Raw genomic sequence first — 72,089 nt, forward strand, 5'->3', positions numbered from 1 at the left:
GTTGATCGGGGGTTCGGCCCCAGTCTCGATCTAAGAGCCAACCATGCAGCTTGAGTGTGGACCAAGCCCTGTGGGCCACGATGGGTGAGGGAGGGGTCCCGAGAGGGGGGAGGCGGTGTTCCGCATTAGAGCTTTAGAGCGGCGAAGAGTGATACGGGGCTTATCCCCACGGGCATCACCCTAAAACTGTGCACGGACAGCAGCTCTTCCCATATGCGGATACTCTTGCCTCCCTTGTGGAGATGAGTCGACATGGAGACTTGAGTTTATTTCTGGACTCTGTTCTGTGTATTGATCTGTACCAGCCCCATACTGTTTGGGTTACTACAGCCTTGCAGTGTATCCTGAAATCTGGGGTCGTGATGACTCTAGCTTCGTTCTCTCTCCACATTGCTTTGGCCCTCTGGGGTCTTTTGTGGTTCCACACAAATTTTAATATTACTTGTTCTAGTTCTGTAGAAAATGATCTTGGTATTTTGACAGGGATTGCGTTAAATCTAAATTGTTTGGGGTAGTATGAACATTTTAACAATATTGGTTCTTCCAACCCATGAGCGTGGAATGTCTTCCCATTTCTTTGTGTCGTCTTCAACTTCTTTCATCAGTGTTTTATAGTTTTCAGAGTACCTGTATTTCGTCTTTTTGGTTAAGTTCATTCCTAGGTATTTTAGTCTTTTTGGTACAATTTGGGATTCTTTTCTTAATTTCTCATTCTGCTGCTTTGTTGTTAATGTCTAGAAATGCAACAGATTTCTGTATATTAATTTTGTATCCTGCAACTTAACTGAATTCATTTATCAGTTCTAATATTTTTTTGGTGGAGTCTTGGGATTTTCTATGTATAGTATCATGTCTTCTACAAATAATGACAGTTTGACTTCTTCCTTACCAATGTGGATGCCTCTATTTCTTGGTCTTGTCTGATTGCTGCAGCCAGGCGGGGACGCAAACTGGTGCGGCCCCTGTGGAAAACAGTGTGGAGGTGCCTCAAAAAATTAAAAATAGAGCTTCCCTGGGATCCAGTAATTTCACTGCTGGGTAGTTATCCAAAGAAAACAAAAACACTAACTAGAAAAGACACATACACCCGGATGTTTATAGGAGCATTTTCAACAATAACCAAATTCTGGAGAGAGCCCACGTGTCCATCGACAGATGAAGGGATAAAGAAGACGTGGTGTATATGTGATGGAATATCACTCAGCCATTAAAAAGAATGAAATCTTGTCATCTGCAATGACGTGGATGGAGCTAGAGAGTATTACGCTGAGTGAAATAGTCAGAGAAAGACAAATACCATCTGATTTTGCTGATATATGAAATCTAAAAAACAAAACAGAAAAAAAAGCCATAGACTCTTAAATGCAGAGAACAAACTGGTGGCTGCCAGAGGGGAAGCAGGTGGGGGGATGGACAAAATAGAAAAAGGGGAGTAAGAGGTAAAAACTTCTAGTTATAAAGTAAATAAGCGTGTGGATGAAACGTACAGGAAACAGAGGCGGTAATTTGTACTAATTTTGTATGGTGGCAGATGGGGGCTCTAGTGACTGTGGCGAGCACAGAGTAATGCATAGAATTGTCGGATCGATACACTGTACCCCTGAAACTAACAGAACGTGTGATAATTATACTTCAGTTTAAAAAAATAACCTGTGTATGTACACACACACACACACACACACAGATCAGCCCACAAGGAGACGCTGTTAAATACTCAGAAACACCGCTGTGTGTGGAAGGACTATTGCTCCATTTTGCAGACTTGAACTGAGGCCCTCAGCCTGTCCAAGGTCACGGCCGTAAGTGGAGCCATGCCGGGACCCGGGCTGACTGGTTCCAGAGCTCCTGCTCTCGGGGCGAAGGCGCCATGTGGCTTCTGAGCTCCGTGCACCCAAGGGAGACAGTGGGCACCCCCTGCGAGTGAGTGTAGACAAAGCTGGAAATACGGGTATATGGAGTCCTCCTGTACCTCCCACTCAATTTTGTTGTGAGTCTAAAACTGATCTAAAAACTAAAGTCTCTAAGACACGTGTCTCCATCTCAAAAAGGAAGACCGGTGAAGAGATGCCAGTACCAGACCAAGGTCTGTGTGCTACTTTGCAACTACGGGAACAACTGAAGCCACTAGAAAGCCTTGTTCCGTAACAGAAGATTGCTTCAGTCTGGTCCACTGACCTGCAGACCCTGTGAGAGTGGGGACGGTGTTTTCATCAACGGGAAATAACGTGTGTCCGTTGGTGACCAGAGAGGGTGGCTGCCTGCACAGGGTCAGCAGCTCCAGGAAGGAATGTCCCAGGAAGCCGAGAAAGGCCAGCCCGTGCAGGCCCGTTTGGGGAATCAGAGATCCGACCTGGTGCAGTGGGGGTCTGGGATGGGGCACGATGCGTGGGTAGTAAGGTTAGAGCCGTCCCCCGGAGTCCAGGTCTCCTTCAGCCCGGGGAACAGATCTTGTCACTCTTCCCTGCGATGAGCTGGCGACATACCCAACTCTGTCCGCGCTGAGTTGAAGATTTTCTCACAGTCCGTATGAAGCATTTGGGCTCCGTGTAGACAAGCAGGGTGCTGGGGGTGCTCGGGGGCCCCCTCAGTGCCCGTGACTGCCTCGGATGTGAATCAGAGGGGATCCGTTTCACTGAAGGCCTGGTGCCCCGTCTGCACTTGCCCCTGGACAGCAGCATCTCAGATGTGGCCGGCAACCTTCTCTCCAGCAAAGCCCTGCGGCACGCGGAGGCACTTGCATCCTGTAACTCCCCGCTCTCATCTTTCTTTGGTAAACTGCGGAAGTTACCGGAATTCGCTGCAGAGTGAGTGTGAGCCAGACTTCACCGAGCTGGTACTGCCAGGGCGCCCACGGTGTCTCGTGTACGTACTGCTGGTTGGGCCGGGCCTCTGGGTCTGCAGGCAGACCCTCCGTCCCAGCGCACGACTGGCTCCATCACGAGGCACTTTGCTAACTTGCTGTTACTTCCATTGCTGTTTTGTGCAGTAGCTTTGTAAACTCCACGGTGGAGAACTCCTGGGGGGTCGTGGGGGCGGCACGGCCCTCAGAGCCCCTGTTGAGGGAACGGAATGCACGGCTGTTGGCTTGGAGTCCCGCACCGAGCCCGGCACTGTGCTCAGCTCCTCACCCGTTTACCTCCCAGCTCCTGACGCGAACGTTCCCCTTGTGTCCGTGTCCCACAGGGCGGTGACCGCCCCGGGACCCACGGTCCTTAGCAGCAGAATGGAGCCCAAACCATGTGTGAGTCCAGTGCCCGACTCACGTGTGGACGCGTGGCCCAGAACATCACTCCCCGAGGGCCACACATGGCATGTTCGTGAAGATAGGGTGTGGGGAAAGGGCGGGGCAGGGCACACAGGACACGGTGCCTCCCGCAAGGGGATGGCATGCACACCGGCCCACCAGGTCTGGAGTTTCCCAGACACCGTTCCCACAGGCCCCGCATTTTCCCTTCGCACCGTCCTGCATGCCATGAGCAGCACTCAGGAAACACAGGGGCTCGGTAAAATCCCAGCACAGTAGTTTCCAGTGTCTCCCAGCACCTTCCAGGGCCTTCCAGCGCCTTCCCAGAGGGCTGTGGGAAGGGCTCACACACCCCATTTCCACTGCACCCCCGTTCCAGTGGCACGGAGAGACCAGGTCCCCTTGGCACTGTGCTCCCCCAGGACCTGGGCCTCTAGTGGAAGTGCTGGGGTGAGGGGCAGGTGGAACGAGAGTGGGTTAGAGAGACGCGGACCTGGCCCTGGCCCCAAACCCGACACCGTTGCAGCCCCTCCTGTCTTGGGGTCCCATCTGAAAACCCCACTCCTCCTGACCCCTCGGCACCATGCCTGCTCCCCAGCCCTACTCCTACACTGGCCCGAGGGCACCGCCTGGCGAACAGCCCAAACAGCTGCATCCGCAGGTGGGAGGAGGGGGAACGAGGCCCGCCAGGCCACCGGGGACGCAACGTGGACGCGGCACCTGGGACAGCAGCGCCAGCACGCATCGGCACAGGGGTGGCTGATTGTGACACTGCCATGCAGGCCGGAGGTGGCCCAGCGGCACCCCATGCGCTTCCACTCACTCTGCCCGTTCCTCTGCTGCCGAAGGCGCCGCTCCGAGTCTTTAGGACCCATTATTCCCTGCGATTACCACCTGCGCGCGGGCACCGGCGCTCACACATTCTCCCTACCAGAAAACCAGCCGCGGTGAGGACACAGAGTCAAACCACTACCTTTTTAATGAGCTCAGCAGCCTGGCCATTAATTTACAGCAGCTCCTTAAGCAGCCAGGGGAATATATTAGTTTTCTTTTTTTCTTTCTTTCTTCTTCTTCTTTTTTATTCTTTTTTTAAAAAAAGGAAAACAGCAGAATTGCTCTGCTTGTAAAACCCAGTCCCGGGCAGGCCCCTCCATGAGGGGTGAATTAATTAGCATGACTTATTAAGGTTTTACTGCTATCGATTCATTCTGCTCTATCGATAATCTTAATTCATCCACAAAACCAATTGGGTTTAATAACTTGTGAAGGGAAGTTAGAGACCCGAGTTGCCTGTTAAAATACGACTTCCCAGACTTTCTTGTCGGATTCTGTTCTTCTGCCCGTCATGTGTCCCTGTGTCTCCTGCGTGGCATCACGGCCCAGGAAACACCCCTCGAACCCTGGCTTCCCGTCCACGCTGCACGCATAGGCCCCTCCCACCACGTGCCAGGTAGCGAATAGCCTGTCCCTGGCTAAACTGTGTCCCCTAAATTCTTGTGTTGAACCCTAACCCCCAGCACCTCAGATGAGACTATATTTGGAGACGTGACTAAGGTAAGATGAGGTCACTAGGTAGACCCTGATCCAATCTGACTGGTGTTGCTTATATGAAGAGGAGAGCAGGTCACAGACGCGTGCAGAGGGACAACCACGTGAGGACACGGGGAGGGGACAGCATCTGAACGCCCAGGAGAGAGGCCTCAGGAGACACCAGCCCTGCCCACACCTGGACCTCGGGCTCCTGGCCCCGGGACGCTGCACAGTAAAGGTCTGTCTGCTGTGTGAGCCCCCAGGCTGGGGTGTTGGTTACAGCCGCCCCGCGACCTCCCGACGTCCCCTTGCTTCCTCTTTCCCTTGCACCTGCTCGCGCTGTTTTCTTTCCTAAAGCCGCACGCGTCAGCATCCGTCCCCACTCAGGAGTGCCAGGTGCCTCCATGAACGCACAGCCCTTCTGCATCACCTGTCCCGGCCCTCCTCTCATGTCCTCTTGAAAACTGTCTTGTTTTGCAAGTACGCAGGCCCCTCGTTCCTCTCTCCTCGCTCAACCCAGAGCACAATCGGCCCCGAGACTTTCCGAGCAGAAGGCTCACGGTGAGGCGGGAGGTTGGGGGCGTCCTCCCACAGATCCACACCCAAAGAGCCAGAATCAGAGCCAGGCTGCCCCTTTTGGCTCTGCGGAAGTTTCCTTCCCTCCACCCCTGAAGCAAGGCCGGGACAGACACGCGAGTTCTCTCTCTCTCTGGCCGCTGTGTGCACAAGGTGGTGGCACGGCGCTCTGGGCCTGGGGAGGGACAGGCAGAGCGAGAAGGAGGCCCCACAGCAAGCCTGCTCCTCGTTAACCTTCGGCAGGAACACATTCCAGATCCCAGCGGTTTGCCGATTTGGACAGAGACACGTTGTTCCTCTCTGTCTTGTTTCCTCAACTTACAAAGACAAAGTACCAGAGAAAACAGAGAGGACTGGGATAAATGATAGTTTGCAAGCAAGCACTCTGTAAATATTTTTATGAAACCACAAACAAAACCTGTCACACCGGCTTAAAAAATAAAAATAAAAACAGATCAAAAGTAGCACTTCTAAAAGCAGACTATCTGATTGAAGGAACAGTCGATGATGGCCGCCGTGCCCCGCAGGGAAGTACGAGTGTCCCTCAGGGAAAGGACACACGTCCAGGCAGGACACACAAGGGAGCAGGTTTAGGACACGTTCTTTCTTCTCGATGTATCTTTTTTTTTTTTTAAAGATTTTATTTATTTATTTGACAGAGACAGAGACAGCCAGCGAGAGAGGGAACACAAGCAGGGGGAGTGGGAGAGGAAGAAGCAGGCTCATAGCGGAGGAGCCTGATGTGGGGCTCGATCCCATAACGCCGGGATCACGCCCTGAGCCGAAGGCAGATGCTTAACCGCTGTGCCACCCAGGCGCCCCTCTTCTCAATGTATCTTAACTTGGGGCACATCCCAAGTGATTCTTAGAAACATGGATCCTTTCACATCAGTCCATGCTTATTTATTGGAATCAATAATCGGAATTGATTTAATTCCATTAAACGAAGAAGATCCCAAACCCATATCATCTGGGACACAGCTTTCCAGCCCAAAACTCACTGGATATTTGTTCCGACTTATGGCCCCAGAGTCACCGTGACCTGATTTTAAATTTTATGTTGAAACCAGCCTTGTTCTTCATTTTTGTCACTAACATCATACGGCGAATGTTTCCGGGAAAAGAGCACCCCAGATCCTCCCGGAAGCACCAAGAGGCTGGCACTGTCCCCTGCCCTCCTCCGGCCCCTGTCTGCCCCCACCCTGCCCCATCCTCGTCCTGTGCGAGCTTCCGTCTGGCCGTCCCCATCACAAGTGTGGCCTTTCCGGGGCCATTCCCTTGTAAGGGTAACGACGGGCGCTAAGCCCGCGGGCGGGTACGAAGGAAGGACGCCGTGTGTGGGCTTCCCCGGGGTCATGACGTAGGGCCTTAACACGGGCCTCCGGGGGGGACCTGCGGATCCCGCACACATCAGCAGGAGGGAGGCCGTGGGAAGGGGAGCGTGTGTCCCCCACCGTCACGGGTCCCTGGAAGTCGCACTAAGCACCTACTGTGTGGCAGCTACCGTGACTAGAGGAGTCAAAGACGACACAGTCACAGCTAAGCAGGCCCACGCGGGACCGTCCCAGGGCCGAGCACAGCTCTGTGGACAAGCGTTTCTAATACGTCTTACCAACACGTCCGTCTCCACCCCAATCCAGCCTGGCGCTGTCGGACCTTAAACCCCTCCAGCGGTGGCCCAGTCAGCACCCAGAAATACTGTTAGAGAACAAAACCTCACGACTGAAAACATCGCCACAGAGTGCACGGAAAAGCATACAAGTTGGGGGGGCCTGGCCGGCTCAGTCCGTGGAGCGTGCCACTGTTGACCTCCGGGTCGTGAGTTCCAGCCCCACAGTGGGGAATACAGATTATTTAAAAAGAAATAAAATCTTGAAAAAAAATAATAGAAAAAAAGCATATAAGTTATGCTAGTGTTTGATGGTAAAGTAAAAATACATAGACATTTATATGTGCATGAGAAAAGAAAGCTCGTTCTATGAAGTTTTTATGCACAGAGTGAACTCTTACTTCCAAAACGCGGTTCTCAGGAGTGATTTAGTAATGTATTCAAGGAAGAAAACAATGATGAACGATGTAAATTATTCTTAGCTTCCTTTTTGATTTAAATAGTAACTGCCAACATCCCAAGGCAGGATATGGAAATGTAGGGATAAAAAACAAGCAGCCCCCAGTTCTGCCATTCTTTCGAAAAGTCATTTAGGAGGAAGTCTTGAGCATAATATCTTATAAAAACCAGCAGCGTAGTGCATTTTAAGGGAAAGAAAAGCCTGATATTCTCAGAAAATAATTTCTCTGTGTCTAGAATACTAAGGTAAAGATGATCAGATTTATAGGCAATTAAATCCTTAGCTGAACTGAAGATGTGGCGAATGGATACATCTAATTTCTAATAGGGAGACAGGTGCTAAGATAAAAATATTCATTTCCTAAGGCTTCCTGCTCTGCGGCTCATTGGAATGGAATTTAAGAATAAAATTAGAAACTGAAAAATAGGCTGCGTGAGGGCCCAGAGGCAGGCGCCAGGACCGCCGCTCCCTCCCTGGCCACCCTGCCCCGCCCGCCCGGGCTTCACCAGACAGGTGGTGTGGCCGAGCCACGCAAGACACGTCAGCGCAGGCGCTCAGACAAGTCAGCAAATAAATTCTAGATCGTCTCTGTCCGTCTGTCTCAGACTCGGTCTCTGTGTGTCTCCGTCTGTCTCTGTCTCCCACCTCCCTCCACTGACCTCTCCTGACTCAGGTCATCCAGCACATCACGTCACTCATACTTACTCCTCTGGGGACACTAAAATTGCCCGAGGGCCCCACGGTAAACCGTGACCCTAACATGCATGCTTCGTCCCTCTGGTTCATCGATTTAAAAGAAGGAGTCATTTGGGATTCCAAAGTCAGCATTTCAGGAGCTTGGCACAGATGTTAGTAAATCACACATTCTCACCTTTTCCGGAGCATTGCTTTCAAACTCATCGGAAAAGAGTCACATGGTACCTCCCCGTCGAAGACCACCTGCCCGCTGTTCCCTCTCTCCTCCTCCCTTCTCCCCCTCCTGCTTCCTCTTCTTTTGTAGTTTTAAACTAGTAACTTGGCAAAGGGCCCTTTACTAAAACCACAAACTCTGGGGCATGGTTGGCGTGACACTGAATTTAGCAGAGACGCTGGTGGGGCTGCCACTCCAGGCGCCCTCATCTGTTGCTGGTGGGGGTCCACTCGACGGAGCATTTCCTTTCTGACCCCACGTTCCTCTAGAGGACTGCTCCCAGAGTCCAAACACGGCCTCTGCTATTACCCCTGGGCTCCAGTTCTTTCTGCTGAGCGTTCCCTGCTTTGTTGAAGTCGCTCCTGCAGGAGACGGCTCAGGTTGAGGCTTGGAGACCCTGGCCATGGAGAAATGATCAATAGTTCTCGTCTCGTCTCTTTCTTAGACTGCTCAGTGTCCTGTTTGCTGAGGGTGGGTGCCACACCACTGGTGTGCGAGCTGGCACAGCGCAGCCCTGGACGGCGTCTGCAGGTGGCATTGAGAGACCAGGCCTCTGGAACTGAGGGCCCCCCGAAGTCTGTCCGGCCGCTAACCAGCCTGTAGTCAGATGAGGTGCTCAACCTTCCTGGGACCCATTTCCTCATCCGAGAAGCTGCCATCCCCTTGGCAAATGCTCTCTGAGCCCGTGCCACGCGTGGCACAATTTGCAAGTCCTTATCGGGTAAAACGGCCTCCCAAGATGCTGAGTACGTCGATGTGTCATTGACAAAGGTGACATCATTAATGTGTCGGCGCAGAGTGCGTTAGTGAAGTGCTCTGGGGGTGCCGCGGCAGAGCTGGGGAAGGCAAAGTGCTGAGCGCCCCGTGTCTCCCCCAGGGCTGCTGTCTGTCCTCGCAGAGGGGGCCCATGTCCTGGGAGGCAGGAGCAGGCAGAGCAGTGGGCGGGGGGTCGGGAGTGAGCCGGGATCGCGCTGTGGAAACTCTGAAGGTCAAGCCAAGGCCGTGCAATGGCACCAGGTCTGGGGAACCCTCTCCGGCTGTCTAGGCAGAGGCTGGTGTCACCCATGTGCCACACCAGGGAGCTAACGTGTCCAAAGTTTAACAACCGTTGGAAGAAAGAAAGCCTGGAGCGCACTGGGTTGTGAGGGTTTTCTTAGAGCAGCATTCAGAAGTCCTCGGGTGGGTTTTCAAGAGAACAGACAACGGCTTCCAAATGTACACACAGAATTGTGGGGTCTGGCTTTCTTCCAAGAGGGGACCGATGGGGCGCCTGGGTGGCTCGGCCCGTGAAGCATCCGACTCTGGATGTCAGCTCAGGTCATGATCTCAGGGCCCTGGGATCAGCCCCACGTTGGGCTCCACACTCAGCACAGAGTTTGCTTGTCCCTCTCCCTTCCCCCCTCCCTGCTTGCACGCTGCTCTCTCTCTCTAAAATAAATAAAGAAAATCTTTAAAAAGAAAAAAAAGGGGGACCCGTGGACTTCTTGTGATTATCAGAAGAATCTCTAATCACCGACACTGGGTTTAAGGACAGCATCTGGTGCTTCCCTCCTTCACTTCGCAAAGCCTGCAGTTCTCTGGGCCAGCGCTAAGGCCTAAAGGAGGAAGCATTCTTACTTAAATTGTCTGCCTTCTACCCTGGGGGTTCTGTTTTCTTCCCTGATGGGAGTCTTGTCTGTATCTATCTGCTGCTCTTCCTGTGCTCGAGTCAATCATGATCGTATCATTACATGCTCATAAAAATTGCCATAACTAGGTTTTAGAATTGAAAAGAATATAGTTTTTATATAAGGAAATTTTAAAGAAAAGAACACACGGCATTAGTGCAGTTAAAGATTTTAGCAGCCCAACGGCTCTGTGCAGAAGACGGAACGGTCATTTATAGACTAGGTACAAGTAGGAGGCGTACGACTTTCACATTTCAGTCCGAGTACAAACTACCGTATCCAGCAAAGCCCTGGAGCTGCCCCGGTTACCCCGCCGCTCCTGCCAGCGGAGCAAACATCACTGAGATGCGCGGCGATGGGTTTAGCAGAAGGAATGTGCTTTATCCCTCCCCCAGGAAGCTCACCTGCGCAGCTAGTGAGGGGACGCAGTTAGGATTCCGGGCACCTGTCCTTCAGAGCAGCCGCTTGGGAAAAGAAGTGAAGATTGCCAGAAAGAGCAATTTCTTAGTACTGTCCTCTCAAAGAGACAGACATCTACAGGGACAATATACCTGTTGTCCAGCTAGGACTCTACTGACTGGCCAAGGGGACGCTAGTAAAAAGGAAGCCGGCGGGACGGGGTGTCCATGAGGTCTGTCCCTAGGCCACCAAACAAGTGGCCGCCCTACGTAAATGGGGTAGAATCAAGCTGTCCAAGCAGTCCAAGCTACGGGATTCAATAGACAGAAATAAAAGACCACTGATAACTCCGTTAAAATTTAATGTCATACACGGGAGGAACCTTAAATGCACGTGACTCACTGAAAGAGGCCAACCTGAAAGGTCTACGCATTGGAGGATGCCAGCTCCAAGACGTCCTGGAAAAGGCACAACTGTGGAGACATGAGAAGATCAGGGAGGGGCTGCGGGGTGAACAGGTGGATCAGGGGGGGATTTTCTAGGGCAGGGAAGCCACTCCATGTGATACTAGAATGATACATGTCATATGCATCTGTCCAAACCCCTAGAATCACAGCACCATGGGGTCTGGGGGATGATGACGGGTCGGTGTGTGTTCATCCTTGGTAACGAATGTACCGTCAGGTTGGGGGGTGGGTACTGATAATGGGGAGGTTTTGCATGGGGGCCCCAGGGGGAAATCTCTGTACCTTCCCCTCAATCTTGCTGTGAACTAAAAACTGCTCTAAAAAAATTGAGTTTGGACAAAACTGAATGTCCTCCAGATGCAGGAAGAGCCCCTCTCTCTGTCTCCCCACCTTGTGTGTGTGTTTGGGGGCACGTGTGTGCGTGTACGTGCACAAGAGCAGTCCCCCATTGCATCAGTGATCACTCAGTCATTCAACAAACTTTTATTGACTATCTCAGTGGGCAAAGAGGTTGAGAGGAGGGGCTGAGTGTGGTTTGTTCTCCTGGCCTCTTTCTTGTCCCCTGTCCGACACCGGCTCAGCCCTCGTGCCCCGGGTCAGGGTCCCACCAGACTCGCTACTCAGCATTCGTCCCCAGAGTGACAGTGGGCTTAGCCGAGCGCCCTGGCCACATCCCGCAGGGAATGCCCCCCCCCCCAGGAGTGCATGCCATGCTCACTAACTGTGACCTCCACCTTGGGGACCCCCCACCCCAAAGCCCTTGCAGAACCCTGGGAAATGCAGGGCCTCGCGGTGCTCACCGGCATTTCAGGAAGAGGCGGCGAGGCCCCCGTGCAGGGTCAGCTTCGCGGGCAAGCTCTCGTAAAGTTCAGCACCAAAACCCGTCCCCTGTTGCAGCCTCGCTGACCCAGCACCTTCTCTCCCCAGCACCACCACAGGCGTTTCTACGAAGGGCCGCGGAGCCCCTGACGGAGAGGATGCCGGCCTCAAAGCCTTCATCCTTCCCTGCTGAACTCTGATACGATACTACGACATTCACATTTTAAAGTAATCTGTTGATGTACAATTGACATAGAAGAAGCTGCAGATTTGGTGTCTGCAGCTCGATAGTCTGGGGACACATTCACACCCGTGAAGCCACCACCACCACCAAGGCCACGATGTGCCCATGGCTCCCAGAGTGCCCTCCAGCCCTCCTTACTCATATTAATACTTTGCGATAGGAACACGCGACGTAAGACCGGCCCTGTCAGCAGCGTCACGTGCACCATGACTACACTATTATCCGCTGAGTCACCGTGTGTTTGGTGGGTCTTTGGACCTTGTTTGTCTTGCGTCAGGGTTTGAAAGCCCCATGAGAACGTGGCCCGGTGAGATCTCAGAGCGGAACGTGCGAGCAAGAGCCTTTTTTTTTTTTTTAAGATTTTATTTATTATTTGACAGACAGGGAACACAAGCAGGGGGAGTGGGAGAGGGAGAAGCAGGCTTCCCGCTGAGCAGGGAGCCTGATGCGGGGCTCGATCCCAGAGCACTGACCTGAGCCAAAGGCAGACGCTTAACGGCTGAGCCACCCAGGCACCCCGGCAAGAGCCTTGAAAAGTCCGCCGTACATCAAACACCGACCCACATACGTGCCAGAGTGAGACTTGTATTCTAGCGGGATAACTGGTGATAAACACAGGCTACATCAGGAGGTGATGATGGTCCTGAGGAAGCATGAGGCAAGACCCAGAGCATGGGGCGGCGGGTTAGATGGATGTTCAGGAGCCCCTCTGAGGAGCCGGCACCCCACACAAGCCTGGGTGGCAGGAAGGAGGGGTGTGGGGCTACGTGGCGGGGTGGGCGGGGCTCACCTGCGCATCGGGGCGGAAGAGAGAGTGTCAGGTGTGTGGCGGGGCGTCTGTGGGGGAAGGTCGTGACTGATAACGTTGGGTCACGTTAGGAACCAGCAGCAGCCGAGGCAGGTGTCTATGCTGAGGTTGCAAGGAGGCCCGGGTTTTGGTGATGACAGAGGGAGTCGACTAGGAAGTGAGATGAGGGAGCAGGTTGCTGGGAATCCCCTGGAACCCGACGCCAGACCGGGAGGAGAGGCGGTGTTCAGGCGCTAGGACGGCCCCCCAGGGGGAGGAAGGTGCAGACCAGCCCCCTGCTTTCGGGGTGGAGAGGATGTGCTCCCCACGCGACAGGACGCGGCTCGGCATCTCCGGCACCGGGGAAGGATTCCCCGAAGAAGCCCCGCCGACCGGCCGCGCGTCACAGCTCGAGGGCCACAGACGTGTCTGCTGCGCGGGTGGGTCTTAGAGGCTGGGCTTCCGGAGCCGCACGCGGCTGACGGCCTCTTGGTAATGAACGTGGAAACACGAGTCTGAGGTGCGCGTGCATGAGGCCCACCCCCTTATCAACCTCTCCCCAGGAAAGGCTCTGTTTCCCACTAAGGAAACTACAGGGAGGAAGAGGGCCGAGAGGAAGAATTTCTTGGCGGGAGCTCTGGGAGGCGACGCACAGTGTTCGTTCCCACGTGGAAATTTAAGCACGGCGTTCTCGTCCGTCTCTCATGCTCTGAAAGTTGTCCCTTGACATCGTGTTAAATGCCGTGTAAGGAATTAAGGGATTCTGGGCCTTAAGTTCTATGAGCCGACAAGACAGAGTATATCACACACAGACAAGGAAACACTGCGCCTTCTCGTTCTCAAACATTTCATCGTTCTTGGCCACGCACACGTTCGATGCTTCACGAAGCCCCAACTTCCGCCCTGGAGCCCTGACAGACCTGACTCGGGACACACACCTGCTCAGTGGGACCCAAGAGCAAACTAAACTTGCCATTCGCTTCCAGAAAGCACAGGTGTGATGTCCAGCACATACTAGCCCCACTTTTCTTAAGACGGACAAGTGAGCCACAAACTGTCTCTGAGGTATATGCCTTTTTAATGATGAAACCCTGAAGTTAACTGAGAAATGAGAGGGAGACAGCCCCCTGAGATCTGTGGCTGCCGTTTGAAAGGACGCTGTGAGAGGATGCCAGGCACCGCACAGACCTGGAAAGCCTCTGCCAGCCCCAGCTCTGAGCTGCCCTGCTCGGTTCGGGGAGGAAAGCCTCGCAGGCTTGGGACAGCCGGGTGGATGATTTTCGAGGGATCCAGGTGCAGGGGAAGCCCGGTGAGTGGAGCTGGGCATGGGGCTGGGCTAGAGCCCAGGGGATGTCAGGAGTCTGCAGGACTTGAGTCTTTGAAGGATGCTGGTCCGTGGGCAACAGGGCAGAAGTTCTGGGCTTGGGGGTTTCGATGAAATTTTCATCTCCAGTACAGACTAGGCAAGAGCGCACTGATGGCTCTTGTCAGGGTCCCAACAAGAGAACAAACCCACTCTGAGCGTTTCAACAGAGGTTGGTGAAAGCAGGGAGTTGCGACCACTGGCCAGGGAGAGGTGGAGAGCCGAATGGAAACCCAGTCAGGCAGGAAGCCGCTGTCCCGGGGCTGGGGGCACAGAGGGGGCGGGCAGGGAGTCCAGAGCCCGGGACCTCTGGCAGACACGGACCTGCGTCCTGTCACACAAGACCAGAAAGACAGAGGAAGGGAGACAGAGCTCCAGGCCCCGCAGGGCGCAGGGGAGGGACCCAGACCTGTCCCCGCCGCCCTCCGGGGACTCAGCTCCGGATGACGCAGATCCCCCCACCCCTGCAGAAGGCAGGACCCAGCCTCTGCCCGTCATTCGTGCACTTTCTGGGGACCCTGGAGCAAGGACCTCACTTACAAATGAGCTGCCCAGGGCCCGCGCTGGGACAAGCCGTCCCTCAGCACGCGTGCGTGCACCTGGGAGCTTGTGGCTCCCATGACCATCCCTGTGCTTCTGGGAAGACAAGGCCACGGTCTGCAGCCGCGCTCCAAAAGCCTTCTTTCTTCGAAACCTACTCGAGTCGTGCTCTCAAAGGCGTATATCTTTAGGCTTCTGGGTAGAAAGGGCCGTGGGTCCCTCTAGGAACAGCCCATCTGAAATCAAGCAGGAGAAGCCGGGGTGTTTCTGAATAACGCAGACGCCTCGCGCCGTCTCTCGCGCCTATTAGAGATCGCGCCGTCTCTCGCGCCCATTAGAGATCATCTTCCTTTGATTTCCGTTTTCAGCAGTGGGAACGGATGCGTTCTCCGAGACGGGCTGGCGTCACCTCTCTGATTAAAGGTGTTCTTGGCGCTCCCGAGCCCTGTTCCTGTGATCAGGCCAGTGCCTGTGTGTGGGAGCTGCTTCCTCTCGCGGCCGAACCCCTCAGAACCGAGTGTTTGCACGGTTGATCGCCGGCGCTTGGAAGCTGCCGTGTGCCAGAGAAGTTCGAACCACGTGCAAAACACACGTGCCGTGTAGCTGGGGAAAATGCAGCAATTAAAGCAGCTAAAACTAAGCAATTTATGACTTACAGATGTCAATTTATGACAGAAATCACTACATATATTGTACCAGCAAAGTGACATTTATTTGGTAATTAATGATTAAAACAGTAATTTCCCGATGTTAGCAGCCACCTGGTGTCTGGTGGTGGTGAGCGAACGCGCCCTCGCCAGGGCCGGGTCGGCCCGCGCGGCCTTCCGTCACTGGCGGAGTGTCTCCAACTAGGAATTCTGCGCCCCGGGCTCCGTGGTCCCCATCTCAGCCCAGGACGTTCCCGAGTCCATAGGCTTGCGTGCAGTTTCTGCCTCGAACACCCTTACAGAGATTTGCTGAGTGAGTGACTGAATGAATTGACGAATGGTTGGATTTCATGGTACGTAAAAACCAAAACAAGCAGAAAACGCAGGCCAGTAAGAGCGCCAGCCAAGACCACGGGGATCCTGCCGTTTCCCTGAGACGGACGGGCCCCGGGACCAGAGCGGGTCTGGGTCTCGCCCTCCTCCTCTCTCCTCATCGTCTTCACAGACTAGTGACTGATGTAAGGAAGACGCTCCCATCCTTACCCGTGGGACCCCTAACCATCCGCAGGGCAGACACCCCCAGGCCCCCGCACCCACTCGGAGCGCCCGTCCGGGGGCATCCGTGTGGGGTGCACACGGCGCCCTCGCGGGTTCTGCTCCTTCACCCTCTCGCAGGAGGGCATCCAGAACAGAAGGCTAGCGGCTCCACATCCCTTTTCTCACCCGTGGGGTCCCAGCCTGGTGAGAGGAGAGGGCGACGACGTGGAGGGCCGGGCCTTGGCTCTCTGCGGCCCCTGACTCCCCATCGCAGGGTCCTGGGCATGAAGGGCAGTGTCCAACCTCGGGGGAAGCCCCCAGACCCTGCAGCCCTTCCTCACCACGCTCGCCTCCAGTGGGGCGTCAGACTCCCCGTCTGCCCCTACAGGGTGGGGGCCGGCCCGCCGCATCCGCTCCTCCACGCACTCAGCAACCTCCTCGTCCGCTCCCCAGGCTGCTGGTGCCGCGTCCAACAAGGCCAGCTCAGCGCCCGCCCGTGCCTGCTTCCCTCCGGGAGCCGGCAGCCTGCCCCCGGACGCTGGTCGGGCCCCTGACCGCGGGGCTGAGGGAGGACTGGGAAGAGCAGACCCCCGGGGCCCTGGAGAGCCCAGCGGGGAGCTCCTGCTCTATTTCTTCTTCGCTCATTGGAAGAAAGACTTCTTGCTTTAAAAAATAATAGTAAAACTTTAACAAGTTCCAGAACCCATTCAGTGGAACGGCCAAGCGGCCTGGGGCGCCTGAGACTCGGCCCCAAGCGGAGAGGCGGGCAGAGCCGAGGAGGGAGGGGGGGGGCGTGCACTCCTTGCTTCCTTACCTACATCAGCATATTTGTTCTTTTAGTGACCAGCGGCGAGGAATGATCTCAGCTGTCTTAACTTTGTTAAAGGCTGCTTGGCCTTTTTATTAAAGTCTGTTTTCAGTGAGAAAATGTGTCGGGCACACACGGCTGTGAGCACTTCCCTGGAAAAGCGTGACCAAGGAATCTTGGCGCCAACCACTCTGAGAAGGAAGGAGGGCACCGGCTTAGGGAGACTGTCCTTTCCTTAGAATCGCACAGAAAAGTCTGTTCATTTGTTCTTTTTCTTTGTTGGACAGTTTTAAGGTCCAGGCAGCTTGCTTCCTCTCACCGCCAGATGTGTAAGACTGGTGGTGTGTGAATACTGGCACTTTTCACTTTGCTTCCAGAATGTTCTGCATATCCTTTGACTTGTAAATAGGCTGTGTGGCTGCTGGCTGAGGAGCACAAGCCCTAAGAACCAGTTTAGTCATCCGTGAACAGCAGCATTGGGTTGGGACCTCGTCAACATTGCTCTTATGTCCGAGGTCCTGTGGTTCTCTGGTTTCGAAGAGACCCCTTACCTCACACAGTAGACATGGAACTTGCCCCGGAGTCCCGGGGCAAACCCACAGCATCTTCCAAACAGACTCAGTAATGTGTCCCGAAAGGGAAGCCAGAGAAGCATTCCTTGCCCTGACTTGACCAGTAAAAGGAAGGCTACACCATCCAGACACCTAAACTTTCCCTTTGTTTTCCAAAAATCATTTAGTGAAGGAAAGTCAATTGGTGGGGCCCAGAGAGAGGCGGCATCGAGAAAGGGAAAAGCATAGGAATTCCACAAGCCTCCCTCGACCGAACCCAGCTGCCTTCACATCCCCAAGGTCACGGAGAATAAGTCCAGCCGTAAGGACTCACCCTGGGCCTCCCCTGGTTCACATGCTTTTCTTTCTCACACAAATGGAGCACGTCGGAGAGGAGGCTGCACTCCCCGTGTCCTCCCGTGGCCGTCCCTCTGCGCGTGTCTGTGTCCTGACCTCCTCTTATGAGGACCCCAGTCAGACTGGACAAGGACCCCTCCTACTGCCCTCATCTCACCTTAGTCACCTCTTTAAAGACCCCATCTCCACATCCTGAGGTCCTGGGGTCAGGAGTCTATCACATGAATTTTAGGGACGTGCTCCAGCCCATCACAGCCCCTTCTACTCTACTTTATAAGAACACAGGACACAGAGGTCTCTGAGTCCCACGCTGCTTCATGTAGCTGTGGCCCAACTGTGTCCTGCTCCAACTTGGAAGAACTTTGGAAGAATGCGTGACTCTGACTTAGATGGCTATGCTTGGAGTCCTAGACCTGCTGTCTATTAGCCACGCTTATTCTTGCCAAATGCTTGGCGCCTTGGGGTCTTACTTTTCTCATCTGTGACGCGGGGCGTCTGCTGGAGTTCCTGCCGCATCTCAGCCAGCTCTAAGCACGCTGTGACCAACAGCCAGTAGGACCATTGCATCCTGCGGCCACACACGCCCACCCTGAGTGCATCCCCCTCATATCGCTCCCGTGTGAGCCCGTGTGACAGCGACAACGTGGGGGGACACTGAGGCTTAGCCCTGCAGATCCGCCGTAAGCAGTGGCGTATTTGCCCATTGGAGATGGTTGGCTTTAATCAGCTGATAGCTGGTGCGCCCTCTCATAAAGTCATTAGCTGCAAAAACGTTTTGCCACATTTTCTTGGTTTTCAAAGAGCAGTGGTGCCGTAGATGTTTCCAGAGCCAGCAAAACCAGGACAATTGCACTGAAACTCTTGAAAGAATGAGCTTTGTTAGAAAAGAGCTGCCACTCTCCAACTTCAGGCCAAAGGTACAGTAAGGAGGGCATTTTCCACCTTGAGGTTGGCAGCTCCATGGGACTCAGGGAGAACAAAGCAAGAGAGGTGCTCAGAAATTTGATCCAAGGTAAGCAGAGAAAACAAACCAAATGCACTTGTGTGTTTGCCCAGTCAGCTGTGCTGGGGGGCGAGGGACCGCTCAGAGAGAAACACCTCCAGTCCTGCTGGCATGTGGGGTCCGTGTATGCTCACCTCCAAGTCCTTTCTAGCCACTCACAAAAGTATTTTGCTCTGTGTGGAAGCAATCCTCTTGATTGCAAGCTCCTATTACCAAGAAACGTGTGAGCACTGTGGGTGCAAGGAGAGCACGGGCTGCCCCGAAGGGCCTTCCGCCAGCTGGCCGTGCGGTGGGCAGGAGAGCAGCCAGGCACCCTTTGACTCCTCTCTGCCTCGTGTCCCATCGCTTCAGTGGGACGGACCCGCCAGGCAGGAGACAGAGAGGCCCTGGGTGCTTCCCGCCTCTCCCGTACCTCCAGCCGCCCATGCTTCCACCGCAACCCCCCTCTGCGGTCCGCGGACGGAGCTAGGATAGTCTACAAGAGTAGGGATGATGGAAGAGTGAGCGTTTCTGTCACTTTCACTCCGAGATCACTGGAGGTGCTTACAAACATCGGAACAAGTTCTATTTTGGGTTTTCGTGTTTTTCTTGGGTGACCCGAACCACACACGGAGCTGTCCTTGCTCCAGGATCCCAGGGAGCTCAGGAGCAGAGCCCGGGGCTGCCTGCGGGGCTGCTCGCTACCCCCCCGCCCTTCCGAAGCCATCCGACCAGCACGGGTCTCGCAGGACAGAGCGCTGTGCCGCGGGGTCGGGGCGCCTCCTCCCCCTGGCTTTCCTTTGTCCCCCCCGACACGTGCTCTTGCGACAATCAGATGCTGCTGTGCAGTCCCAAGTGCGTCATGGGGGATGGAGAGGAGGAGCCACGATACCTTTGAACTTCCAAACCACGACTTCTGTCCCCAATCCAATCCGCAGGGGGAGTCGCTCTGAGGAAGCTGTGCCCCGGCTCTCTCTAACCCCTTTCTGTGAGGGGGTCTGTGCTTCCAGCCAGGGGACTTCCCGCCCAGGCTTCTGCCCTTTCCTGGATGCCAGCCCTCGTCCACACCCGCAGAAAGCCCACCGCTGCCCCCACGGCTTGCAGGGCCTCTTCCCGGTCAGCTCTTCCACAAACTTCTTTGGGAGCAGCGGCCATGGGCAGATCCTCTCCCCGACCCTTCCGCCTCCATCCCCTGCACGACCCGGCGGCTCAGTCCACCACACTCAGCTTCGTGGCTCGCCCCCTCCACAGAACAGCACAGAGCACAGAATAACTCTGTCACGAGACCCGATAGCAGGTTTTCAGGCCCTTAACTTACTCGGCTTCTTGACAGTGCCTGGCACAACTGCTCGGTCTCCCTCAGGCCCCACCGGGGCTCCTGGGATGAGGCTCCCGCCTGTCCCCTTCTCCTATGGATTCTGTCACCGTGCAAGCTGACCCGTCTCTGCTCATCCCCCCACCAGTTGTCACCCACCTCACTGTTTCTGGGCCTGCTCGATACACTCGCCATCTGTGAGGGGTCTGTGACGACACTGGGTCCCCCAGACCACCGTCAGGCTGAGGATTCTCTGCAAGAGCTCCCAGGACCCACACTGGGAGGTTGTTGGAGAGCAAGGGTGCAGGTTAGAGGGAGAAGGTGCACGGGGTGGCATGCCGGGGAGGCCCACAGCGGGCCCCGCGTCCCCTGACGCCCAGTGGCAGGCTCACCAGTCCCCAAGCACCGCGTAACGGCCAGAATGAGCTTGTAGCGGCCACAGCAGGCTGTCCCCATTGGGCGCACAGCATTAGGGTGATGAATATCAGGGGCTTATCCGGCTTTGCGGGAGTGATTTGTCAGGACCCTTTCCACCGAATGGTTATCAGCAGGTCGGTAATGGGTTCTGGACCCTTTGACCTCTGCGGCATTGTTCCCACCCTGAAATCATTACCTCTCTCCGGCTATCAGGGGCTTTTCTAAGGAGATTCTGGCGTCCACGTTAATGGGCAGAGAGGGATTAGCTCCCTGCTTAGAGGTGAGGCGAGAGAGCACAGCCACGTCTCCTGGGGACTTGGCTGGGTTCGCCGGCACACTCGTCCACACGGACTCCAGCACCTCGTGTGCCCGCTGTGCCAGAGAGCAGGACGCAGACACACGGGCTCTGGCACCGTCATCCACAGGAGCTGGTCATGGAGCTGGAAGGGGAATGGGTGCCCACACCGCCAGCCTCCCTCTTCCTGGCTTGAGTCAGGGGTAGAATGGGTGCCTAGGGTTTGGGGTTCGGTGCTGGCCAAGGCGCCCCTTGTAACAGGACGGCAGGTCATCAGTGTGTGACTCCCCACACATGAGGCCTTCCAGCTGCGCCAGGACTCAAGGACACCATGGGGCGCTTTGGGGCGCAGGGCTGGGCATGACGGGCTTTGTTGCTATGAAGGGCAGATATAACAGAGACTCGGCATGGCACACGGAGCCTGTCTGTGGCACATCCTTCACTGATCACGCACCTGTTACCGTGGACACAGATGTGTGTGCACATGTGTCCCCGGCGTGGCATCACCCTCCCCGCATGTCCTCACCACCCATGCGCCCTGTGGCCGGTGGCTGGTGTGGAAGGCTATATCAGATGCTGCCCCAAGGAATCTGGACCCGTCCTGGGCGTTGGGTGGAGGCATGTCACACGTTGCATGGCACAGCAGGAGGGCTCTGTGTGCTGGCACTGGGATCCCGCCTCTGCGGAGGGCAGGGGTCACCGGGGCCCAAGGCCAGGCTCACCCTCTTACCTTCACACACTTCTGATTCTGACTTCAAGCCGGGCGCGCGAGGTGGGTGATATGCACTCGCGAGGACAGCGAGATTTCCCCATCCACATCCCTCATGGGACAGCCCCGCTTTCGCAGGAAACCTCCGCGTCCGAGGGCCGAGCCAGAGCCGTCACCTACACACTCCCCTCGACCGTGAGTCTCACTTTCAGCAAGAACTACTCGTGGGCTCCTTGGAAACACTGCAAAGCCCCATTTTGCAAGAGATAAGTCCTTAAGACAAAGACAAATTCCTGGGGCGCCTGGGTGGCTCTGTGGGTTGAGCGTCTGACTCTTGGTTTCGGCTCAGGTCCTGACCTCAGAGTCGTGAGATCGAGCCCCGCGTCGGGCTCCACTTGGGGCATGATGAAGCCTGCTTGAGGCTCTCTCCCTCCCCCTGCCCCTCCCCCTCTCTAAAACAAGAAGACAAACCCTACCAATACCTCTCCGCTGCCTGCACGCCCTCTTCACAGAAGACCAGAGGCACAGACGTTTCTTCACGTCATTTGTCAGGGGTACTTTCTATTTCAAAAGCTCCCTTCATCCGTTGAAGAATAAACTTGGGGACAATTTATCTTCCTCCCGACGCTTGCGTTTCTGTCCGTGTGAACTGGCTTGTCTGCAGAGGGGGTGCGGGAGCTCGGAGGCTGCACGCGGCAGCGCTGGACGGCGGCGTCTAGTGCCGCCGGGACGTCTCAATTGTCCTTCAATTAAGTCCGAGAGGCTTGTGAGGGCTCTAATTGATCTCTTTCTAGACACAATGAACCTTCGAAAATGGAATGCTAAATAACAGGCTTTTTTGTCTGCGTGTGCTATGAGCAGGAGGAGGGAGCTATTTAAAATGTGTCCCCAGCATATTGATGACACGAGGGCCTCGGGTGGCTCTGCAGACGCCCCTCAAGGACACTGCACCCAGACGTTACGCTTTCAGAGCTGGAAGGACCTGACGGGAGGCTCTCCTAAACGGGGAGCAGAGATGGGCGCGCAGGACCCGGGGTCTCTGTCTCCAGCGCTCCGTAGCCGACTCACACCGTTCTGGCTGCGGATGCCATCGGCCTACAGGACAGGAGCACGGAGGCGAGCATGTGCGTGCAGGGCCCCGTCTGCTCCCGTGCTCCGGGTGGGACCCAGCCTCACAGCCGTCAACACCGGCTTCAGCAGCCCCAGCAACAGCCCAGCAAAACCAAGTTCCAGGCTTCGAACCAGGACGTGGAGGACAGTGTGCCGCACTCAGGCTGTGACGGCAGAGCTAACGCGTGTCCGAGGTGGGGACCTTTCTTCCGAGACGCACAGGGAGAAACCCGTCCTGGGGACCAGGGGTTGCCGGGGGTGGCTTGATCCGCGCTTCCCCCGGCATACACTGATCTGATTCACATTACATCTCCGACCGCTCGGCCGCTGAGAACGTCTCTTTGTTTCCTAATGACTGCTGCACGCGCCTTCCCAAATTAGGGCCCGCAGACCTTCCTTTAGGGACCAGAAAACACAGTCCAGCCAGGCATGAGGAACTGAAAATACAATCCTGTTTTCTTCTTTTGTTGTTGTGAGAATAGGGGCCTTGATTTCGGTTCTCAGCTTTTAAAAAAAAGCCAGAGCTGCCACCGTGGAGATAAAATCCAAACTGTCTGCTACACCTCTAATTATCGGCCTGCCTTCTGGGTAAAATGGTACTATTCAATTATTGGGTTTTGTTCACTTGTCAGCTACCAAAAAAAAAAAAATTATCACTGCTTTCAAACCAGCTAAAAGAACAGAAATTCTGCAAATTGCTTTCTCGACGTAGTTCCTGCAGACCCAATACCTCTCCGCGGAGTGTCAGAGATTGCATGATGCAATGTTGCATGTAAATCGTATTTAATGTGGCTGTTTCACTGACTCGCTTTATGTTATGTAATTTCATTGAAATGATCCTTTTGTCACCACTTTATATGTGGCTCATTTTGACACTTCCCACTTATCACGTGAAATATTCGTTTGATCCAGTCCCTGTAAATAAAAGCGGCCTTGTCAAACAGGAGTGCGCTGCTCTCCGCCTCCTTGCGCGGAGCCGTCCCGTCAGGACCCAGCGACACCCAGGCCTCCCCACGTCCAGCTTGCGCTTTGCGGCCGTGTGTCCCGAACTCGGAGCTGGAGACACAGCGCCAGCAGCGTCACACTGCTGTGCTTCCTGAGGGGGAGGGTCCCCACCAGACTGGGCTGGTCCATGAGCCCTCGCCACCGTGGACGCGCGTCCTGGAAGGACTCGAGTCTCCATGTCAGGTTTCCCAGCAACACCTGTGTCGCAAAGCTGGACAAAGTCATTTTAAAGACAGGGCGGGGGGGTCTGAAGTCTCGCGCTAAGTCTGTCGTGGAGCCGACGGCAGCCGGGCTCCTCTCTCTGATGCCCTCTCCCTTTGCTGTAGCTCCTTAGAGGACACTCTGGCCTCAGGACACAAAGATGCAGGTCCCGCGCTGTCCCCTCAACACAGTGGCGGGTGCCCGTGTGCGCCAACCACAGCCTGTCAGGCCACGGCCAGGACCTACCTACCCCACGTATTTCCTCAGTTTCTCCATCTGGGTGGCCGCAGCCCTTCCATCCAGGGCCTAGGTCAGGGGCACCCCCAGCTGTCCTCCGGGGTGAAACGTGTCCTCCTGACACATTCCTATCTTTCCCCTCCCGCTGGGCCTTGGCATCAGCCTGCTGTTCCTACATCTCCGGGGTCGGCACGACTCAGGAGCGTGTGTGCACGGGAACAAAGGGCTGGCAGGTTCGTGCCCTGAGAAGGGCTCCGGGGTCTGGCTCTGTCCAACACCGGCCCGCACCGGCCTCTCCTTCTGAGACATAGCTAACAGCTTCGAAGTCAACATCTGCAGAGACGAGCGGGTGGCTGGGCTCGAAGACACAGCGTCGGTCCCAAGGCAGATGCACCTGTGTGGTCGGCTGTGTGCCTTTATCCTAACCTCTGGCTCCCTTTGGGGTGGGGGCCGTCCTCGGGCTGCGGTGACACGGTCAGTGCTTCTGTGCGTCCTCTGCGTGGACCGGAGGAGTGAGTGTTCAAACGCAGCACCTGCCCTCTCATCGTCACCGCAGCCGCCATGGCCGGTCCCGACCCCACTTCCAGTTTTTAAAGAAGAGCCATCTCGGTGTCTCCATTCCGACCGGGACGGTTCTACGAAAAGAAGTTGTATTTCCTGGCTGCTGAGCGCCACGGTGCTGACCCGCACTGCTTCAGTTGGTGGAAAGCGTACGTGAGAGCAGCGCGGGGCGCGTGTCCAGGAGGCTCTGCGGCTGTGCCTCCTGACCGTGGGGTCCGAGGCGACTGTGGGATGGCGCCAGGCAGCCGGGGTGTGTAGCAGACCGGCGCGGACGGGGGCTTGCAACCCATGTCTTCCTCACCGCCCCGCGGCGGCGCGCCCACCGTCAGGGCACCGGCAGACCAGAGACGGAGCTCTGCCGTCCCTTCTCACAGGGGCACTGACCCCGTCATGTGGCCCCGCCCTTGCCGCCTCTCCTCACGCTCATCACCTCCCAGAGGCCCCGCCTCCAAACACCACCACATGGGGACACAGGTCTAGTCCTAGCGGCCGGGACTCCGAGTTCTCTGGGAAACGCTGGACTGGACTTGACACTTGTCCCCTCAGAGCAAGGGACCAGAGAGTGTGGAGGAAGGCCTGCGTTCTGCGGGAAGCCTGCCCAAGTCCTGTGGCTCCAGTCCGGGGGGTCTCCCCACCGTGGCGGGTCGGGGTTGGGCACCCACTGAGTGAAAGGAGCAGGGGGTCAGAGACAAGGAGGTTCTCAGGCATTGGTCCGGCCAGAGGTGACCACACCTCTTTCAGAGCAGCTGGGAAGCGAGACCCGGGACATCTCGGGACCCTGGGGCAAGGGTGCGGTGACAGCGTGAGTTATGTTGACAGGCTCCCCTCAAAGGGAGAGCAAGTGCCATGCCGGGAAGATGAAACATGCTTCACTGTCACCTTCCGCACGGAACAAATGGATGGCCCGGAATCTCGCCATCAGCGACATGGCTGTCTGGGGAGAAATGCAAGAGTTGAGTTTGATGTTATAAATCACCATAATTTGTTACAATTTCCAAAGACAAATATGACAGGGTGGAATTACTTTGCAGTGCTGAGGCAGTCATTTGCAGAAGCCATAAAGTGCCAGTATAAATCTGAGGATGAGATATATTTAATCCGAGCCAGCGGAGCCCGGTGTCGGCTCGGCCTGCTGTGTTTGCCACGGACGCGGACACACGGATACGGAAGAGCTGTCCAGCGCTCACTTCATTGCCCCGCGTGAATCAGAGCCTGCGACCGCCAGGAGGGCTTCTCCACACCTGCTCGGCCGGGGAAGGGGAGTCTGGCTCCTCGGATGCCAGGGCTGTGCCAAGCACACGGCTCCCCCGGGCCCCCACGGCCGCGGCACGGGGGAGGAGGACAAAGACCAACAGCCAGTGTTTCAGAACCCTGCTGGGCTCACCCTCCATGGTCAGCAGAGACGCGGCTCACATGTCACCTGTTCACATCCTTTAGAGGCTCCGGCTCCCTCACTTTCCCGTCAGCGACGGGGCTGCGGACGGATATGGGCAGTAATTCTTGGTGATGGATATGGGACCCCCAGCTCAAAGAGGGAGCTGCAGTGGGCGCCATCAAGTCTGCAAACGGACCAATGCAGGGTCCATCCAGCGGAGGACATGGTTTCAGAAACTCCAAGGAACAGAGCAAAACAGAAAGGAAGCAAAATGGTTGGTGCGTCCTAGAAACTCCCAGAGCGTCCTGCCGGGCTGCTCTCCCGTCTCTCTGGCTGTGCTCAGATGGGCACAGGAAGAATCCACTCCCACTGTCCCCCAAACACAGGTGAAGTCATCAAACACCAGGGAAAGCAAGCGCACGCCACCCTTCCCCAAACCAGTAGGAGCTCGCAACACTCAGTGAAGCAGCTGTAAAAATAGGAAATGCAACAGTGTGGCCAGGACGCCTGCGAACATCTGGAGCTCACGGGGTTCGAGGTGCAGGGGGGCTCCCACCGCTGCGCGGGAAGCCTCGACACCCTCGTGTCCCCCGCAGCTCCAGGGAACGGGCGGCTCTGGGGGGCTCCACGGGGCGTGTGCCTGGTGAGCCAGGAACAGCGCAGCCTCGGAAGCCCTACTGACCACATGGGCTCCGTCCAGGAGGCCGCGTGCTTTCCAGGTGCTTCCGAGCCAGCCACGTGCCAGAGTTCGGAACATCACCCTCTCGGCCTCAAGCAACACATGGGAGAACCTGGGAGTTTAGGGAAAGCCCGCGTGGCCCTCGGCAGCCCCAAGAACCCTGGGGTTCCCAGTTCAAGAGTGAGTCCAAGGTTCCCAGGAAAGATTGAACCCAATCCACTGACCAGTAATCAGCGCGTGTTCTCTGGTGACCAACTACCTCTAAGGGAGCCAACGCCAAAATTTTTAAAGCTTTTTATTAAAGTGTAAGATTTTTAAAAGGAAACGTAAGCGTGTCATTTGATGGATCCACACGCCTGAGCGTACGGGCACACCAGCATCTCAGAAGAGCCCTCGGTGCTCCCTTCCAGCCCCGAACCCCAGGGGTCCCGAGCCCGCAGGGATCCCCCCAGCCCGACGGCTCGCGCCCGACCCCCAGGCGAGCCTTGCCTGTTGTCCCTCCAGACACGGTCGCACAGCCTGTTAGAAAGGACTTCTGCGGCTTACTTACGTATCTGCAGTACCCACACGAACCATTTGTGATGTGTGCGTGTTAACACGAACGCACCAAACTACCGACAACGAGGTGCGGCTCCACACAAGCGCACCTGCTAGCGCCTTCTTCCCGCCCCCCCGACCACGCACGCGGCCAGACTGCACCTCTCCGGACAACTGCCTTACGGGAGGGACGCCAAAGAACATAGTTGTAGGCTTCTGATAAATGTGTATTTGGTGCTAAATACTCGGAATTTATCAGTCAGACGCATTCCCAAGTTTCCGAGGGGCAGAGGCGTCCCACCCTTTGCGAACAGCTGGACCCACACTGGGACTCCCCGCTGGTGGGCTGCAGGAAACAGCAAACACGGGGCCCAGCGCGGCCCCACGTGGGACGTCCTGCCACCCAGCGCCCCTCAGTCACCCCTACACAGGGCACAGCCCTCGCTCGAGAGCCCTGAGTGACATGGTTGTGGCTCTGGCTTGTGGTCAGCAGGGAGGGAGGCCCCGGGCGGGCAGGGTTTGGGGCAAGTGACCCTAAGAGACATAAGAGGGACACAGGTTTGTGTATTTATGTGTGTTTCTCCGCCCGGGGCTCTCCCTGCCAGATGCGCAGCGCTCCCCGCGAGGTCCGCTCAGCAGAGTCCGCGTGGACCCCAGCGAGACCCAGCCTTGTGTCCGTTGTGCACAGTTAAGCCATCCTGACGGGCAGGCCGCCTTCATCTCACGGCAGCGCCGTGCCCACTCCATTCGCGGTTTGTTTCCATCTTCTGTTGTGAAACAGTGGCCAACACTGAATACATCCCTCCGTTCCTCCGAGAACCCATTCCCCACTCACCACAGGCTTCGCAGGCTGGGATCCGACCCGCGGCGTGTGGAGACCACAGGCGCCGTCCATGCTCCGACACGCGGCCCGGAGTCCTGTGGCCTCCCCGAGCCTTACCGTCCCCTCCTTGAAAATGGGAGCAAACAGTGCAAGACCGTGAGCCGCGTCAGTGTCCAGAATCACAGGGGGCGCGGGTCAAAGCAGGGGCAGCACCAGGGGTCTGAGTTCGCAGACAGCATTCGGTACGTGGTCTCTGTCTCGTGGACCTGGCAGGATCTGTGGTCCAGTCTGCGCCTTAGAGGACCTGCGGCTGAGAGCGGTAGCTTTTAGCCATGAGCGATCGTGGGTAATGTCCGTGGAGGCAGGTCTGCGGGAACAGCCCCAGGCCCCACAGGCTTTCCCGGGGCCAAAGACAGAGGAGGGGGGCTGCTCCAGGGGTCCCGACCGAGCTCGCTTGGGAGACGTCCCACGCTGCCAACACCGAGTGCAGGCCACCTGTCAGAAGGATTGGCGCCCTCAGCGGGGCGGGCACACCCTGAACCCACGGCTCCATTTCTCTTCTGTGCACCCCTGACAGAGGCTCCTCGTTCCACCCTGGGAGGGAGGCCCAAGGGCCCCAGTGAGCTGGGGGAGCAGAGGACTCCCCCGAGGGCTCTGCCGGTGGGGGACAGAGTGCAGTCTGAGCGGCGGCAGCAGGCCTCACCGGCCGCTTGCAGGCTCGCGGGCCCCCTGTGGGACTGAGGACGGCGGGGAGAGCACCTGGGGCCCCTGGGGGCTCTGAAGAGGGCAGAACCGCCCATCCGCTACCGGACTGAGGCCTGAGGCCGAGCCGAGCCAGGAGGTGGAGGCCAGACCCGGTCCGCCAACAGCCATACTTGCCCTCGCGGTTCTTTCTGTGAGTCACCCCCTTGAAGTGCGAAAGCACCATGTGGCCACATGCTAAGTGTCTCTGCTTCCCACACGCAGAGAAGACAAAAGGCAGGAGCTAGAGGGGCCGAGAGAGCGGACAGGCAGAGCGGGGAGGGGTCCTCCGGGAGATGCCGGATGCCGGGGGCTGCTCCCCAGGCGGCTCACTCGTCCACACCAACAGGTAACTCTCCCCACGTGGGCATGACCCAGCAGCTCTGCGTGTCAGGGGAGGGCATCAGCAGACCCCAGGGCCGCCCTGAGGCCGCACGCCCCATCCCCCAACCAGCCCATCCGGTCGTTGCAGGGAAGAGCCCATCCCACCCGCCGTGTGTGGGGAAGGTGCTGTGGGCCGCGGGGGTTGCCGGGCGTCGGTCAGGACACCGGGCTGCGTGAAGACTTCCAGAGGCCCCGGCACTCAAGAGCCTATGGTGCCCCGTAGGAACTCAGTGCGGCCCTTGCCCCGTGCGCTGAGATGCATTTAAGGAAGCCCAACGAAGTTCTCAGATTTCACGCGAGGCACTCTTGTAATGGTGTCAAAGCACAGATTTAAATTAAAACACAAAACTGAGAGAAACACGTCCTGTGGTGTGTTGGGGGGCCCACCAGGGGGCTTCAGGGTGCCGGCCCCATCAGCAGCCGGGGTGCCCGCGTTCTGGCTCTCTCCCCACCCCACCATGTCCGTGTGCTTCCTTCACTGTGGCTCCGTTTCTGCTCCTGCACAAAGCACAGCATGCTCATTCATCCCTCGCTCGCGGGGCTCCTTCCCTCTGACGGGTTGTGCATGAATCACAGAACAGCTCCAGAGTTTTCATGATGATGAATTTCCTGGGTCAACTTAAGTAGACCATGGGGTGCCCAGATATTTGGGGAAACGTTATTTCTGGAAGCCTCTGTGAGGGTGTGTCCTGATGAGATTAAATTTGAGCTGAGCAAAGCAGACTGCCCTCCCCAGTGCAGGTGGGCCCTGTCCAATCAGTTGAAGGCCTGAACAGAGCCAAGACAGAACAAGAAAGAACGCTCTCTCTCTGCCTGCCTGTCTTGGAGCTGGGCATGGGTTCCCCGGCCTTCAGATCCAGACTGGAACAAAACCACCATGTCTCCTGGGTCTTCTGTGAGCCAACTGTAAATCTAGGACCCTTCAGGCCCCCTGATACCGGGAGCCAACCCCTTACAGTAAATACATACGTGTGCGTGTGTGCGTGTACGCTGTTTCTCGGGAGAACCCAGACTAATGCACTTGGAGGGGGACAAGAGCAGCGGGGCAGGGAGTTTCCTTGGTTCGTTTGCCCCTAAGACTATCATGAGGGGACCCTGCCCAGGGCAGCGTGTTGAGGCCCCACAAGGAGGCTTCACAGCAGGACACGTGACAGCATGGACACTTCTCGATGGGACGTAGAGACCGTCCATCCTCCAAGATCAGAACAGGAAACAGTACGGGGAAACGGGGCCTTCTGCTTTAGGGGGGCAAGGATAAGGTGTTATTCCTAGTACTGGTTTTGGTGGCTTCGTGAAAGAGGAAACGCAGTACAGGGCATTAGGGACTGACACGGTGTCTCATAGGGGGACAACAGCGCCACGACGCACTCAAGGATGGTCTGTCCTCGGGGTGAGACATGCTGGCGGGATCAGAAAATGCCTGTGGAAAGTATACGGTGCGAACGTTAATAATTAACTCTTCAGGGACAGAGGCCAGGGATGTTTTGCTCTAATTCAAACAGCAGGCATAAAAGCATTCGATGTAAGTCTGCAGCCTAAGACACGACATGATGTTTTCTGAAAACGGCACACGGAAAGCACAGAGTGCCGCGAGGAGTTTGAAGGGAAGTCGGCCGTCTATTCTCGTAGGAGGAAACCTGAGTCGAAAGGGCTGCTGTAGCAACGATCCGCTCATGAGGTTATCGCCTCCGGGAAGAGGATGCTTCGCTGGGTGGCAATCTGCTTAGGATGTTCGAGACCTGTAGTTGACCTGGGGCTAGACCGGGTTTTCATTCCAGCAGCTGTCAACGGCCACACACCCACGGAGCCCTCGGCTGTCTGCTGGAACGGCCTCTCACCCAAGGGTCCCCAGAAGAGTCCTCCGTGTTCGCTCTGTTCCGTAAGGACAGATTTGTAAAACGACGTGTGCTGTCTCGGGAAGACCAGGGCTGTTCCTCGTCCCTTCATTCAGTGGTTGTTCATAATGCCACACCCGCGTAGAGCACGGCGTCGCCCCCGAGACGTGTGGTGAGCCTGCCCAAAGCCCAGTGGGCAAGAGGCCTTGCTTCGGGGAGGTGAGTCAGCCTTCAATCGTCGTGACAATGCAATGAGCACTCGGAGAGTCCCTGCTTCAGGGATTTGGGGTGGTCAGCACAGGCTTCAGGGAACCGACAGCTGCTCCAGACCTGGGGATGAGCAGGGCTCACGGGGTGAAGAGGCACATGCCGCCTGCCGTGTGGAGGCCCAGGGCTGGGAGCGAGCAGGTGAGCAGGGCCGGGAGCGAGCAGGTGAGCAGGGCCGGGAGCGAGCAGGTCAGCAGGTCAGCAGGGCCAGGAGCGAGCAGGTGAGCAGGTGAGCAGGGCCGGGAGCGAGCAGGTGAACAGGTGAGCAGGGCCAGGAGTGTGCAGGAGAGTGGAGGGAAGTAGAAGGCATGGTGCCCCCCAGATGCTGTTGGGAAGTCAGCCTAATGTCGAGTGGGAGGGTGTCAGCCTTCAGTTTACGGACAGCTGTGCCGTGGAGCTAAGTTGGCTGACCAACAAGGAGGTCACGGACAGTGCAGTGCCCCAGGACAGAGATGGGGGAGATGCAGAAGGACACACCAAGTCCAGAGACATCGGGGAGGGGACCCGTGAGGAGGACAGGGGTGTGGAAGTGACTGGGATGGGGCTGGTGGCTGCGGGCCAGCACGGGGGAGTGTTCGGGGGGAAAGGTCATGGGTGTGGCAGGCCATAGCTGTGGCAGGAAGCAAGATGAGGTCTGACCCGTGTCCGTGCCATCTGGTGTCAAGAAGACCATCGATGACCAGAAAGCAGCAGCCCAGTAGGGCGAATGGGCTGGCAGGCGAGCATGCGATGGGAACAGGTGGGGAACAGTGGTAGCAGGTGGCTGCAGGAGGCTCGGCTGAGTGAGCGCCGCTTCTCAGCCTTGGTGCTATTTGAGGCCGGGTAATCCTTCGTCATTGGGGCATCCCAGGCATTGTCCTGTGTTTGGGGTGCCAGCAGCACCCCCAAATTGTGACAAGCACGCATCTGCAGACGTTGTCACATGTCCCCTGGAGGGGTTCCCCCCCCCATGCAAACTGCTGATTTGGGGGGAGTCAACTAAGAGGTGCATTGTTTTCAGTGGAGAGGCGTGAGAATGTTTGCAATCTAGGGGTGAAGGTGTAGTTGTGGGGAGACTATGCAAGAGGTGACAGGCACTGCTCTGTCTGGGACGGTGGAGGGCTCAGGACAAGCGGGTCCATGGTAACAGGACAGATTCGGGCAGGTGTGGGCAGGTGGGCAGTGGCTGCTGGTGACCAGGTAGCTCAGTACCCCCAGAGCCCCACCGCCTTTAGTCCTCACCTCCCACCAGAGGGTGAAACATGGCGGGGCGTGGGAGGACACGGCCCATCGTGTGCACGGAGGGATTCAGTGGGAGCGCACTGTGGGGAGATCAGAGAGGGCATCCGTGAGGCAACTCTCTCGGTGACACAGAGGAGAGGACAGCGCCGTCTCGAAAGCCCCAGTGTGCACCTGACACCAGTCAGAAGGCACAGACAACCCGGGTTCCAATTCCTGATTCCATCCGTTCCCCAGGCTGGATGGAAAACCGTGTCCCTCGTAGGCTGCTTTTCCTCATCCCACCATCTGTTGTTCTGCTCTTGACCCAATGGGGCAACCGCTCATTATTTTGACCATGAAGAGCATCCCCTGCCCGAGGAAAGACTTCACTCAGCCAAAGGGCAAAGAGGCACAGGTCAGCGCTGAGAGGGGGGAGCTTGGATCCGTTGAGGGGAAAGCCAATCCCAGCTCTGCGGGATCCTCAAGGCCGCAGACAAACACCGTACTAACCCCGTGCCATAGTTCACTGACCCACAAAATGGGGATAAAATGGTTGACCTGCTAGAATTACTGCTGGCAATCGATGAAATAATTTAGCATACGCGGGAGCCTTAGCTCAGTGCCTGACTTGCAGAAAGGACTCAGTAAATGATTGTTCGCAGATCTGCATACATTATGGTCGATTCAGTGATACGTGGGAAACCACGGAATTTGGCCAGGTGTTACGAAAAATAGATCCCAACGTGGTTTGAAAGGGGCCAGGAAGGAAGGTACATTATTTGACATCAGTTGAAGAATCTGGGAGACCGCTGGCTCAAGGACTGAGCATCTGACATCACCGGGCGTGTGAAATCGTCGTATCCCGCAATGACTCTAGCGGAGTGAGACTCGGGGCTGGGTGCCGGGCCCTCTGGAGTCAGACGGTGCTGCGGGTCACACTGTCCAGTGCCGTGGATTTGGCAAGAGGCCGTGTGTGCATTTAGGGTTCGTGGCTGCCTCTGGAAGACTGGGGTCCATAAAGTGTGGGGCTGTCACTGCTGGTGGCGTGAGTGTGTCTCTTACCACAAAGATCTACCCACGGGCACTTGTACTCACGCCAGGAGTTGTGTAAGGTACAGCCCAACGGCAGTCCAGCTTAGTGAATAATCTTAATTTGTGCATCGGGAATGATAGTGACATCAGAGAGTCCTGACTCACCCCTGTGCTGCAGGGGTGCCCTCCCCTCCATCATCCCGTGGACGTTTCCACCGGTACAAACTTAAATGTCCCCAGCAGGGAGACTCTCCTGCTCTTTTAGTAAAATATGTGATCAAACGGAAGGAAAATCAGTCTAATATAATGTCTTCCTCCCATTTTACCAAACCGAATAGCATCACGCAACATGGTATTTTCAACAATCCCCCTGCGTGTGTCCTGATGGGTTTTGGTACCAGCAGTGTTCACAACAGAAACAGCGTCCTTCTTGCCCGCCACATGGAGGGTACTGACCTGGGTTTAGTTCGGGTGATGATTTGTTTGTGTGAATGATTTCAGTGGAAATCAGCGACAAAGTTTTCAGACACCCCCAAATAGTTGAGTGAGTCGGCACTTCTCATCCTTCCAGCAGCCGTATTTATTTTGAGTCTGGTGGGATGTTAAACGCTTCGTGGACCTTCCTTGTAAGAGCGCCGTTATCCCCACATATACACCAGGGTTTTGAGGCAGGATGGTGCCTGACGTTGTATTTTGATGATTTTATGGGGTTTGCTTGTGGCAGCAACCCAGTTAACAGTGTGGGGGTATTAAATAGTTGCATGGTGTTCACCTCTTTCACCGGGTTGATATTATCCCCAAATGCTGAGGTTCCAACAGTTTGAGGAGGGTTTGTTTTGGAAGTGATAAGGAGGCGGTGTCTCCATTTCACATCCTTAGTAACGAAAGCAGATTAGAATGTTCTGGGTGCTTCCCACCCAGGACTCGTGGGGGTTAAGGGCGGGGCAAACAGAGCAGCAGCCCGTGAGTGATCGTGGAGCCTGTGCGGGATGTGGGGCCCAAGGAAGCCTGGAGATACTTGCTTCCCTGCTGTGCACTACCCGCCCACCTTCCCCCCCCCCCCCCAGGAGGCAGCGGGATGCAGGTCAGCCTCAAGCTCCGTGAGCACTCTACCTACCCCAGCAGACAGGGACTTCTAGTCCGTGTCCTTTCCGGCAGACGCGGCCTCCCCTTGCACGGCCTTCCTGTGCTCCCTCCCCCCTGCCCGGGAGGCAGACTCTACCCCGGACGTGCGGGGGTCCCCATGAGCACCCCCCACCCCACAGGCATCTCTGAGCCATCGGGCCGGGCTGCGGAGGCCAAGGCGCCTTCCCTCCCGGCGCTCCCCAGCAGCATCGCCAGGGTCATGGGAAACCACCGCAGGAAAAGCGCTAGTGGCAGAATTTGGGTCAATCATGTCAGGCCGTTAACATATTTGAATTGAAGGCCCTCTGTGGACTTGCGCCACTAGGGTGAACGCTGCAAACCGGGGATGGGGTGTTCCCAGCAGTTGCCGAGTAAAACATGACATAGTGTGTTCAGACGTCAGGCCGCCTCCCCCAGACGCAATTAGGAGATTTCTGAAGGAAAGGCAGTATTCGCTGACTTTATGCCGCAGCTTTGCGAGGACTTTGAAACTTCAGGGCATGATTACGTACATATAACAGGTGGAACCTGAAATTCCTCCTCCCCTAAAAATACCCAAGAGAAGGAAACTATTTAAGTCAGGTTGCTGCCTGCCTCACAGGCGTCAGCACGGAAAGTACTTGCCGGGGTGGCTTCCTGACGTGAACGTCCCGGAGAAATTTAGCCCTTCCTGGGAAGTCATCATGACTTCGTTACCACAGCCCACTCCCCGGCACGGGCAGGTGTGCAGTGGGCGGGTCGCTGTGAAACGGAGGGGTAAGAAGAGCTAGCATTACACACCTGTGGATATAAATTATCTTTCAGTCGTGAGGCTCAAACAAAGATTTGACTGTTCTACTTTTTGTGTGTTTCATTTCAGCTAGACTGCAAATTCTGAGACTGGAAATATTACTTTGACCATAGAATTCTAGACCTCCACATTTCCTGTCACATGGAGAGTCAGTGGTTCCTAGAGTCCCACAGCACAGACGCACCTCACAGGCAGCCACGTGCATGCACACACACAAATACGCACACACCTGCACGTGCCCACAAACACACGCACACACGTGCACGCCTGCACGCACACGGCCCCACATGCACACACGCCTGACACGTGCACACGCGCATATACACACACCTGCACGTGCCCACAAACACACGCACACACGTGCACACCTGCACGCACACGGCCCCACATGCACACACGCCTGACACGTGCACACACGCATATACACACCTGCACGTGCCCACAAACACACGCACACACGTGCACGCCTGCACGCACACGGCCCCACATGCACACACGCCTGACACGTGCACACACGCATATACACACACCTGCACGGGCCCCCCACGCATGCAACTACACGCATGCATGCACACACACCCCCACACACGCACCTGCACACACACTTGCACACACACGCATATACTCAGCGCGTGCATGCGCACTACCACCCTCCCCCCTCCACGTGCCTCTAGGCGATCACCCCGCTGAGCCGTCCTCGTACTCAAAGGCTAAGAGAACGAGAAAGCATCTGCCTACGGCAAACACTCACAGAAATAGATTCCTGTGGAAACCAAACAGAAAGGCAATAGAAAGAGGAAGTGGGAGATATTAAATTTTTCATTAGATCCATTGCTCCAAAGCTTTTAGGCTCTGAGCTCAACACATGATTTCTTGCTGACCCATAATCCAGTTTAGTTGGAAGAACTTGGCGAAAACTCAAAATTGTGATGCCAACAGCTTGGAAAAACTGCCCGAAAGGCCGAGAAAATGGATGCATGTTTGTGGTGGGAAAAGAGATGATTAAGGAACCTGCATAATTTGGATCTTCTTTTATGTCTTTGCTACTGAATTTTGGGAATGAGTGGCTGTTACCTTAGCTGAACTTGTATTCGGTGATCGTAGAAGCAGGAGAACACCGGCCAGGCTGGAGTGTGGAGTCAGCACAGAGCCCAGGTCTGGGTTTTGCTTTATTTGCACCAAATGCGTCCACTGTACTGGAGAGTGTCGTGCACCTTAGCCTGTCCTGCCCAATCCTGCGCACCCACGGGCAGTGACCCCGCGGTGTCATCCGCCATCTGTCCGTCTGTCTGTCATCTCTGTCGTCTGTCCATGCATGTACCCATCACCGAGCTCTGTATTCCTCAGACATTGTCTGAGACTTACTGAGTGTGGAATAAATGAAAGAAAACCTTAATAAAAATGAGCGGATGGATGAACACATGATAGGTGAACACTTAAACCAAGTGGATCGAACAACACAGAAGCTGCTTGGTACAGCTCGTAACACACAGGACAGGTGTCTGCAGCAGGACCACGAAAGTGGCACGAGGCAGGGGTTCAGCTGATAAGGTGGTGGGCGAGGCTGTGGAGGTCTAGCCAGGCTCGAGAGGGGATGGAACCCCAGAGCGAAGAATCCGGACCCTGCTCCTGTGATCATGGCCGCCATCATCCATTGTTCTTGAGAAGGAAAGGGCTACTGGTAATCTGGGGGATACGATCTCTGTGTTTGCAGAGCCCAGAGGGCCTCACTTCGCCGGCCTGTTGAAACCGGAGTAGGGTCCCGATGCCGGCCCCGGCAGCGACAGACACAGATAGGGTCGTGTGCCAGACAGAAGCCAAGGCAGGTCCCCGAGACCCGCCTAACGTGAGGAGAGAGCAGTCCGGCAAGTCAGGGCCCCCTCCCTCTCGTTCACCCACACTAAGCCCCGTGACCTTCTCAAGTCACCACAGCGCGCTGGCATTTAACTTTAGGATCTGTGACACTTTCTGCTTACACGCTTGAAAATTAAAAATTCTTGTGATAAAACATGATTTTCCTGTTCTAAATCAGATAACTAAACAGAGATCCATACAGAATTGCCCCCCTTCTCCCCTAGAAGAAAACGCACATCTGAAACTGTCAGTCACAGCCAAGGGGCGGACTTTGGATTCCATCCCTTATTGATCCGCTAGTGGAATGTTAATCAGGCTCTTACTCATGAGGGGGGCTGAATGCAGGCGGAGAGGGGGCCCAGCTGTGGCCAGCCCCCTCTCTACCTTTGTCCAGCCGGCCTGGTGCCAGCTAGCCCTGGTCGGTGCTGGGAGATCAGGATTTGAAACAAACCCGAAAAGAGAGCTTAACAGCTTTATAACCAATAACACTGTAATCCTCACTCTAGTAAGAGCGAGGAGTCCTAAACACCGTGGGACCAGCGGCACAAATGAGGCGCGAGGAGGCATAGAGCTGTCGGAAAGGAACCTCGCCACGGACGTGGGTCACATGCTCCGCACTGGGGGCAAGGTGTACTGTTCTGAAAAGTAGAACTGATATCCTGCACAGGGGCCACAGAGAAACAGGCTGAAAATGCACTTGTTCCATAACTAACGTGCACCAGCTTGAAGGAAGAAGAAATACATAACAGCTAAAAAGAGGGAGACTGGGGGGTCTTGGCTGGCACGTGATCCACATCGTCCAAGGAAACACAGAGAGACCGCAGAAGGGGAGCAAATACACACACAGCAGTGGGACAGTCACACCAGTCACAGAAACAGACGGGGCTTTGAGCTTGGAACTTTGTGGAACCGAACTGTCCTGATCCGCGGCGAGCAGGATGTCCACGCAGAGGCCCTTTCCCTGCCCCAGCATGTGCCCCAACGGGGCTCGGACGCCCCACACCCAGCTCCCCTGCCTGGCTGAGGCTCCCATGCCGAGACCTGCCTCTCAGACTCTGGCCACTGGTGAGCACACCGGTTGGTTGTCAACAACGATGACTTGGTGGCTGTCGGCTATCTCCAACGCGAGCCTGAGAAAGGAGGGGCTGGGGTGCGTTCCGCCTGGACTTCCCACAAAGGACCGTCAACGGCCTTCTCAACGCAAAGAATTGCGACAGGGACAATTACCACGTGGACTTGCTCCAGGCGACTGCACGCTTTTCCAGAATTCCTTTGATTTTTCTCAACCCTCCTGCGGGGTAGACATTTTTAACTAAGGATTATGCATGAAAAAATTAAAAAGACCCACAGAGAATTACAGAGATTAGAAGATAGCCAAGATCGGACGGGTTGTTAGTGACGTCAGGATCCATGCCCGCACCTGCGGGGTTTCAAAGCCTCATTCTACACCACGGCACCCCGCTGTCCCGTGGAACACACAAACCCCGTCCGCGTGCAGTGAGGGGAAGACGCCACGTCGCACACACAGCCTGCCGTCACCACAACACGATTTCTGTGAAGTGTCGACGACAGGCACAACGTACGGGACTCCCGCTCTTTACATGGTCGTCACAACTCGGGCCGCGGGGCCCTCGGTCTCTGTCTGCTGAGTGCGTCGAGCCACAGTACTGGGCGCCCGGGGCCGAGCTTGGGGCCGCTGCGACTGGTCAGGGCTGACATCGGGGAAGACAGCAGAGCCAGGCCCCGGCGCCCTCAGTCGACATTTCTGAAGTGTGTTCTGCCAGCTGAAGCTTTCTGGTTTGACTCACGGTCTTGCATTATTCTCAGGAGCAGAGAAGGTCAAAGAACCATCTGAAAGGTGTGCACCATAGAGCCAAATGTGCAGCCAACACGTCAACACTGCCTGACATCGTCATCACGCGGCACACGGGGTCCTTTGCTGAGAAATCCCGGGAAGCCCATCGTCCAGGAACGTGTGGAGCAGTTTTCCGTTCACTTTCTTCCTGAGGAAGTGACCTCTGTCAAGCAAAACCGAATGTAGGTGAGACTCACTCGGTTTCTCAGTCTTGCAGCCCGACCGAACAGCAGGTGCGCTGAAGAAGGGGGCTCGGTGCCCTGCACTGAACGTCGGAAGGGAGGCGCGGGCTGAGACAGTGACAGGCTCTCGTCACCTGTTGGTTAGCTGGTGACCTAGTCGTTACCGCGTGTTGGAAAAGAGGAGGACCCATGTTCTTTCTTCTCTGTATTTAGCTTTTTGTTTGTTTTTAAAAATATAATGTATGCCCACGGTGAAAATCCAGACAATTCATACAGATACTAAAAATCAAAGTTAAAAATCACCCACAACCCCACCACCCAGATATAAGTGTTTTTATCCTTCTGGTGTATGTCCTTCCAGATATATATGCTATGCATACACATATACGCAAAGTTATTACCAAAAAGAAAACACGGGATGCATGCCATTCAGTATTTGAATTTCCAACCCAACGACAGGTATATAAAAGTTCCTGAGTAAACATATTATCAAGGGAGAAGTTTGCACGAGCTCCTTTGTTGGGATACAACCTAACTTAGTTTTGGTTGGATATTTACTCTGCTTATACTTCTTGGTACTGTGGGAAATACTGGCCTGAATGCTCTCGGACAGATGCCCATGTGAACTAACTTACTTTCTTAGGAGAAATTCCCAGGGGAGACTCTGGGGTCAAAGGTATCACGGGCACTGATACCAAATCACATTTAGGCCTCAGCAAAGACATTTCCAGCTTGTAGAATGTGGCCCACGTGGCCATCAAGTTAATGTCCTACAATTTCACTTTCAAGAGAATAAAGGAATTAAAGAGTTACAAATATACGTAAGGAAACATAGGTGAATCTGTGGTCTTGCTAACATGTCACGGAAAGTCCCAACGGCTGACAGACACGTGTTGTCAGGGGCCAAGAACATGATAAACACAGCAGAGCAGCAGAGAAGCCGTGAGATGAAGGAATAGATGTGATGTCATTGGGGGTCCTAGCGGGGTGCTGGAGGAAGGGGCTCCTCCATGGGGCTCTTCAGACACGGGGCGGCTCTGTGCTAGCCTGAGGATCCTGTCAGTGCATCTTACGGGAGAGTCAGGAATACCTACTTCTCCCCGAAAGATCTGTGCGCAACGTGGTTTAACGGGATATATGTTAAAACGGAAACAAGCTTACGCTCTACAGCATAGCACATCCCAATGGACACAGATTTTAAAATATAGTTTAGAGCAACCGTTGAATAACTTGAAAAGTCATCACTTGGGTTGGAATCGAACAACGCGTCTAGGGTTTTATTTCTTTTATTGTAGTAAGAACTGTGGTAAAATTTAGCAGATAAATCACCAGCTACATGAGCTCACGTTTTGAGTCACTGCTTCTGGTTCAGAAGCACCGAGTTTTGGGCGCCGGGGAGTCACTGCTTCTGGTTCAGAAGGACTGAGTTTCGGGGGCCGGGGAGTCACTGCTTCTGGTTCAGAGGGACCGAGTTTCGGGGGCCGGGGAGTCACTGCTTCTGGTTCAGAGGGACTGAGTTTCGGGGGCCGGGGAGTCACTGCTTCTGGTTCAGAGGGACTGAGTTTCGGGGCCGGGGAGTCACTGCTTCTGGTTCAGAGGCACCGAGTTTCGGGGGCCGGGGAGTCACTGCTTCTGGTTCAGAGGGACTGAGTTTCGGGGGCCGGGGAGTCACTGCTTCTGGTTCAGAGGGACCGAGTTTCGGGGGCCGGGGAGTCACTGCTTCTGGTTCAGAGGGACTGAGTTTCGGGGGCCGGGGAGTCACTGCTTCTGGTTCAGAGGGACTGAGTTTCGGGGCCGGGGAGTCACTGCTTCTGGTTCAGAGGCACCGAGTTTCGGGGGCCAGGGAGTCACTGCTTCTGGTTCAGAGGGACTGAGTTTCGGGGGCCGGGGAGTCACTGCTTCTGGTTCAGAGGGACCGAGTTTCGGGGCCGGGGAGTCACTGCTTCTGGTTCAGAGGCACCGAGTTTCGGGGGCCGGGGTGGCTCAGTCAGTTAAGCATTCACCTCTTGGTTTTGGCTCAGGTCATGATCTCGGGGTCATGGGATCGAGCCCTGTGTCAGGCTCCGTGTTCAACATGGAGTCTGCTTGGGATTCTCTCTCTCCCTCTCCCTCTCCCCCTCCCACTCATGCTGTGTGTGTGTCTCTCTCTCAAATAAATAAATAAATCTTAAAAATAAATAAATAAGAGGGACTGAGTTTCCAAAGGCCAGCAGGGTGTTTGGGGATTTGCCTAGAAGAATCTGGTATCCATAATTTCACTGCTAGGATACTTTGTTTTTCTTAACAGGCTGGTCCTTTAGACACAAACTACATATCGCCCGCTATGTTTCACCTGCCGTGTTATCCTTGCACTGGTTGGACTGGAAGGGGTGTGAATGATGTCATCCGTCCCTCGCTGGAGAAAGGCTCGGGGAGCTCCCGCCACATGGGAGGCTCTGTCCTCTCCGCTGAGCTAGAGCTGTAGGGAAAACTATGCCCCATGGAACCGCAGGCAGGTTGTTCAGACGGGGGAATGGAGACCCGATGCGATCCTGTTTGGTAGTAACAGAGCAGGCGCTTAGACCGTGTCTCGTCGCTACTCTGTGTCCCAGCGCTGGGCTCCCTGGCTCCACGCTGTCCCGGAACGCCTGTACGCAGGCATCCCGACACAGCTGCAACGTTAGCAAATCCAGGAGGTGAACAGACCAGGAAAATCAGGGAAGGAAATAATAAATGTAGAAATGTAACTCCCAATACATGCAAAGAGCAAGTGGGTCCCATCCTTTCCTATTCCTGTTGAGAGTTGATTTACCAAACCCCCAACCAGAATCACACACTTAATACTCAGCGGAGCTTTTACTGATAACACCAGCTTCCATAATTGCTTCTCCCCAGACAAAATTACAGCATCCCAAGATTTCTCTACCTCGCCTTGCTTTTAGTGAGAACACAAAGACAAGAAAATATCCTCTTTGATTTTAATTTGCTTAAATGATCTGACGGAGAAAAATGAATTAGAACCATTTCCTGTCCCATTCACCATTTCAAAAAACAATGCCATCTTCCAGGAAAGGACGGCAAAGAAAGCGAGAGTTACTTCCAGGGGCAGTGTCTGAGTGACATCATCTGTCCCTCACTCAGACCAGCTGCCTCAAACTTTGCATTTGAAATTTCCTAACGGAAATCCCCCCTGCAGTGGACAGGGAAGGCTGGCGGCCACATGCGCTGGGATCAACACAGTCCCCACGGCAAGCCCTGCCCACTGACCAGTGTGGTGGAGATGCCCCATCTTTTCTGCTTCTTGAGATGAGTCAGGACTCCCTAACAGAGCAGGTGTAAGGCCGAACCGCAGACAAACAGGTTACAACCAGCCGCCTGGCAAGTCTCCCATCCGCTCTCATCACTGAGACCTTTCACATCCAGATGCTGCAGGAATGGCCATGTGCAGCCCTTGTGCTCTCATCCCTGTTATTCTCGTGCATGAACTCGCTTCTCCTGATTTCTAGTGCGTGTCAGTCGGGAGAGCGCAGAGGGGCGGGAGTGAGCTGGGCGCTTCGGGTGATGCTGGCGGCAGCACCAACGGCCACTCCCAGCACAAGGGAGGACCTCCCTGAAGAAGCGTGGGTACAGAGAGAAGCTCGCTCCTCTCCCCAGTGGGACCGGTGGGCACGGTCAGAGCACCGACAGTCTACAACAGGGATGCCGGGCTGCAGTTCGGTTTGGGTCTTGACCACCCAGTGTGAGGCTGGCCCGACTCCACCCCCAGCGTGGAAACAGGCCTGGGCGTGGAACACGTCGGTGTTGACAGTGGGCAGAAGCTAGGAGGAAGCGCAGGTGCGATGTCACGTGGGCTCTCCTGGCCTGCGTCACGGAGACTACTGCTCACGAAAGTGCTAAGTGAGCACAGCAGCGTCTCCACAATTGGTACCCGGCCGCTCCCTGATTTCTCCAGGCTCTGGATACAGTATTTTGGGGTGTCGGGTCACTTTTTCCTCGGGCCCTGGGTGACCCTGGCTGCAGGGGTGGGCGACACTTGCATCCAGCCTCTCCTTCCCCCCACAGAAACATCAGGGAAAATGGAAAGCTGTCTCACTTCCTCAAGCTTTGCAGCTTGAGGGTCGGTATTAACTCGTGTCTCAGCTGTTTGGTGACCTTGGAAGGATGTCCTCACTCTTTGTGACACACGTTTTCACCACAGCAGCCAGAAAGCCGGGCAGGTGTGAGGGAGGGTGGAGCTGCTCCTGGCGGCAGCCCGTGGACAGGGTGTCCTACCGGACTCCATGGGCCGCGCGATCCTTCGTGTTCACCCAACGGCTGGCTCTCGGGCTGGCTTCCAGGACACCCATCAGACAGTCTCCAGGAGTGGGAGCACTCAGGCGGGTCACGGGCCGCCCCCTAGGTGCCTTCAGCCCTCCCACATGGTCAGAGCTCACAGCTCCGGCTGCTTCTGCTACTGTGGGCCTCCTCCCATGTCCCTCTTTCTCCTGAGCTGTAAGTTCACTGCTGCTACTGTGTTTCTGAAAAGCCTCCAGCTGAAGTTTAATGTGAAAGTGGCCCGCGGATTGGTCTTCCAGCTCTAAGACTCAGGTCTCCGACGCCCGTCAGTGATCAGAGCTTATTCATGGTGGGCCTCTCCTCTTGGCCCTCCTCCACCTCTGGCTCTGTGCTCCCCTCCCACCAGGACCGCAACAGTCACCCCCTCCCTTGAGGTGAGTTTCCTGAGTCTCTGAGAACCAGTGGTGAAAACCCACTTCCGGCCTTGCTGTGAGCTCGGCAGAGTCCCCCATTTCCGGCAACGTGGCCAAATTTCCTAACTTTCCACGTACTTGGCAAGGTACAAATCCCTCTTCATAAAGGACTTATTATTCTCACTTCATAAAGCCCGCAGAATGTGAGTGCGTTCCAACTGTAAGCCTCCTGGACGGCAGCTTATAGGCTACTCTAAAGACCCGCTCTAATGGGGAAGCTATTAGCCACATGTGGCTACTCAAATGTGACCAAAATTCAGTAATAAAGTTTGAAGTCCGTTTCTCAGGCTCACCAGCCACATGGCAAGTGTGTAGTAGCCACGCGTGGCTGGTGGCCGCCATATTGGACGGTGCAGAACCGCGACATTCCTCGTTACTGCAGAAAGGTCTATGGGTGGAGCTGGTCCCCACTGAGACGGAATGCTACCAAAGAAGGAACATCATCTGGAACGTTATCTGGGCATTAAAAAAACCCTATTCAGTATTACACGGTCATCAAGAGACATTAAAATGCCAAACTCGTTCCTTATGCATATAATTGAAAAGCAATTGAGAGTTAATGGTTGTTAGAAATAGCTATACAAACATAGTTCGAGGAGTTCCCTGACTATTTCCCAAAATGATAACTCCATCCTTCTGAATATCCAGGGGTGCTTGGTATCGGCACCATCACACACATTTCTATATATTTATGTGTTTTTCCTGGCTTGTTTACACACTGTATCAGCCAAAGCAATTGTACGTCTAACTCAAATAGGCATGGGGATAAAAGAAGGGGAGGCGGAGGAACCAAAAATACACTCAGGTTAAAGGGTTTTCACTATAAATCAAAGGACCCCTCTGCAACCAAGGCAGGGGGAAGCCTGACTGGCTGTGATTTCTAAGTGTTGATAAAACCATGCCCTGCGTGGCTCTTCCTCACCAAGCAAACCCATCGATCTCCAAATAGTCACCTCGCTTCTGAGCGCTGATGCTGAAGGACTGTCATAAACCACCACGCTCCGCTTGCCAGGCTGCCCCAAACTCAGGGGATGGTCCTAGAGCTCCGTGCGCAAGTAACCGTGCTTACCACCATCCCAGGTACACGCCCCACAGTGAACAACTCTCCTGCGGCTTAGAAACCAGCCCCAGCGTAGCCAGGCTCCCGGGCTCACCCGGCAGAGAGAGCCCCGAGGGAGGACGTAGAAGAAAGGCCGCCTTTGAGGCCGTCGTGCCGGGGTGGCTTCCAAGCGATGCTGGTTCAGGAGACTGGCTTGATGTGCACTGACACCCGTGCAAAATCACGCGACCTCAGGCCTGTCACCGAGCATGTGTGTCGAGGAACTTTAGTTAATGATGGCCCGCTCGCAGCTCGAGATTAAACAGGCGCGTTGGAACTGGGAAACGCTCAGGGAAACTGTCAGGTGAATTTTAAGGGCATCAAGGGACCCTTTGCTGAATGCCCGCCACGCGGAAGGCTCTGCGGCCGTACAACGCTTCCCGTGTAACGAGATCAGCCCAGCCCACCTCATTTGGTTGAAAACACGGAAGACTCCGCCACGTCTCTCTGGACAGCACACTACTCCAGCCCTCCCTCGTCTGTAGTTCGCGGCAGGAGCTTTGGGGGGGAGTGGGAAAGGGCCATCCACCACCAGACTGGATTTTTAAATCCCGTGCCCTTGAACTGAAATCCCAACCCCCGTACGCAATGGCACATGACCGTCATTGCTCCCAAAGCAGCGCCAGCTCTTTGGACTTCGTAGCTCCTGCCAGGAAACGACAATGGCCTCGTTGGGCGGACCGGAGGGGTGGCGGCCAGCACAGGTGCGGAGTCAGGTGCGCGTGCGTAGAAGGTGTTGCTGTTCCTGTACGTGAGCTGCCGATCGCCTTCACGTGTGTCCCGCTGGGCCTCTGCCCAAACGCCCATCACACCGCGCCAGGCCCCACCAGAGCCCCACAGCCCGTCCTCCAGAGGACGGACTGCACATGTGTGCACACGCGTGTGTCTGCCTCTTCTACCTGGAACGAAAGCCACACGAGGAAAGAGATTCCTTCCCTTTTGTTCACTGTTCGTTCTGAGCATGAGAACAAAGCCTACTGTATGCTAGGCACTCAGTAAATATTTGTTGAATCCATAAAAAGAAAGCATTCCTATTAGTAATCTGCGTGTTGAAATTAGATACTCAAGTTAGCACTCACCAGGATTTTAAGTGCATCCCCCCAATACCTGCCCCCCAGCCCCCAGGCAACACACGCAAGCAAACAGAACAAAACAAGCAAAAGAAAAAAATACCTTGGAACTGAGAGTTCCTTGTGAAATGATATTTGATTATTACTGATTTTATGACAAAAGGCTTTAGTGTCCTGGTACAGATTTAGGTTAGATCCCAGTGAAGGAGTGACTGCAGTGGAGAGCTATTGATCCAAGATTAGCAATAATTACAACAGAACCATGAGGGGTTCAAGGTGCCATCGATTCTAGCCTTCATCTCCCCAGATCTCCAGGTAGATAAATATGAAACTCAAAAGACAAACTACTCCCACAGTTAGCTTCAGATGTCTCTTAAATTTCAGTCTTAGTTTGAAAATAATCATTTGCTGCTAAGTGTCCTCAGTGGCTGAAAACAGTCCTCCAGTGGGGCTTTCAGGAGTGGGGGCTCGGGAGCGACCCCCGCAGGACCGCATGAACAGGCCCCGATCGACATACGGCCGCGCCTGCAGGTCCGGATGGGCGGCAGGGTTTCAGCGACGCCCCTTGATGCCCCCGGTCGGGGACTGCATTTAAATTCCCCTTCCCATTGCACAGCTGTTCCAGTGTTTTCCAAAACGACTCTGGAGCTTAATTTGGATTTGAGCACTTTGGAGCCTGCACGGACCTAATGAGAAACGGCACATCAGCGGTCTGCCGCCACTGACACAGCCTTTTCTCAAACAAACAATTTAATACCTCTTCTGCGAGTCAATGAATTTATTAAAGGCAAACAGTCCCGCCTGCGGACCCTGCAGAATCCAGCACGTTGACTAAATGACATTTAGTCAAGTTGTAGCTTGGATGCAAAGACAACAGTAGCAGCTCAGTCTTTAAGCCTCTGTCCCAGGCCGCATATCATTTCCAATATCCCACGCAGCTCCTTCGAAGGGTCTGTGCCTGGCGAACCCCAGAGGGCTTCTTCAGGGTTAGTTAATAGTGAGAAAGAATCAGGCCAAATTTATGGGTATGGTCTCCCATGATTGCGTAAAAAATAAAATTAAAAGGAAGCCCCCAAAGAATAGTTTATCAGCGTGGTGATGGTACCCTCTCTGACAGGGAGGTCATAAAAGCATATTAGCGACCCCCTGATGGGATGTGTTTACTGGTGGAGTCAAGGAGATTGATCATTTTATCCAGGAATGGCATTTTCGTTCAACATACTGTTGCCATTAGCCCGGAAAACACACTAATCATCCGATGCATGGCACGCAATAAAAGGAGGAAACAAGCGCAATTATCGGGGTCTTTATAGACCTGGCTCCTCGTGGGACGCCCTGAAATGTGGTCTATTTATAGACTCTCTTCTAGAAACGCCTGTGCTCCCCCGGGCTCTGCAGTGATAGGATCTGGCGTCGTCCTCGCCTGAAGGCAAAGGAGAGTGCACAGGCCTCAGCTGAGCTTGGGCTAACTACGGGTGGGTTTGGAGGAATTCTGCACACTTCTCACACCTCTACAATCAACTCTGATTTCTTAGTGACCGACAGAACAAGTGTGGCCCCTTCCGAGAGCACCGTGCGTGTGCCGTGTGTGTGGGTCTGGAAACAGGTGTACCAGGGCCCCATCTTCCAGGTGAGGGCCCTGCGGCCCGATGGTCACGGGTCTTATTCAAGCCCGGAGTCACACAGCCTCTGACTCCAGCTCGTCTGCACGGCTCTGTCGTCAAAGGTGACGTCGATGGAAGAGATGCAGGACGCTGGTCCCGGAGTCGGAAGGAAGTGTAACCACCAGCGTGGCGTCTGGCACGTAGCCTCCCTTCCAACGGGCTCAACTGACCAAACGTCAGCAACGTTCTCAAGGGCGATGGCCCTGGGCTGTGATGCATAGCGGGCAGGCATGTGCGTGGCATCACGGGCTTGTCTCCATTGTCGGATTTATACCTATGAAGTCAGGCGACATTGCACAGCTCAACTGAGGTCACACAATCTGTAAATTCTGGAGCCTGCATCAAACACACCCAGATGAGAGAACTCTGTGTGCTCCTGGCCCTTCTCCGCCCTGGTTCTCCACGCACCTGTGCCAGGACACCCGCGTGTCCACCGGCGACACCACCTCCCACCCCTCCCCCTCCCGGTAGGCTGCAGGCCCGGCTCGGATAACTCACTGAGTCAGAGAAGCTCCTGTGCCCCCCCCACGTCCAGGCCAGCTCGCTGGGGGGCCGGGAAAGACACTCGAGCGTCGGTTTCCCTCCAGCGCACGAGCTGAGGCCTGAAATGTAAAGCGCATTAGTAGATTCTAATCCTGATGTCGAAAACACCCAGCGTTAACCTCCTGGGAGACACTCAACTCCACGTGGGACACTTGTCGGATTAACATTTCCGGTCAAGGCGCCAAGGACAGATTTTGCCTGGGTCAGGAGAGCGAGCCCTCGCGGAGGGGCGGGACAGAAGGTGCAGAGTAGAATGGTCTTCCAGAAACCCCACGAAAGCTGTCACTCCCCGCCTTCCTGGCTCCTGCGCTCACCAGCGGGCACCCCTCCAGCGCCCTCCCTACAGGCTGATCCTTCACGGTCGCCGTCTGTCCCCTGCGTCCGGTGCAAACAGCTGGCCGCACCTCTGCGACTACTCGAAGAACAAGAGGCTCGGGCTTCAGCCCTCAGCAGTCAGCAGCACCCAACTTGCATACTGGACAGCAACCTTCTCTCCTCCGAAGCTGGACCTTCTTCTTTTGTGAAATGGACACAATGATCAGCTTCATGTCCACAGCCATGGGGAGCTATGTGATGACACGAGGGGATGCACAGGGGTTCAGAAAATGTTCTAGAAGGCCTCGCCTGAACGACTGTGGTCGGAATGAATGGAAGGGCTTGGGAAGGGAAGCTGGCCTCAGGTCCACAGAGGACAGAGGGACTGGACCCAAACCCGACACTTGGTCATCTGGGAGCTTCCATGAAGCATTCTAGCATTTCCCCCCAGAAATCATAAATACTGTGGACAAAATTTCTCTATTTCAGAAGGGTTGCCAGAAGTGAACTTGACATGAGTCACATGAGCAAATTCAAACTTTTATAAAAATACCCGTGTCACTAATTTTGTCCTGACCAATAGCCCCACACTATTCATTTACTCATTATTTATTTTAGAAGGATTTTCTAAAGGACCCTCACAGCAAACAATGAGCACACCTAATAGTTTAGACACGCACGATTTTACCCAAAAATGTGGCAATACAGATTATCAGACCAAAATAGTAAAAGAAATAATAGGGAACAATTAGATAATTATCAGACTGTGTCCTGATTTTCATACCAAGGATGAGAAAAGTCATGAAAAAGGATTAAATTTAAAAATTATTTATTACCTTTTTTTTTTGTCCATTACACACACACACAGATGAGAGCATGGGGTTTGCTTCATAAAAGAAGTTCTCTGTTGAATCAGACGGCAGGAAGCAGGCAGCAGAGCCCGGGGGTGCTGGGGAGCAGGGGCCGAGCAGGGGTCCCCCGGCTCAGCCCATCGGCACTGGGGGTCCTGGGCGCCACTGCAGGCACTTCAGTGGGAAGGGGTGTGAGAGAGGCCGTGGGGAGGCCACCCAGCCGCCTAATCTCCCTGTGACTCAGCCACCCAACCAAGAAACTTCCTGGAGAGGAGAAGCAGCATTTGAGTTACAAGTTTTTTGGGAAGAAAGAAGAAAGAGAGGAAGGAAAGAAGAGGTAAGGCAGGCAGGCAGGCAGGCTGACTGTCACATCACTTGCACGTCCTTCCCTCCGTGGCTGTGGCCCTTTTCGGCTTTATTGTCACTTACAGACTTTCCGATGACACAGGACACAGGTTAAGGTGGAACTAGACAGGCCACGCGCTGTGCACGGCGATCCACGGTGATGTGTCCTCATGTGTGTGCGTCTGTGGACGTGGCTCCCGGGCTCAGAGACTGCAGAGTCCAGCACAAGTTTAAAACATGTTGGGCACAACACGGGACTATGACGTCCTAATGTCTTCTGACCGACCAGCAAAAATAAGCAGTAAAACTATTTTAAAGAATATTCTAGACATCGAGAAAATAAAGCTTCAATGCCCTTGCTTTTTCTCCGTTTGTCACCGGCTGCTGGAAGCCATCCGGGCTCGGCCACCCGCCTGCCGATGGGACTTCGCGGCTGCCCAGCGCCGCAGCTGGAGCAGAAAGGCACCGCCCAGCGTCCCATGACCAGAGCGTGCGCTAGACCGTGGGCGCCACACACGTGGTGCACTCACGCCCATGCCGGCCTCGCGGTCCGTGGGCCCCGTGCAGCAGTTGCCACACACACGACACAGCCGCAGACACCCGCCTCGGGCTCCGCGCAGAAAACCGTCCAGACCGAAGGCACGCGATGTAACGACGTGGAATACGTACTGGTGGGTGAAGGTGCATCCAGAGTGGCATGAACACCTGCTCTCTTGTTGGCTGAGGCTCCCTGTGGCTTTTGAGAGGAGGAGTGAGGCAGGGTGGGCCTCCGAGGCAGCAGCACCACTACCAGGGAGGAGGAGGAGGGGGCAGGTGGGGGCCCCAGGAAGATGGTGCCCAGTCCGAGGTTAGGATTGTTCCCCAGATGTAAGGAGCCTGAAGCCAGCAGGTGCGGCAGGGTCACAGTTCAAGCAGGGGGTGTCTGGGTCCGTGCAGGACAAAGCCTGCATTCTTGCGCCAGGCATCCCGGTCACCTTCTCACGTAAAGCCCACCCTCTGCACTGCCCTCCTGCGCCCGCAACCTGCTGGAGCCACATCTTCCTGGACCCCCAGTGACAAATGCAACGTAAACCCACGGAACGTAGGCACGTAGGTTTTCACCTGGAGGGCTGGCGTGCTGGCCGATGATTTGGGGGTGGGACATGAATTACCAGTCTGCACACACGGGAGCCGGTAGTATCGGCCCCCCGAGGTTACAGGAAACTTTCCATGTCTTCTTTGATAAATCCCTCACGGAACCTTGCTGTTGCATAAGAAGTGGGTTTTTTCCACACAGTTTCGTGTGCCTGTAGTATGTGGGGGTGGGGCGATCAAATTAGCGAAGCCCTGGACGGTGCAGGTCGACTCTGTGTTCTCTCTGGGCTCTGTCGTGCACATGACGGATGCATATTCAGCCTTTATCTTACTGCCATTGCTAACGTCTTTCCAAAAGTTATTTAAAACATAATTAAGATAATATGCTCGATTGCAGCAGGAAAATATAGGAAATGAATAAATGGTAAGAGAGAAGACGCAGCACCATATGGTCCTGTATCCAAAATACAGACATCTCAACAAAATTTATTGAAAAATAATTCCTCTTCGCATGCATAAAGATTATTTTTATGCAATAATCAGACACTGTGATCCCATTTCTTTTTTCTATTTGATGGGGGTTGTGAGGAACATGAGACGTGGGTGATTTGAACCAGCCAGCAGCTCCCCCAGGTAGAGCTCCCTGAAGTGAAGACTTCTCGTGACGGTGTGGGCTGGACGCAGGGCGTGGAGTCCCCGGCAGGGGAGCCCCACACGGACCCCGATGGAGGTGGCCACACTGGCGCTTACCTCCTTTTCAGAGACAAAGTCAGTGTGTTTATTCCTCCCGCGGGCGGCCACGTCTGGTTCTCAGAGCTGGGAGGGCCAGCACTTAGAAGGACGCGTGTGGTTTATAAAACCAGAGTTTCTCTGTCTGGAGAGAGCGAGAGGAAGCATGTCTGAGCGCGTGCACACGCATACGTATGCTGCTGCACGGATCACAGTTAGATCTTCTCTTCTGGTGTGGATGCACGAGATACAAAATGAAAAGGGCAGCGTGGAACGTTTCACGAAGCGAAGTGTCCTTAGCACCTCAGGGGGGGCCGGCAGGTGCAGACGAGGCAGCGTCCAAGGGCTCAGCCAGGAAGGGGGCGGCAGCGGGACCCTGCCGCCCCCGGCCTGGGCCTGGTGAGGGGGCAGTTGTCGTCTTTCTTTGGGAAGCAGCAGATGCTGGGCCCGTTCCTGATGACTCACACACGGGCGCTCCTGGCACCCTTCCCTGTGGACGGACCTGGCGGCCAGTCACGGGCCCCCGTGTTCCACGATCGCCGGTTACGGTTGTAATTTCAGGCCTCACTAGGCTATTCCCGACGTCGGCATGTATCAGCCGCCCGCTTTGGTGCCAGGGTGGCTAGCGACGGGTCAGCAGGGCAGAGTTCTCGGAAAGAAGAGAATAAAATCTTAATCCTGCCCTCTGCCAGGCTGATTAACAAATCAAACAGCTTCGTCCTGAGCTGAGACACTGAATTTCTGGCCTACAAGTTCTTGTCAGTGAAGAAAACCTTGAATTCTGTTTTCTAATCCTCCTGAAATGCCCAGTGGGGAGAAATTATATTTATGGAGGATTGTCTGAAGGACATGAAGTCCATAAATCCCCCTGGCTAGTTTACATTTTACCCTTGGATCAAAACAGACTGCTGGAGAGCGATATATTTGAGCTGTCTTGATTGGGGCCCTCTGTGGGATTGCTTCTTTGTACATTATTGTTCACTACTTTTTGTTTTTAATTGAATTCAGGGTAGTTGCAAGAAACAGATACACGAGTTGGTCTGGGTACGTGCGTGCGTGCATGTGCACATGTGTGCATGGAGAGAAGGTCATGCTGATGTTAGGGAGAGGATTCAGAAGGGCCATTTATTAAAATGCAAATGTGCGGGTTCCACCTTCAGGGATGCTGTTCTGGGTGGAGCCCAGGGCCCTTCATTTGATCAAACTATCAGTGATACCGATGCAAGTAGTCTGTGGGGCGTATACTGAAGAAGATTGCCCGGAGGGGTGCCTGGGTGGCTCTGGTGGGGAAGCGTCTGCCTTCAGCTCAGGTTTGCCGGATCGAGTCCCTCATCGGGCTCCCCGCTCAGCGGGGAGCTGCTTCTCCTCCCTCTGCCACTCCCCGTTTGTGTTCTCTCTCTATGTCAAATAAATAAATAAAATCTTTTTTTTAATTTAAAAAAATAATTAAAACATTTTTAAAAAGAGGATTGCCCTTGAGAACGTGGAGAAAACTCTGGATACTTAACTCTAGAAAAAAATCATGTACAAATTCTGTATACAATTCCAAGAGAATCGGAAGGATTACCACAGGTACAAATTTAAAAACCCCTCTGTTGCAGAAATGTTTAGGCTGACCAAACAGGTCACCCATCACCTGTTTAAAAAGGCACAGTAGCGACTCTGTCTCCAGGTTTCAGGGTTAGCAAAACCAGTGCTTTTCCAAAACATGTGGTTTATATTTATTTTATGATTACTGTGAATCTTGTCAGAGATCATAATTTCTCTGCATTGGTGATGAGGAAGCTCTTATCTAAATGTGCAAACCCACCTCCACCAGCTGGACAGGATTATAATATTATCGCAGTATGCCTATTGTACTCATCGTAGCGGCTTACCCAAAATTTTCTCTGCCACAATTCATCCAAAAATTGTTTTTGTCCTTTTCTGCTGTGTTTACAAATGCGGAAAGATAATTTATTAATGAGGAAAGCTCATTTGTTTATTATTTTGAATTGGCGAGTTAATCCTTAAGCTAATCTAGAATTATCAAGATGGGGTTTGGGAATCTCCCTTGTTTGTGACATGTGACCTTTTCTGATAGCTCTGAAAATAGAATTCTGCTGACTGGAACGCCAAGTCTGTTTTCTATAACTCCTTAAATAGAGACAAACATACAGGACTTTGAGGTGTGTAACACATGGTTAGGTTAAAAACTCTTCAGAGCACAGGCAGAGAACCAAAGTAACAGGAGGCACCAGGCAGACAACTAGACATGAGGGAAGCCAATGGGGTGTGTGAGTACAGAGGACGTCAGGGACTGTGGGGATGGACTCAGGAAAAGACAAAAATCTAGCATTCTTAGGTAAAAATACCCAAATAGAGAATATGACACAAAATCAAATGTTCCATGTGGGCCACATGTAAGCCTGTGGATTGTCACTTTCAGTATCTGCTGCATAGGAATATGGAGGCCCCTCCTTCATGGAGACAGAGTCCTTGGTGAGCAGTGAGTAAACACAATCCTCTTCCACAGCGAGGAATAGCAGCTTATTATTTTTGATATTAAAATACTGGTATTACACGATTTTCTGAATTAATGTTACCCTGAAGGGTTTATTTTGGTTTGGGTGGGGTAATGACCTTGTGATTTTATGAAGAGTCAAATCTAAATAATCAGACTTATTCAGTAGGTAAATTCTGGAAGAATCACAGGGGAGGGATTCATTAGTTTTTACTGTAGTGTTTGTGTGTTCTGTGAGAGACGCTGTTAAGGGATATTGTGAAAACTACTCAGGAGAATTTGATTTTTTTCTCATTAATAATAATCTCTGGGATTTATTTTCTTCCATTTTCATTGTTCTTTTGAAATCAGGGCTACTGGTTTCCATATTTTTTCTCAGTGATTTCTTCCAACAACATTTAGACGCATGTTGAAAAGTTCAAGTCAGATTTCTTTTCTGGCTCTACTCTATAAATCTTACCCTTTTATTATAAAAGATTTAATTGTGTGTTAGCAGCTGACAGTTGAGCTTTATTAAAAGCTAACGTTGGGAGTGGTGTTATACCTGCGTAAACGCTGTTTGGGTCGCAGTGCGTAGAGATTTGCTACTTCCACCGTGCAGCTGGGGGAGCTGGTAGATCAAGACGTAATGACTCTCCTGTGTTGTGAGCCAGTGAAGGACTCTGTTTAAATTCTTTTTCCCAGAAACACCAATACTGAATTTTAGTAGCAACATATTTAAAAACACATACTTGATTAAGGGATTTTCTTAAAGGAGATGAGACTGGGGAGAAGGAATCCAGAGTTTAGGTTCTGGTGAGGGGCCACTCGGGCCATATACAGCATCTCCCTGCCCCCAGCGCTTACTGAGTCAGCAGGCGTGGCTGAGAAGACTGCCAACTCCAGACTACTGGAAATAGTGTGTTTGCCAGAACATTCAATTAACAGAAGCCATTTGTACAGACATAAAACTAGGTTTGTAAGAACCCACATAAAGGCATTTCTAACATGCAACTGTACACGTGTGTGCATATGTGTGCACACATGCATGTGTGTGTGCGCTCATGCATGTACATGTGTGCAGGGCAGGGCTGTGCATCAAGAGAAGGGATAAAAGTAAGGGAAAAAGAAAGAGGAAAATACATTCCCAACATCTATCAACATTTTCAAAACAACTTCCCTGCTACTATCTTTTTCTCCAGCTCCAAAAGTGCAATTATATATGTAAATTGGTTATTTATATATGTGATAATATATAGTTATCATATATATGATTATATGCATGCATATACTCATCTGGATTCATTAACGTATGTTAATTGGCATGTAAATGGAAAATAAAAACAATATTAGAAGTGTCTATAATAGACTAGAAATTGAGTTTCTATCATTCTTAGACAAAGTGCTTCTGCCTCCATGTGGCCCCACTGTAGCCTTCCCAAACACAGGCCCTCGTGCTCTTCCCTATGAAACTCCTACCTAAGGCACACCCACTAAATATGCCAGATACATTCTCATAGTCCAGTATAGACTAATGAATTTTCTCCTTCTACAAGATTTACCACTTGGGTTTTTTTTTAATTATAAACTACAACAGACATGTAGTCATGCATGACATATACATCAAGGGTGTGTAACACTTCTATAACCAACCTCAGCCTAGAGGTGAGAGTGTGTCCATACCCCAGGCCTCCTGGGTCCCCTTCTCAGTACAACCCTTCCCCTCCACCCTGGATGAGCCTACTATCTTTTCTGACCACCACTATCTTTTTTAATTATAGTTTTACCACTTTCATATCTCTAAACTATATAGTTTGGTTGTCCTTGTTTCTACTTTTTATGTAAATTTGTATGTAAAAATTACATTGTTTTACCTCTTTCTCTCAACATTATATCTGTGAAATCCAGCCATATCACTGCATGTAGCTCTTGTTTATTTTCATTGCTGTGTCATATTACATTAAAACTGGAATCTGTACAGGTACTGAACAGACACCACCCCCTATATTTATCCCTTCTAATGTAGGTGGGCATTTGGATTTTTTCAATATTTATTTTTACAGACAATACTGATTATGCATCCTGGAGCACCTCTCATTCATACCACTAGCAATAGAATTACTTAAGCATAGACTATGCGTCCCTTTCAGACTTACTGGACAATGACAAAGTCTTCCAAAGTATCTACTGACTTATACTACCACACGGAGTGAAGGAGACTTCTCGTCGTCCCACAGATGCACAACCATTTGATCTCAGAGACTTTGTCATGTTTATCAATCAGGCACTGCCAATATTTCCTTACCTCTAGAAATGAGCTATTCTCTCCCATCCTCCCCAGTCACATGCTCTCCCATGCCACAGATTCCATGTCCTCCAAGGAGACTTGCCCACCTCACTAACCAACATCAACCCGCTCCTCCCATGTCTATGGAATTTACGCTCAATTACTTCTTCATTTGATCAAATTGTACAGATTTGGATTTTCTACTCAGATATTTCAAGTGTGTGTTTGGAACCTCCTCAGTTGACTTATAAACTATTGAAAAGCAAAAGTGATATTTATAAATATTTTTTATTTCACACAGAACATAGATAATTCCAGGTTGAAGAGAGATTAAGGAATAGTGTATAAAAGCATAATTGGTGATGACGTGTGTGTGTACATATATATAATTATATGTATAATATATGTAAATTATATAATTTATATATATGTAATATATATTTAATTTATCAATAGTTTTGTACTGAATATTTATAAGAGAAAGAGGAATAATAACCACTTAATAGAACAGAGAGAACTGATGGATTAGAAAACAATTTGTAAATGGACTTTTATTTTACATGAGCTCATTCTAAAATCCATCACAAATAAAAGAGAAAATTTTCTGCATATTTCTGCAAACTTACCTAGAAGTTACTTGTGAGTCTTTAAAGTGGAGAGCAGCAATATATGTGCAATATCCCATATTACGGAAATGCTATAGACAAGTGGTTAGGAGCACGGATTTTCAAATTGAAAAGACTTCAATTCATACTTAATATCTGCCAGTTGAGAGCTGCACTTCATTGTGTAAGTTACTTAACCTTAATGAGCTTGGTTTTCTGCTTGCAATGTGGGCATTTTGATAGGGATACTATGTGCAATCCACAACTTCTGAGACAAGTATTATTTATTATTATTATTATTATTATTATTATTATTATTATTACCCCATTTCATGCATTAGAGAGACAACTCAGGCTCATATAACTTAAGGGACAAGACTTAGACCAAAAGCTAGTGATTGCTAGAGGTCGGACCGGACCTAAAGTTCTCTGAGTCTGTACTCCAAGTCTTTGCCACAGGGTCATAGTGTCATAAGTAGCTATTCTAAAACTCCTTAATATTTGTTTCTACTTCATGTCTCAGCCAAACCAGGCAAAAAACACAATAATTTACCCTACCCCTTCCTCATAGCCCAGTGTTTACTGTCCTCCATAAATAGAAGTTCACTTATGTGATAGTGATGCTGCTGACGGTAGTGACATTGATGATGACAGTGATAGTGATGATGATGGTAATGATAGTAATGATGATGATGATGCTGATGATAATGATGATGGTGATGATAATGATGATGGTGATGATGTTGATGATGGTGGTGGTGATGGTGATGATGCTGATGATGATAGTGATGCCGGTGATGGTGGTGGTGGTAATGATGATGGTGATGATGGTGATGATGGTGATGGTGATGATGATGATGATGGTGATGATGATGGTGATGATGATGGTGGTAATGATGATGGTGATGATGATCATGGTGATGATAATGATGATGGTGATGGTGTTGATGACGGTGGTGATGGTGATGATGCTGATGATGATAGTGATGATGGTGATGGTGATCATAGTGATAGTAGTGGTGGTGATGGTAATGATGATGATGGTGATGGTGATGCTGGTGATGGTGGTGGTGGTAATGATGATGGTGGTGATGATGGTGATGATGATGATGGTGATGATGATAATGATGATGGTGATGGTGATGCAGGTGATGATGCTGGTGATGATGATGATGATGGTGATGCTGGTGATGTGGGTGATGCTGGTGATGATGATGATGGTGATGATGATGGTGATGCTGGTGATGTGGGTGATGCTGGTGATGATGATGATGATGGTGATGATGATGGTGATGATAATTATGATGGTGATGGTGTTGATGATGGTGGTGGTGATGGTGATGATGGTGATGATGGTGATGATGGTGATAATGATGGTGATGCAGGTGAGGATGGTGATGATGGTGATGGTGATGGTGATGATGATGATGATGATGGTGATGCTGGTGATGTGGGTGATGATGGTGACTATGATGGTGATGATGTTGATGATGGTGATGCAGGTGATGATGGTGATGATGGTGATGATGGTGATGGTGATGATGATGGTGATGATGATGATGATGGTGATGATGATGATGATGGTGATGATGGTGATGGTGATGATGATGGTGATGATGGTGATGTGGGTGATGACGGTGATGATGGTGAGCACTATGATGACTAGAAAAGTGTACCCTTTTCTTCAGATCATACAGCATGAGGAAATTCTAGTCTTTATTTCTAATCAGTGACAGGATATATTTCTAAAGCTCACATATTTTAATGAGTGAAGGCTTCTCCAAACCTTTTATAAGACTACGATCTGCTCAAATATAGGTTGGGGCTGGAATTCAATTTGTCAGTCTAGGTGTACATGTTTAAATCCATTGTGTAGTGGCACTGGATTGGATTTATTTTCACTCGGCAGCATAACCTCTAGGACTCTTTTCAGTGAATTCAGAAATTATGAGCTCTCCTTTTGTCCTTAGTAAGGTAGAAATTCTCTGAGGGATTTCATAAATAAATGTAAAGGTGAACTTCTTGATATGAATTTTACATATTTGACATACAACCTGGATAGTTCCTCTAGCATGGATCTCCAACTGGTTGCTTTTTACTGGTGATGCTCTTAGAGCCATGTGCTGTAACTGAGGGAATATTCTTAGAAGATTGATTTCATAGCAAGACTTAAGGCAACTCAGATTGCCAATTTCTATTACTTCTGCTGAAAAACAGTTTTTGAATCCTCCATATCATGTAAGAACTGTGGTCTAAAAACTATTTTAACCAGAATCAAACTATTTAAAATTAGTGGATAACCCCAAAGCTTCCTACACAGAAAAAAATACAAGTTGTACCTGTGTTTTGGTTGCGAATTTTAAACAACAAAAAAGAAAAAGCCCAGAAAGCCACTAAGCCAGTGAAAGCTTCTGGGATTTTCACCAGAGATAACTCAGGAATTTCAATATAGGAGAGGTTTGTAGTTCGGCAGGGGGTAGTATGGCATACTTTTTACCATCATAAATTTATTTAGGGTGAGTGGGAGCACACGGTGGGCATTTGGGAGGTCAAAGCCCCTGGCTCACCCCTTGGCTCAGCCTACATTCTCTATTTAGGAATCAGAGAGTGAACCAAGCTCCATGTGTCTGTACAGTTACTTGGTCTCTCTATAATGACACACCAGCCTTGTCACCTGGTTGCAGCACGTTTGCCATATTTCAAAGGAGGTGGGACCGAGGCACCCAGCAGTTGGTGGTCTGCCAAGCTGAAAATAACATTTAACAGGCTTTTAATCTACTGTGTGGGTTACCGTCCCCGTGAGTGTCGTTGTAGTGCACAGATTTAAAAACTCAGAACAAAGGGTTATTTTCACACTTGGCATTCATAGCTGGCGGTGTTATTATTGTGGCTTCGGGAATCAGACAGAGGGTCCCTAACAAGTGCAACGTTTCCATTCACCACCCACGCAAATATGCCCGTATTTAACAATAAACAAGACACGAAATCCAGACAGGACACTATTTCAATCAAAGCCAGGTGATTAACCTCAGACCCAAAGCTGGTTTTCAGGAGGAGGCACGGACACTGTCTAAAAATACGCTCATTCCGTCAAGCGGTGGAGGTCTGTTTACAGAGGAACAGGTGCGGAGGGAAGTGCGGACCAAGGGCGGGGCACTTCATAGGGCTGTGCTCCCAGCTCTGAGCGCTTAATAAATACTTGGTAAGTGAAAGATTCAGCCAATTAATTACTGCGTGAATGGGTCTCGACAGGCCACTGGGAGGCCCAAGAGCAGATCACCGGGAAACGTCGGCAAGGGTGTATGTGGTTCATTTACTGCTCCCATAGCTCCTTCTCGTGCCTGCCAGGGACCCAGACCACTCTGGCCTCAGCCTCGGCACCCTCTGTGTTCATTATTCTGACCTGAGTCTATCAGGATCTCAAACCAGAATATGCAGACGTAATGCAAAAATATGCCCAAAGAAGTAAACAATAAATAAACTGACCACCCATGAATTAGCAAAAAAATGAGGAATTTTATGTTTTTCTCTAACCTGCACCACCTAAGATTGCATAAATAGCACAAATACATCATCAAATGCAAAAATAAAAATGATGGATACTGTGTGGCCAAAAATTTGAATGCTGGCTTTTTTTAGTGTGGAGGAAGTTTTATTACTTACTTAGCAAAACTGTATAAGAGGCAGTCACTGTTGCGTGCTAGGCGTTCTGAAGATGACGCGTTTTTAAGTCTACTGAACAGAAACAGAAAATGTCACATCATGTCACTGTGAAATGTGCTGGTGGCCTGTTAGAGTCATCCTGCGGCGTGGGAGCAGTTAGTGTGCTTGGCCTGACAAGCCCGCGTGTTTCCACCTGGTCTGCGCTCTGAGCTCACACACTCCCCTCTCCAGGGCCCTTGGCATGGAGCCCAAACGCCTCCACTCTGCCTGCAGAGTCCTGGCTCCCTTCTGACCTTCACAGCGACCCCCACCTTCCCTACACCTTCTGCTAGAAGGACACGCCGAGCTTGGGGACACCACAGTGGCCGGGACACTTCTCCCCGAATTCTTGGACTCCCCTGCTTCCCCAGTCTAGTGTCCAATGCTCTGCCCTCAGCAGAGAGGCCTTCCTGGCTGGGGGGCCGTCTCCCAGGGCACAGATGGGACGGCTCAGAACAACAGACATTTCACCCTCCCCCACTCTGGAGACCAGCCATCCAAAATCAAGGTGTGGGCAGGGCCGCACTCCCTTCAAATCCCCCAGGGGAGGACCCTTCTCACCTCTCCCAGCTTCTGGGGTCTTGTCAGCGGCACAGTTCCTGCCTCTATGCCCACAGGCACTCTCCCTGGGGGGTCAGGACCCTTCCAAGTCCCCATGACCTCACTCACCTTCATGGATGATATCTGCAGTGACCCTGTCTCCTCCATTTCTAGGCACTGGGGGGGGGGGTACCCACGCTGGGTGAGGTGTGTCCTCGCTCGTTCCCACTGCAGGCCCCCCCGACCTGCCCTGCACAGCACTTGCTGCACCTGCTGTCTCGGCTCACTTATTCATCGGTTCACTCTGTGTCTCGTGCCACTAAACGGTCACCCCCGTGACAGTGAGAACCTTTGCTGTCCCATTCTCTGCCCAGTTCCCTAAATCCAGGAGCAGCGGCCCGATAAATGCAGAATGAATGAACGATGCTTCCATCACAAAACTAACTTAAGGCCACTACGAACAGCAGGCTAAGGTTTAGGGTACCGGCCATATGCAGAGACACGCTCACATCGTAGCGTTCTGCGAATTAAAACCAGCTTCACGCCTTATCTCCTTTGATTTTTACAACAGCCCAGCTAGACGTGCAAGCGACGTTTTCTCCACTATTTAACAGAGAAAGCTGGGCTCAGGGAAATGAACCCTCAGCCTGAACAGCAGAGGCCGAGCTCGGAAAACACCTGCGGCTCTGCTTCTCTTTCCTTTCCTTTTTCCCAAAAAATGACCCCAAGTATGCTCACCGTCCCATGGAGGGTTGTGTGCGTTCGTGAAGAGACAGATGAGTGGGGAGCCTGGCGAGGCTGGGGCCGGTGTGCTCAGGGCTCACGGCTCGGCCGCCCGTGTTCCCCAGAAGGACAGGGCTTTCGGTCTGGGGCTCTTTACTAATTGGCCTATCACTTGTCGGGCAGAATGACAAGTGAGGTGCAAGAAAGAGAAGCCAAGAGAGAAAGAACAGTGGCCACTCGCCCCCGGCCTCCACCCCAACCTGCTGGCCCCCCAGGCGGGCACCTCCTCCAGGCTGGCTCCAGGCTGGGGTCTCGCCTTCCCGAGGCTTATTCTGGGCACAACGAAGTGCTTGTTGGGGGAGCTTAGAGTCCGTCTCATTTAAAGACTGGTTGGGTTGAAATAACTGAGATGGTTCTCACCCAAGGATTACTATTCAGGCACACGTCCCATCTTCACGTTCCCTCGTGGCTGGGAAGTATCTGAGGTTTGCTAACGCAGGTGGAGACAGGCCTCCACACGTCTACCGAGGCTGGGCGGTGCCGTGGAGACGCTCCTCCCCCGGGGTCAGGAAAAGCCTACGCCAGAGCGCGTGGAGAAACAAGGAAGGCGTGCGAATGTAGAAATGCCACCAGCTGGTGTAGCCGGATCTCGGGCCCTGCCGTGCAGAAGCTTCCAGAAATACTGGGTTGTAGCCCACCCGAAGACACGAGGTCAGACAAACCTGTGGGTCCCCACGAGGAAACGGCATGCCGGTCAATGTCTCAGGGTTAAAATATCGGCAGATAATACTGGCGAAGGGAGGAGCAGATGGGGGGACATCTGGCCACGGCCCCTCGCACAGCTGCGAGAATCCGAAGAAGGAAAGCTAGCTGGTGTGAGCCGCCTGGTCACGCCGCCCGGCCCGCCGCCAGAATCTGCGTGAAGAAAGCAGACCAGCCTGTTGGCAGGCTGACAGAGGAAGCCCCGTTCTCTGCGCAGGGGAGGGCAAACATCGTGCGAGCAGACCGCAGTGTGCTCCGGGCTCGACCCTCTTTGCTGACCGAGAAGGACGCACTTCCTAAAATACCGGCCTGTTAGGTAGGCTGTGTCCTGCAGAATCCCAGAACCATCCCAGTGTTTCCAACCCGGCAGAAAGCAGATAAACGTACCCCCGGTTAGGAGAGGAAGTGGTTTGGGGACATTTGTTCATGTCGGGACCCCGTCGGGGTCACACAGACCCCGACGCAGGCAGACATGGGCCGCGCTGGGTGCCCCTGGGGGCTGCGGCCCACTGACGGCGTGAGGGTCCTGCCACCCGGCCCCATCTATACAGGAGAATGCATGGTGATTGGGGTCCCACGGTTCCACCGGTGGCATCTGGGCATTCGTCAGTTCTTACACCAATTTGGTAATGCGCTCCCCGAAGGGCACTCTTCAGGGAGAGGCCTCAATTAAGATTTCTGCCTGCAGCAAATCACGCGAACGGCATACGTCACACTACAGCAACCCGGACACAGATCATTGGCCACTCAGACCCACTCGCATGGTGTGAACAAATATTACCATTTCCATTTCGCTATGGATCGTTTCTGAATATGATTAAAAAGGCAGAGCCAACTGCAGGAATTTTATACATTCATTTTTCACCAAATCTGAGAAAATGTCTGCATCTTTTCAAAGAAAGTACTTGCCTAAAAGTCTACGGTATCTTGTAAGTTACGGAATAGTCGTGTGCTTACGGGAGTCTATGTATAAGATAACAGAATGGATACTTTATATTGAATGCTTTCGTAAGGCACACCAAGAAACAGAAATATGACCTCTTCTTGTAATTCCTGCAGTGTGTGAAAAATAAGGAGTTGATATATTAATACTAAATTAGTACAACAGAAAGACTCCAATCTGCTCTGAATTCCATTAATTCCCTTCCATCTGTCTCTCCCTCCTCCTGTGCGGAATCGAGGCACGTCTTGGCCGCACTGAGGGCAACTCCTTGGAGCTCAGAGGAGCCGCAGAGCCCACGCAAGGCTCTTAGGCCTCTCGTCACTCGATTCTGCACAGAAGGGGATCTGTACCTAGTTAACACCAGCCCGAAACCACGAATTGAACAGCAAACACCTCTTTGCACACATTTCGTTCTTAGGCCGTTTTTCTGCCACTGTGCCTATCACAGATTACATGCACCCTTTTGTGCTTTTTCTCAAGTCCGACCGCGTCTTGGGCATACGGCAGATGTCCCCGCTGCAGCGCTGTGACCCTCAGCCTCCGTGGTGGCGGTCTTTGTCAGGGCCCGGAGGCGGTCAGGGCAGGCCGTGGCCGAGCCCGCGCCCCCGTGTCCCCTTCCTCATGAGCTCTACGACACAATCCAGCCCCTGAGCCCAGTTCTCTCCCTGCTCCTGCGCATTTGCACCCGCCTGCATTAAGCTCACCAGACAATTCTTTTTACTGGAGTGTGTGAAGGATGTTTATTTAGCGGGTTTTTGTTTGTTTTGTTTGTTCGAATCATTTGCAACCAAAGAGCTCCGGCAACATGAATGTTACCATCCTTCTCAACCCGAGAACCAACCTAGGACGTTTAAAACCTTTGGCCTGAGCCCCACCCAGGGACCCTGTTTGATTTGGGAGGTGTGCTACCCCAGACTCTGGCCAGAAGAGGGGGGCCTGGAACCCAGCCGGGCTGCTGCCTGAGGCTCTGGGCTCAGGTAGCCCCCCACTCACCGTGGTGCCTCTCCGGCCAACGTAGCCCCTGCAGCCACCCTGACACACGGCGGGGACCCAGGGCCCTGAAACACCGGCTGGCGAGGCCTACACTGACGAGGAAGGAAAAAAGTTCTGTTTTCTCTCTTCTTTCCTCTTCCTACCCCAAAGCCAATACGTACACTCATACGTTTCTAACTTCCAATGGTGTTAGCTCTTTTCTTGGCATTCTAAATTTGAGAACCTCATATGCAAACCCAGATTTCTGGTTTCACTTAAAATATCTCCAGTCCTGGGCCACCTTCCCATGGGGTAACAGGTGTATCGCAGCCGGTCCTCCCTACGCCCCATCTTCCCCAACGCGGACGTTATGCATCGTTACTCCGGGCTTCCTCTCGGGGTGGATAAGCCCTCTGTATGACCATAGTTCTCAAAATAAGACAGCAACACAGAGGCCAAGAAAGCCAGTGCAGCATCACTGACTGATCACAGTCGAAGCAGACCTGCCTACAGACCTCACTTGCTGCTCCAGGCACACACCGACCAGTCCCTGCAGACGTTTCTCGCTCCTGACCTCAAGTTTGCAGCCTCTTTGTCTGTACTGTTCAGTTCAGCAGATGATACACTCAGCTGTCCATCTAGAGTTTCCTTCCTATGTGGAATATTCATGTTTGGAAATTAGGAAGGATAATGCAATAGTCAAGAATTTTACTTCTCATGTCCCCGCCAGCAGATACGATCTGTCGTATTGCCATCTAGGAAGCTTCCAATGGGTGTGTGTTGGTGCCTCACACACACACACACACACACGGCTGTCTCTCCTTCACAGCTGACAACTACAGCTCGGATGCCTGGCCCAATGACAAAGGTCAGGGCAGACGGTCAGCTGACGGGGCGCCTCTAGGAATTGTGCTTCTCTCCTTCGGTAAGGCCGGAGACGGCCCAGAGCTTTCACCAGCTGAAGTAGATTTTAACCCCCTGCCAGGCCTTCTCAGACATGCAGCTGCCGAAATCTGAGGATGCAGCCGGAAGAGGGAGGGACAGTCATATATTTCATTTCTCATCGGGTGACACGTGAGCACCACAGCCAGGCCGACGTGTCCTCCTTTGGTATCACTCTGGAAGCCTAAATGCGAGTAGGCTCCAGTTCTAACACGCGTAGCCGCTCAGTAAACGCACACACGTGAGGCACTAGGATGAACGAAGGACACATCGCTGCCTTCATTCTGACCTCCAGCAGCTGTGGGAGGGCCTCGTCTCCACCGTGAGATACAGTTCACCACACTGTGTCAGGCATGTGTCACAACAAGGGCACAGGGCTGTGTGGACCGGGGGACGGGGCATCTCCTTCATCCTCACGGTGAGGCCAGAACTGCTGGAGACTGGAAAGTTGAAGTCACTGATACGTACCTACACCTGTACCTACCTGCATCCCCACTGTGTGCCCACATGCCTACCTGCATCTCTACTGTGTGCCCACATGCCTACCTGCATCTCTACTGTGTGCCCACATGCCTACCTGCATCCCACTGTGTGCCCACATGCCTACCTGCACCCCTACCTGTGTGCCCACATGCCTACCTGCATCCCCACTGTGTGCCCACATGCCTACCTACACCCCTACCTGTGTGCCCACATGCCTACCTGCATCCCTACCTGTGTGCCCACATGCCTACCTGCATCGCTACTGTGTGCCCACATGCCTACCTGCATCCCACTGTGTGCTCACATGCCTACCTGCATCCCCACTGTGTGCCCACATGCCTACCTGCATCCTTACCTGTGTGCCCACATGCCTACCTGCATCCCTACCTGTGTCCCCACATGCCTACCTGCACCCCTACCTGTGTGCCCACATGCCTACCTGCACCCCTACCTGTGTGCCCACATGCCTACCTGCATCCCCACTGTGTGCCCACATGCCTACCTACACCCCTACCTGTGTGCCCACATGCCTACCTGCACCCCTGTGTGCCCACATGCCTACCTGCATCCCCACTGTGTGCCCACATGCCTACCTGCATCCCTGTGTGCCCACATGCCTACCTGCATCCCCACTGTGTGCCCACATGCCTACCTGCACCCCTACCTGTGTGCCCACATGCCTACCTGCACCCCTACCTGTGTGCCCACATGCCTACCTGCATCCCCACTGTGTGCCCACATGCCTACCTGCATCCCTACTTACATACCTACTTAGCTATGTACTTACCTTCATACATATGTATGTACATGCATACACGTGTAGCTATATATATATACACAGACCTACATACCTACATGTGTGCATATCCACACATACGTGCATAAAACGTATCTGCCTGTGTGCACACCTGCCTACCGCCATAGCCACCTACTTACATGGAAAGGCAGGTTTCTCTGTCCTCACCAAATGAGCGGCCAGGAGAACACAGTTCTGATGCCCAGGTCAGTCTAAAACCCACACAGCTTGCTTCCTGCCCCTGAAGTGCAGGGAGGCCTTCCTGGAGCCGTCACGGGGCAGAGCAGAACTTGGTGGGGAGGACAGGAGGGGCGGTGCCGGCACGTGCCTCTGGCTCAGCCCGCATCTGGGGCACGAAGCAGCTCTGTGGAGGGGTCCACACAGTGACTCTTCTTATTCTGAATTTCTCTCACATGTGAGTGTTTAACAAATGGCGCACTGTGAAAATGGGAGTGTTTAAAGAAAATTGTGCACACCAGGAATTTCAGCCCTGACTTGTGTGTGTGTCACTTTTCAAACCAATTTTCCAGGATTTGTTTCCTTTGCAGCCAAGTGAGAGCAATAAAGCCTGCCCGTTTGAGAGAGCGTGGTCCTGGGAAACTCCCGGGGATTAATGTGACTGAGCGTGCAGGAAATTGTGTTTCAGCAGTGCTGATGGGCTGCTTGTGAACACGTCACATCAAGGCCAATTTGTTAAGCAAGAAATATCGGCTGTGGAAATAGGAAGGCAAAATGGGGAAAGACAGATCCAAGAGCAGATTTGATGTGTGTCTGTGCCGCTAATAAATGAGAGGCCAGCTCTTTCATTCAGTAAAAGAAAACCCCCCGACGCCGGCGGAGCGAGAAGGGATGCTCCCGCTTAAGTCACTTCCCGTCCCACTTGAAGCTGGAGGGTAAGGAGTCCCCACACCGCCAGCTTGATTCGGTAAATGGCAGCTTGTCACGCTCCTGCGCCTACTTGCCGCCTCTGTAAACACCTCGGTGCGGCCGTGTCTCAAGGACGCCGACCACTGACATCAAGGGTCACCAACAAGTCAAAGCGACGTCGCAGCCTCGGCCGGCGCCGTTGGGTTTTGCCGCTCTTGGCGTTTGCTCTGTTTTTGCATAGTTCCTCCGCGTTGGGGATGGAAGAAGTCGGGCCATTTTCAAGAACTGCGTTGGCGTCACGTAGCAGTCAAAGTGACGGGGTGCTCCCTGGGAAAGACCACCACTGAGCCATCGGAACGACGGTGTCTCGTGGTGGGAAGACAAGGCATCTCTGAGTTTCCCAGACGGACCTTTGTTTCTTCTCAAGCAAAATGCTGTTGGAAATGACTTGCTTACTGGAGAACTTAGTCACGTTTTCTGTAAATATTTGCATAACAAGCACAAAATGACTATAAAGTTTTCTCAGAGTTACGGCCTAACAGAGAGTCGCCATTATTATATTATGCCATTAAGATGATTATAACTTACAATGTTAGGGTCCTGGAGTTCCAGTAATGGGGTTTTCTAGACCCCAAAGACCTAGCGCCGAAAGTGTCCAGAAAGATAACGAACAGAACTACACGGTGGGAAGCAGAAAGGTGTGCTGGAATGTGCCGTGTAGAAATGTATTGCTTTGCTTGGCTTTTGTTCTTAGCATGATTTGAATCTACAATCTAAATCCTATAAGATTTTTAGAAAAAAAGAGAACAAGAGAGAAATAAGAGGTTTTCTATAGGTTCCAAGATGCATCCCATCATAATTACCATGCATGAGAATATTAAAGTCAGCTGTTAGAATGCTTATAGTGGGGGAAAAAAAGAAGAAAGAAACACATTAAAATCACATCAAGAAACAGGATGAAAAAGGAAAGTGAGTTCGATTGTAAGTCGGAACACCTAGAAATGCAGTTTGTAAGGTGAGCTACAAATTTAGCTCAGAGCTTCCTTGTAGCTGGAGTAAAAGGGAAATTGGATGGTATCACAGTTTGTAAACTCGCCGTCACGAGGAAAGGACAGAGGTGCCTCAAAAGGAGCCCAGGAGGCTCGCTCGTGAGTTTTCCCAGGGGCAGTACCGACAGGAAGAGTAGTCCTCACGGCGCGGGGAAGCTGCGACGCGTGTAACAAGAGGGTTACACCAGGTCTGTGTCTGCGTGCGCGTGTCTTTCAGTTTTTATCTCTGTGGCTCTTTTTTGCGGTAAAAAATACGTAACATTAAACTTACCGTTTTAACCACGTTTAGGTACAACTCAGCGGCATTAAGTACATGTCGTATCCTTGTACTTCAGCAGGAAGATGAAATTGAGACTCGCAGATGCTAAGTCGCAAAGCCGTTAGGAGCAGAGCCAGGATTTGAACCCAGGCAGTGGAGCTCTGGAGTTTACATCAGTAACCACTGTTCTGTGCCTGTCCTACGTCGTTGGGTGAAGGCAGCGCCGTTTCTGGATATGCTCTTGTAAGGGGCGCACAGTTCCAGGTCACTTGTTAACGGGCGCACAGCAAATGCTGTTATTAGACAGGCTCTGCTCGCGCCCCAGCCCGTTCACGGCTGTACGAAGTGGGCCCAGGAAATAGGACTGCCCCACCCGAGCCAGGCAGAGGCGTTCAGAGTTTTGGATTACAGGCAGGGTCCTCAGAGGGCAAGCCCGGCAGGCCTGTGCACGGCTCTGGGCTATGGGGCAGCTCAGGCGCCCGGGTCCAAGAGGCAGGTGCAGGAAGAGCGAATATAAATTCCATCTGCTAAACAGTCACGTGCACTGGGTGCAAAATGCGTGTGCATTGTTCCCCTTCTCAGAAAGAGGAGGGCTGCCCTTCTCACACTCTCATGTGCAGCTCGGGCTGAGGTGGTGGTCACTTGTCCAGGCTCAGAGGGCCAGCGGTGGGCAGAAGGGACCTGCACGCGGTGCTCACCCCAGCTTGTGCAACACACGCCCTCTCAGGGGGAGAGTTTCTGTCCCAGTCCAGCCTGTGGGACTCCACCCACCCTACCCTTCCTGGCTCTTCACCTCCGAGTCTGTGCTCGCCAGGCCCTGAGCCTAGCAAACCAGGCCTGACTGTGGATGAGGGCCTCCATGTGAAAGGAACAGTCACCCGTTTGTCCCCTGTGTCCCGGGGAGCCACCACTGCACAGATTCCTGCAGATGACCAAACATCAGGACTTCTCCCCAATCCCACCTGGGTCCACATGGCAGGCAGCCTGCCCGGGTTGCATCTGTACCCCAGATCCTTGCCCTGAACCCATTCCCTCTGAATGGGGTCCCAGCCTCCTGTCTGATCCCACCATAAGAACTGGGCTCTGTCCTGCCAGCCATGCGCTTGAGTTCTGGGCAGCTCCACACATTGTCCTGCAGCTGAGATGGGGAGCTGTGGCCACAGGCCACACTCGCTAACCTCTCACCACTGGCCTGCCCCTTGGGAACAGTTGTGCTGGCCGCTGGGTCCCTCAGCCTGGGACTCATCTGCTCCTCGGAGGGTCCCAGGGAGGACCCTTGTGTCTGACAGCCAACAGCGTGGGATCGAAACTTCAGAGGGCAACCATGCCCGTCGCCCTGTGACGTTGAGATCTTTCCAATAACCATGGCCATGCACAGAGACAGGACGTTTTCAGCCTGCTCATTTAGCAGCTGGACTCAGGACACTGAGTTGCTTAAATGGGGGCAGTGAGAAAGCGAACAGGCATTGGGGAGATTCTCAGAATCCCACGTATATTTGGCCATTGACAACTTCAGACCCTGTGTCGAAAGGGCAGGAAAAGGAAGCGGCATGTCAGCGTAAAGGTCACGGGGTTCCTTCCTGGGCTTCAGCCGCCCTGCCCACGTAGCTCAGAGTCTCCACGTGGTACTTCAGGGTGACAAGGGGTCATCAGAGTTCATACTTGCCTGCAGTGTAGACCCGTTTGGTTGGCACCGGCATCCTTTCCATTCCCGCGACCCCCCGACCCCCGACCCCCCGACCTTTATTTCCAGGCTCCGAGAAGGCTTGCTGAAGGTTCATTGAATGGAGATCCTTCATTTAGCAGACAGAGAAACTGAACACGGACACACAGCCACAGGGATTACCTGCACCTGCTGACATCCCACACGAGCCACTTAAATCCGCCAGCGGAGGGCTTCTGGCCTGAACCGGGCTTGGGAGCAGCGAGCTTCCCAGCCGATGAAAGGCTCAGCCGTGGACACCTGTGTGCGCGCTCTGGGGAGATGGTCCACACCTGTCTTCAGATTTCCAAAGAGAGAGGTGGCCCACAGACCTCCTCCATCAGATTTAAATCTAGCACACGATTAGTAATATAGCTCTCGTCTGAACTAGATGTGGGAGACAGTAGCAAGGATGCTCTCGGAAGAGCAAACACCGTACCCGTCACCCGGGAAGAGACGCGTAGGTGACTCTTTCTTTCCATCTACATATTTTTACGGAAAAGGCTAGAACCCCTCATGTTTATTTGCTTATTAGCCCTTTCGAATAAGGATAATTAGCCCCGTTGACCAGATGAGAAAGCCAGGGTTTACGAGGTGTGGCTGCCCCCGTCCACCTGTCCTGAGGGGCCGTGTGTTCTCAAGGGGCAGCTGTAGGAGCCTGCGGCTGTGGCCTGAGTGCCGGGGCAGCGGTCTGGGCAGAGGGGCCAGGACATGTCCCTGGACTACAGTTCCTCAACCATGGGCAGTCCGAGGCTTTAATCTCTGATTGTGAGGGAAGGAAATGACCGCGGCTCCAAGTCGTCTGCCGCTTGTGAATTTAATGCGTCACACACTTACGGCTCCCAGCTGGACACGGCACGTGGAGTGCCGTTTACACAACAGAGGGCCGTGGCATCCAGGAGCCTTCCGGTGGTTTCCATCCGGCCGGCCCAAGGGTGGGTGGTGGGAGAGGTGCCCTCGCCTCCAGGGATGACAGGTAGTCCTCACACTTGCCAGATCCGCCGTGCAAATAAGAGTTCTGGTGCCGATGGCCTTTCTGATCCGGTTGCCATGGGAACGGCAGTCAGATGGAAGAGGATAAGGAACGGAAGTTATAAAAAGAAGGCTGTCTTTAAAACCCTTACCTTGTCTCCCCCAATCTTGCACGTTTCCATGGAAGCAGAGCAATAACCGGGCACCAGGCGCGCTCAGGGGGCCTTGCTCTCCAGGGCTGTCAATCCGACGGCTCAGGCCTCTTTCAGGGGCATCGATTCATCCCAGATGTGAGAACAGCAAGTTTTATGAGGCGTCCACGACACAGGACCCTGCCAATGGCCCAGGGCTCGGGTGTGCAGCCGTCCCCCGCCCGTGGTGACCAGCAGGGCTGCGGCTCCTCCCTGGAAGATGTCCCTGGGGGACACACGTGCAGCCCAGCAGAGGACGGCCTGGGGCCGGGGCCTCCGTCCTCTGTGAGCTCCCGGTCCTGGGGCCCCAGCCGCTTCCTCTTCCTGGCCCTCACTGGCCACAGTGCTGGCCTGTGCGCGTCCTGAGGC

Source organism: Ursus americanus, chromosome 31 (assembly GCF_024610735.1).
Source record: "Ursus americanus isolate L20-20 chromosome 31, mUrsAme1.1.p, whole genome shotgun sequence".
NCBI classification, from domain to species: Eukaryota; Metazoa; Chordata; class Mammalia; order Carnivora; family Ursidae; genus Ursus; species Ursus americanus.